This window comes from Salvia hispanica, chromosome 3, assembly GCF_023119035.1.
Source record: "Salvia hispanica cultivar TCC Black 2014 chromosome 3, UniMelb_Shisp_WGS_1.0, whole genome shotgun sequence".
In the NCBI taxonomy this organism is placed as follows: domain Eukaryota; kingdom Viridiplantae; phylum Streptophyta; class Magnoliopsida; order Lamiales; family Lamiaceae; genus Salvia; species Salvia hispanica.
In genome coordinates, this window is record NC_062967.1 from 42,126,550 (window position 1) to 42,195,936 (window position 69,387).

Sequence of the window (69,387 nt, forward strand, 5' to 3'; positions counted from 1 at the left end):
GCGGCGGACTGGACCTCATGGGGCGATAGGGGGGATCCTCCCCTCGCAGCCCGTTGCGCCCGCTTTTGTCCAACCGGGCGAGGGTGACCAGCAAATGAAGGAGGGGATGGAAACTCCTCGGCATCCGGGCGGAGGTCGTGGGATCCGCCGCCGTAGTCGCCGGAATAGTTCAGCCTCTGCTTCTTCGGCCACCCAGCGCCGCACCCCGCACGGAACTTCTCGGAGTCCTTCAACAACACATAGCACTCCCAGAAGTGGAACTCCTTGTACTTCCCCGCCAAGGGGAACCGACTCTCGGCTATCCTCCGGGCGTCCTCCTCATTCTGCCCACTAGTGAGCTGACGGAGGGCGTTGGCGTACAACACCGAAAAACGGCCGACCGCGGCCCCGATGCGCTCCCACCCCTTCCGGACCTCCTCCCCGTTGAAGTCCTTCCCGTGCGGACAATGCCTCTTGTAGGCAGCTCTAATCTTCACCCACATGTTGACGACCCGCTGGTTGTTCGCAACCAGCGGATCGTCGCACACCTCCAACCACCCCCTGGCCACCCCGGCGTACTCATCCTCCGTCCGGGGGTGTCGTCAACAACGGGCTGCGACGACTCGCCGACCGCCTTGGCCTTCCCCCTCGTCTTCTTTTTCTTCGCCGCGGCCCGCCCCGCTGGAACGGGAGTGTCCGGATCGCCGAGATCGATCCCCATGTCATGCGATGACAAAAGGTCATCGCCAATGAACTGCGTCTCCACTGGGGTCGACGTGTGAGACGAAGCCGTAAAAAAATCCAGAGAGGGACGATAGCCGTGTCCCCCCTCGGTTGACCCCTGCATCCCGGGATGCATACCCATCATCTGCTGCTGCATCTGGGGCATACCTCCCCACCCCCTTGCCCGCCGCTTGCCTGTCCGCCGCCCGGCATACCCCACGGCATGTTCCCACCCCCTGGCGCTCCGACCATCATCCCCATCATCTGATTCCAAGGGACGTTAAACCCTTGGCCCATCTGCCCGCCAATCTGGCCCCATCCACATCCCACGGGTACCGTGGGAGTTTGAGATCCACTCGTCGTTGGACTGGACTCGTTGTTGTGATCCATCGCTCGATGATGCTCTTGTACAGAGAGTTAGAGAGAGAGAAAACTCGTTAAAACAAGTGGTGCAAATGAAAATGAAACTAAAATCGCGTTTATATAGGTTTTAAAAAAAAAATCAAAATTCGGCGCTGGCCGATCGGGCCGCCACAATGGCGGCCAACGCCACGCCACCGGCTAGCCCACGCTGAAAATTTGGCCGATTTCTCGCTCGCCTACTCCAATGGTTCGACTAGCCGGCATTGGAGATGCTCTTACCGTCGTTTTTAATTGTTGTGATGTGTCGGTAGAATTATTTAAAAGGATTTGATTAGTTAGTGTATTTAATTAATTTCCATGAGGAAAATGACGTCACAAAGTTATCGAATGAAAATTGATTTTAAGACAGCGGTGGAATGGCTACCTGCTAAACAGGTAGAAACTCATCAAATTATCAAAGAGAAATAAAATCAATTAATTAATTCCTCCAAAGAAAAGATAAAAAAGACAAAGCTGTTGCAGTGTTTAGAACTGAAGAGGAGTAGAGAGAGGGGAAAGCTAGAGAAATTATGGCCGATTGATTGAGGCGATTTCGATGCCCTTCTCCTTCTCAGAGTGTTGACAGCTTCAATTTGAAAGTAAATTAACCAATCAAAACTCAGCATTTCCTGCTAAAATTAGGGGAAAATGGAGGCGACTGGGGGAATGGTGGCTGGATCACACAAGAGGAATGAGCTAGTTAGAATTCGCCATGATTCTGATAGCGGGGTATGAAACTTTTATCCTAGGTCACACTGCATTTTGGTTCTAGTTGTTGAATTATTCTTTTTATTTTATTTTATAATTGTAATTTGGGTTTTGGATCTGAATTTTAGTAGCCTAGTAGTGAATTAGGCAGCTGAAGTTTGGATCTTGGAGTGGATTCAGAAAATGGTTTTAGATCTCTTTTGTTCCTTTTAGCTTTTTGATTGAATTAGGTTGAAGTAGTCTGCAAAATGCTGTGGTTAGATCTGTACGGAGTTGTTATTGGAATGGACTAGTGTTGTTTGTGGAATTTGGATTGGAGCTCAAGTTTACTTGATTGATGTTTCATACTCTTTAATTTGGTTTTAGTGTAAGATTTCTGCAGTATTTTGGATATTCATGTGATCTGCATTTACCATTACTTTATTTAATGCTCGGATCATGCATGGAAGGGATCTGATTCCATGGATTGATTTGGTTTCGATTGTGTTCTGATCATTGCAATGCTTGTCATATATGCAGTCAAAACCAGTGAAGAATCTGAATGGCCAGATATGCCAGATTTGTGGAGATACTGTTGGAGTGACTGCCACTGGGGATGTCTTTGTTGCTTGCAATGAGTGTGCGTTCCCAGTTTGTCGTGCTTGTTATGAGTATGAGCGCAAAGATGGGAATCAGGCTTGTCCGCAGTGTAAGACTCGTTACAAGAGACTCAAAGGTTAGTTGGCTTCGTATGATTTACATGAAGATTCTTGTTTCCTGATTTTCCTCTTAAATAGAGGCATATGGACTTATTTATTCTGTCATAGGGAGTCCGAGAGTTGATGGGGATGATGATGAGGATGAGGATGATGATTTGGAGAATGAGTTTAGTTATGCTCAAGGAAAGATGAAGGCCAGATCTCAGTGGCAGTCTGATGAGGTTGAGCTCTCTGCATCGTCTAGACATGAATCTCAGCAACCAATCCCTCTTCTTACTAATGGACAGCAAGTAAGTCAAGCAAACACGTTAATGATAAATACATGTATTAGAACATAATTTGAATCTAGTCACGTCCAAACTCCCACGCTCGGTTATACATCAAAAAATCAGATCAAAGTCACTCTCGTCAATCAGTCATAGTTGCTGTTATTTATCTACATCTGAATTAGATCATATGTGCTTTGCTCTTGCCTTGTAATGCATTTGGCATCAACTCTTATTTTGTGGACAAAGTGTAATTTGATTCTGTCATGTTGTTGATATTGATAGGTCTCTGGTGAGATTCCTCCTTCTATACAAGACACTCATTCTGTTAGAAGCACATCCGGTCCTTTGGGCCCTGGAGACCGTGTTCACTCCCTCCCTTATGTTGATCCACGACAGCCGGGTAATTACTTGTTAAAGATATTCGTTAATTATGTCATTCATCATATTGGTTTCATGCAAACAATTTACAATACTGTTGATTTCTGCAGTTCCTGTAAGAATTGTTGATCCTTCTAAAGACTTGAATTCTTACGGGCTTGGAAATGTTGACTGGAAGGAGAGGGTGGAAGGTTGGAAACTAAAACAGGAGAAAAACATGGTAAATATGAACAGCAGATACAGTGAAGGGAAAGGAGATATTGAAGGCACTGGATCAAATGGAGAAGAACTGCAAATGTAATTTTCTGTCTAGATCATAATTTTCCCTCCAGAAATTCTAGTAATTATCTTTCGTTTTGATTTGTACATCAGAAGGGATGCTAATAGTTTGTGTTGTTGACAGGGCTGATGATGCTCGCCTACCTATGAGCCGTGTGCAGCCTATTTCCTCTACTCATCTTACTCCCTACCGTGTTGTGATCATTCTTCGGTTAATTATCTTGGGGTTTTTCTTGCAATACCGTTGTACCCATCCGGTGAAAGATGCTTATCCTTTGTGGCTGACATCAGTTATCTGTGAAGTTTGGTTTGCCTTATCTTGGCTTCTTGACCAGTTTCCGAAATGGTATCCAGTTAGTCGAGAGACCTTCCTTGAAAGACTTGCATTGAGGTTAGTGAAAGGTTTTCAAGTTCAGTTCCATATGCTGAATCTTACATTATCCAGATCCTTTCCTAACTTTTCTCTTCTTTGTTCACAGGTACGACAGAGAGGGTGAGCCTTCTCAATTAGCACCTATCGATGTGTTTGTCAGTACTGTGGATCCCATGAAAGAGCCTCCTCTTGTGACTGCCAACACTGTCTTATCCATCCTGGCTGTGGACTACCCTGTTGATAAAGTATCATGCTATGTTTCTGACGATGGTGCTGCAATGCTTACTTTTGAAGCCCTCTCTGAGACAGCAGAGTTTGCCAAGAAATGGGTGCCTTTCTGCAAGAAGCATCATATTGAACCTAGGGCCCCTGAATTCTATTTTCAACAGAAGATAGATTACCTGAAGGACAAGATTCAACCTTCCTTTGTCAAAGAACGCAGAGCAATGAAGGTGAGTCAAGAGTCTCTTATTGTATCATATACTAAAACAGGGAACGAGTTGACAGTGGTTTTAATTGTATCTCTTAATATGTTTCTTGCAGAGAGAATACGAAGAATTTAAGGTCCGGATAAATGCTCTTGTTGCAAAGGCTCAAAAGATGCCGGAAGAAGGGTGGACAATGCAAGATGGCACTGCTTGGCCTGGGAACAACACACGGGATCACCCAGGAATGATTCAGGTACATTTTTTCCTCAACCATACGATGCATACTTTCCTGATTATCGTCTTGTAATTCTTTCCCATGCCTCTCATCAATAGGTCTTCCTGGGGCATAGCGGGGGCTTCGATACCGATGGAAATGAGCTGCCTCGATTGGTTTATGTTTCTCGTGAGAAGCGTCCTGGATTCCAGCATCACAAGAAAGCTGGAGCTATGAATGCTTTGGTAAGTGATTGGTAATTGTGTTGCTTGAAGAAGTGGGAACGGGCAATCTTTTCTTATTTTCTTCAACATTCTCTTGCCTCTAGTAATTGATAATGTTGTTCATGACCTATTGTTTACTTATGTGCTGCAGATTCGTGTCTCTGCTGTCCTCACAAATGGAGCATATATTTTGAACGTCGATTGTGATCACTACTTCAATAACAGCAAAGCTTGTAAAGAAGCCATGTGCTTCATGATGGATCCTGCATATGGAAGGAAGACTTGCTATGTTCAGTTTCCACAGCGTTTCGATGGCATCGACTTGCACGATAGATATGCTAACAGAAACATTGTCTTTTTCGATGTAAGTGCCCTTCAAATTAGAATCCCTTACTATTTGATTCCGTGATATCTATCTCATTTAAATGTTGTCTTAAATTTTCATCTCTGCAGATTAACTTGAAAGGGTTGGATGGCCTTCAAGGTCCTGTCTATGTGGGAACGGGGTGCTGCTTCAACAGACAGGCACTGTATGGCTATGACCCTGTCCTAACGGAAGAGGATCTGCAGCCAAACATTATTGTCAAGAGCTGTTGTGGCCCGAGGAAGAAGGGGAGGCATGCCAACAAGAAATACGTCGATAAGAAGAGAGCAGCTAAAAGGACTGAATCGACCATCCCTATCTTTAATATGGAGGACATAGAAGAGGGTGTAGAGGGTAGGTACTCATACTTGTCTTGTGTAAAAGTAGCACCAAACGGAAGATTTCTTAAATTGCAGAAATTGATGCAATTGCTTTCCTGACAGGATACGACGATGAGAAGTCACTTCTTATGTCCCAAAAGGGATTGGAGAAGCGCTTCGGTCAATCGCCCGTCTTCATTGCTGCCACCTTTATGGAAATGGGAGGCATACCGCCCTCGACAAACCCTGCAACTCTTTTGAAAGAAGCCATCCACGTCATTAGTTGTGGATACGAGGATAAAACCGAGTGGGGTAAAGAGGTATACTCTCATGCTTCATTTATGTTTCAATCTTATCTGTGGTTTTTTTGGTGTCTTAAAATGAAGTTAAACTCAGTTGAGCCTGCTGTTCACTGCAGATTGGGTGGATCTATGGTTCCGTCACAGAAGATATTTTGACTGGGTTTAAGATGCACGCACGTGGATGGATTTCCATTTACTGCATGCCTCCTCGTCCGGCATTCAAGGGTTCTGCTCCAATCAATCTGTCTGATCGTCTCAACCAAGTGCTTCGGTGGGCTCTAGGCTCCATTGAGATTATGCTTAGCAGACATTGCCCTATATGGTACGGCTACAATGGGAAACTGCAGCTCTTGGAGAGGCTCGCGTATATCAACACCATCGTGTACCCACTCACCTCGATCCCATTGCTCGCTTACTGTGTTCTTCCTGCCATATGTCTTCTTACTAACAAATTTATCATTCCTGAGGTCGGTAACGAACGCGATTATAATCTGTCTTTTTTGTCTGCAGATTCTTGTATGGGTGAATTTCTAACTCTGTCGATCAAATTTATATATCCTTTTTGCAGATAAGCAACTTTGCTAGCATGTGGTTTATTCTCCTCTTTGTCTCGATTTTCGCCACGGGCATACTGGAAATGAGGTGGAGCGGCGTCAGTGTCGAGGACTGGTGGAGAAACGAGCAGTTCTGGGTCATTGGAGGGACGTCAGCGCATCTCTTCGCTGTCTTCCAGGGTCTTCTGAAGGTGCTTGCTGGAATCGACACCAACTTCACGGTCACATCAAAGGCATCTGACGAGGACGGCGACTTCGCAGAGCTCTACGTGTTCAAGTGGACATCCCTCCTCATCCCCCCTACCACCGTCCTCATGTTCAACATAGTTGGGATCGTGGCCGGCGTATCATACGCCATCAACAGCGGGTACCAGTCGTGGGGCCCGCTCTTTGGGAAGCTCTTCTTCGCCATATGGGTGATTGTCCACTTGTATCCCTTCCTCAAGGGTCTTCTTGGGCGGCAGAACCGCACCCCGACCATCGTCATCGTCTGGTCGATCCTCCTCGCCTCCATCTTCTCGTTGCTGTGGGTCCGCATCGACCCTTTCACTTCTGAAGCGTCGAAGCGGGCAGCGCAAGGGCAATGTGGTGTTAACTGCTAAGGGACACTTATCCCCATGAAGTTCATTTTGTTAGAATCTTGAATGAATGGTTGCATGTGTGTATATATATATACTGAAGTCATGAAACCTAGAAACGACGTCGCTCGTGTACTCATCTTTTGGGGGAGTAAGCTAAGCTTTATTGTGTCAATCATTTATGTTAGGACTAGATTTTTGGCCAATTTCGTTTCAAACTATAATTATTTTTGTATACAGTGTTGTTTCAAGCAAGCATTGTATTTTATATTTATGGGATTATAAGTAACTTTAAACTTGTTTAATGCCTTGTAATTCCAATGCAGTTCATTTTAAGAGCTATGCATTTGTTAAATTTATTTCAAATTTTGCTCCCATTATTGTAGTATTATTCTTCTTCATCTTCTTCTATGTCTACCAAAATCTTCTTGCACGCCTCGTAGCACATGAAAGAGATGCCCTCTGTACAGGCCCTCGAGCCCTCTGTACAGCATCCTCCTCCCGCTCACGGCCCCGACCTGCATATGCCTACGAGCCACCCCACGAGGGAACATGGCGGAGCTGGAAATGGCGCCAGCTGCTGAGCCGATGAGGAGGGTCTCCATGTTGCCGATCTTTTCCTGCTTGAATATATTCCAGTAGCCTTTCCGCAGAGTGTCGTATGCCCAATAGTTGGTTGCTGCATACTCATCCTATGTAGAGCTCAGGTAAGCCGCCCTCTTCCAATATTTTAACGAAGGCGTTAAGCAAGCTGTTGTATGCTTCTCTCTGCGTAAAGGAAGCAGGGCGATGCGGGTAAAAAGGTAAAACTCGTATGGAAATGGATGTGATGGGTAGCTAGTCGTGAGATTTTACTTGTATAGTTAGTCAGGTCTTGACCAACTCGAGGGGGTACGTGATTAGAGTCGGACAGAACTCTTAGGAACGGATACGAACGTGTGTTCACACTAGAAGAGGTATGTAATAAGCAGTAAACTACAAAATTGAAGAATCAAGCAAAAACCTACAGATTTTCATCACAAACTTATTTCTCAAGTTCGCGGTGAATCTCATGTATTCACAATAGAACATAAAAAAACTCCATCAATATAAACACTAATCAACATATGATGCAACTCAGTTTCAAACACACACAAACAACACATTGATTCAATGTCAAATCAAATGACAAAACTATCCATCATACTTCAATAAAGAAACTAAATAAACACACAAACGCAATCAACACTACCAAATATCACCCTTCCATTCCAACCTTATACCTCAATGGCTTTGCTATGTGCAATGCTAATCACATTGACAAGATTGCCCCTAAAGAGCCATTTCCACCCCTCAATATGCATAACATTTTGGAATACTAGAATTCCCACTGCTTCCAACCATCAAATGAGTCCTGATTGTCTCCAACGGCGCGACAACCGTCCCAGAGACAGCCCCCGCGATCCCCCCACTGATCAACCTCCTCAAAGAGGGGTAAGAAACCTTAATCTTAATATTAATATTAATATTATTATTATTATTATTATTATTATTATTATTATATAAATCTAATTTGTCCGCTATCAATAGCCTATGTTATGATGATAATTGATAACAAGTAGTAAATGTGAATTTGAATAAGTAGAAGATAAATGTTTTAAAAATATGATTAATACATAGTCTATTGTTTCTCTACAAATATGTCATATATTTATCTGTCAGAATATCCTAGTATATTTATTAAAGAGTCACAGCATCTAATATTGTTGATTTGTTTCCTTTTTTTAGTCAAGTCTAATTATGTTGATTTTTGTAATTTTTTCATAATAATTTTACGTACGTAATATATTTTGGTAAGTCCTTAATTTTGTACTGCAAGTGAAATTTGGGATGTGATTACATAAAAAAAAAAGACAAAATAATGTTTGATATACAATAGTCGATATAATAATTGGCTCTCTGCTATTATAATCTAGGTCAAAAGTCAAAACAGCTTCGCCATTTCACTTTTAATTTGTCAAAAAGCTCGAATTCTGAGTTCAAAAATAAAATTAAAAATTTTAATAATTCTTGATATTATTGTTTCCTTAATTGATTCAAATTACATTTTAATATTTCATCAAAACTTATATTACCGACATACCGTATTCACGTTTAAATCCAAATTCGCCATATGTAAGTTCACTGCTATATACCACTCGTAATTGCATTTGAATCTGGAGATTCTATGCTTCTAAGCACCTTTTCTGAAAATTAAACATAATTGAAGCGTCCAAATTTAAGAGATATATTTGACATATTAAATTTAATTATTTGGATTAAGATAGTTTAAGATAAGCACTTATTATGTAGATTTTACTCTCCATTCAAAATTTCAAATTCATTTCATGGTAATTTTGAATTCAATATTTGGATTATATTATTAAGTTTTTGTCGATATTTAGTATAAATGAAATAATACACCTTCTACTTGTAGTCGTGAAATTATTTTATATTTCTTTTAATTCTCTATATTGTGATTTTGAAAGCAACATGTAAAGCGAAACTAGAGATGCAGTTCAGCCCGAATTCAATGGGCTGATTCGATTAGTCCGCCAAAATTAGAGGTTATGGCTAAAATTACTGGCGGGTTAAGCTGTACAAAAATACTAGTATTCAATTCGTCCTATAAAAATAGTCTTTATTTTATATTTGGGGTCGTCCCATAAAAATAGTCATCTTTCATTTTTTGCAAGTTATTCTCTCTTATGATGTGGGTTCATACTTTGATCACTTTTTCTTATTTCATCTCTCTCTTACTTAACCAATTTTGTATTAGAACTCTTGTCGTGATAAATCATTTCTCCACATTTTCTTTATTTCTCTCTGGAAAATATATGTCCTTATAATTGGGTCAAACCAAAATGAAAAAATATAATTCGAAGTTTTTTACATAAATAAGTGCTTAAAAATAATGTACTATTGCTATATTTTCTTATGAATTTGATACTTTTGCTTATATCTGATATGCTCACACTTTCTTTTTAATTTGTTTCACAAAAAATATCACATTTTATCTTTTGTAAAAGTTCCCGACTCATATTAATATATAAATTATATTTTCTTCCCCACTTGACACACAAAATATCTCTTGAAATCTCTTATTATTATTATCAAAGTGGCATCTATTTATGTGACAGCATGAGTAATACTCCAATAAAATAGCGTGGAAAAAGAGAGAAGCCTTCACGCAAGTACAAAATTTGCGGCCAATTCTTCATGATCTTTGATCAAAATTTATTCGATTAATGTATCCACTTTATCGGCCATATCACGATGAGTGTTTTGATGTAGCAAGGACAATTTTAGTTGAGTAATGATGACACTTTTTTAGGGGCGTGACAATAGTCCTTCTTCGCTTCTTTTTTTTTGGTAAAAATTTGCACTTCTTAATAAATCAAAATTGTCGAGTTTTATTCTACCAAATATTTTTTGTCAAGTTTACTGTTTGCATCAATTTTTTCTCTTATTATGGTCGACAATGCCCATGCATCATTTGACGAATTCCTTAATAAAATCACCAAAATTGGATGCAAATTCGACTCAATTTCTGTTAGATACTACTTCCTCTCTGTTCTACAGTAATAAAGTCATTTTGTCATTTTAGTACGTTCCATAGTAATAGTCATTTCTCTTTTTAGTAAAAGTCAACACATATTTCCAAATCTACTTTACTCTCTCTTACTTTATTCTCTCTTCGATACATTGCTACTAATTGTATGGTATACTCCCTCCGTCCCCTATTAAGAGTCACACTTGTATTTCTGCACTCGTTTTGTAAAAATAATAATAAATAGTTAAAGTCGATAAATAGTAAAATAAGATAGAGAATAAGGTAGAGAAGAGTCTTCTTTACATTATTCTCTCTCTTATTTTACCATTTTTCCACTTTAACTATTTATTATTATTTTTACAAAACGAGTGTAGAAATGCAAGAGTAACTCTTAATCGGAGACAGAGAGTATTATTGAAGATACAATTTGGTTTAATTGTAAGCATAATTTCGCGGGATAGTTGACTTGTTATAGGGATATGGATTAATTACGATACAGTTAAGGAAATAAATACCACGATCCACGTGCTTATAGCAATTAAAATTCTAACCTGTAGGGATCGAAAAGTGTCGATCTAAGAGAGTAAGATTCGTATATAAGATGCGATTAAATGTTAACTAAGTCTGTTTAGCAAGAATAAGGAGAAATCTGTGAGCTCAAAAGACTTGATTGTATCTGTAATCAGAAAAATATATATATACATACAGGTTTAAATAAGTGTTTAATTGATTATTTAGTTCTTAATATATATACTATCTTTTTAATGTAAACTAATATGATTGAGTATATACTAGTATTAGTCATATATTTTGATAGATAAAGTTATTCCTTTCCTCAGATATTAATTATTACAAGTTGACCTGATTTAAGTTTTAAGAGAGATAAAAAAATAATAGAAATAAAGTTAATAGAACATATGTCCTACTTTTTTCGTTTCACAGTAATAGATGCATTTTATTTTGTACACTTATTTTAAAAAAATAATTATAAATAGTTAAAATGGAGAAAATATAAAGTAAGAGAGAAAATATTGTAGATAAGACTCTTCTCTACATTATTTTCTCTCTCTCCACTTTAACTATTTAATATCATTTTCTCAAAACGAATGCAAAAAATGAAATGTCTCTATTACTGTGGAACGGAGTGAGTACTATATAGTTCTATAATAAAATATAAATAGATAAAATTAGTGTAATATGAGATCTATTATAAAAAGTAGTGTAAAGTGAATAACAAGTATTGATCGACGGACAAAAAAGAAAATTACTGATATATAATGGCGGAAGAAGGAGTACTAATGTACTGTAATTTTTAATAATTATTTACAAGGATTCACCGGTCCCTTAAATCATAAATTTGGCCGATTCTAGTATTATTTTATAAATTTTAAAATTGGTCTAAACTATCACAAACTATACATTATGTTTGTTATTTCTCGCAATAGGTTAATTACCATATTCGACTAACGTACATGACTTTTATATCCTACTTGTCATAACTAAATCAACATAGCATTATATGTGACTTTTTATTCTACTTGTCGTGCACCTAAAAAGTGATACTCCCTCCGTTCCATAGTAATAGAGGTGTTTCTTTTCGGTACGGAGATTAAAAAAAAATGTGTTAGGTGAGTTAAGTGAAGGGAGAATAAAGTGAAAAATGAAAAAGGTAGAGAGACGAAGAGAGAGAAAAGTAAGGGAGTAAAGTATGTGTGCAAAAATGTGTTGACTTTTACTAAAAAGATAAATGACTATATTACTATAAAACGTACCAAAATGACAAAATGACTCTATTACTATAGAACGAAGGGAGTATAAAATATCATAAACATTTTATAATTGCATATATACATAAGTTGTTGCTGAAAATATCTTATTCGAGTCTATATAGGAAATTACAAACGAAAAGTAAATATTGTGATATTTAAGGCCAATTTTAAAGTTGATTTCATTTTGAGAGAGTAAATTAGATTTATAAATAATTTTATATCAACGCATACACGAACACATTTATAAATCTGATCCCAGCCCAAAATTCCATGCCTAAAATTACGAATACCCAAAATAAGTTTCAAAGCAATGCCACCCACAAAACGGAAACAATTACTCAGTTACTTAATTCAATAATCGAACTAGCAAACTGCAAATAGAAATAGAACAAATTTGGGAATATGAAACAAAATGGTGAAAATTACATGAAATCAGGGGGGAAATTTTTGTGCCAGTAAATGTTACATATAAATGTGGGTGTAGAAAAGAAAGAAAAATAAGGGAAATTCAAGCAAAATTTACCAGATTGGATCATGCCTTGAATCCCCAAATTTCTTCCTCATCACATTTATTGCAACAAAGCCTCTGCTAATCAGTAAACCTAATTTACATAAAATCCCCAATTCAAGCCTGCGAATCTCCCTTCTTCCCATTCCCATCTCCTTCTCTCTCCGTTATCAGCTTCGCCGCTTCCTCATCCGCCGCCGCCGGCTTCTTCTGCGCCTCCTTCGCCTTCAGCGCCTGCAATTTCGAGTGATTGTAGTAGGCGACGCCGATAAACGCCAATCCATAGCCGATCAGATTCACCGGCGTCACGGTATCCTTAATCACCGACCACGAGAATGCGATCAGCAGCCAATCCTTGACGACTCCGGCGACATTCATGGTCAATGCGGAGGTCTTCCCGACGAGGAGGAACACGGCGAGATTCAGCGCGAAGGCGCAGAGGCAATTGGTGCCGAAGATGAGGAAATCGAAGTGGAACGCGGCGGTTTGCTGCCTCAGCAAGGGGAATTCGACGATTAGCCACGGGATCGAGAGGAAGAGGAAGCAGCTGGGGGCGACGTAGTAGAGAGACGTGATTGGGTTGAGATTGATTCCTTTGGAGGTGAGGAGGATTTGGATCATCACCAGCCGCGTCGCCTCGAACACAACGGCGCCTAATTGGAGGAACACTCCCCAGGAATCGTACTTCGCCTCGCCGTAGGCGGCGATTGCGACGCCGACGGAGATGGCGAGCATGTTGGACATGGTGGTGGACTTGTAGGCGTCCTTTTTGAGGAGGATTCCGATGGAGTAGACGGCGACGGGCATTAGCGCTTTGAGCATCTGGATGAAGGAGACGGAGAGGTAGATGTAGGCGGAATTGGAGAGCCAGAGGGAGAGGGAGTAGAGGGCGCCGATTGGGACGACGGAGGAGAGGTAGACGCGGCGGGAGAGGGCGGCGGGCTCGACTAAGCGGAAGACGCGGACGGCGGCGAAGGCGAGGGAGGAGCAGAAGGCCATGTGGATCATGGTGAGGGAGATGGGGAAGGGCCAATTGTACAACTTCCGATCCAGGATGTACTTGTTGTAGACGATGACGGTAAAGGAGAGGAAGATCCAGATCGCCACATACATGTAGGAGAGCATGATCTTCTTCACCACGCCGTCGGAGAGCGCACCGCCTTTCCCCATTGCTTCCGGCGGCGGCGGCGGTGGTGGTCGAGATTTGGGGGATAAATTTCTAGAGAGAGAGTGTGAGAGTAGGTCAGCTCAGATTCGAATGGGTTTTTCAAATTGGGTTCAAATTAGGGATTTTTAGAAGAGTTTTCAGGGGTATATTTGGGATTTCATTAGGAGAGAGATCTATATCTATATTTTATACTATATCAAACAAAATTTTGTTTTATTTTTATGGAGAATATGGTTTATAGCTGTGTAAATTGGTTTTTCCAAATCTATTAAATAAAGGGTTTTAATAAATTAAAAGGGACAAAGGAAATTTGGATTGAAAATTGGGTTTTGGTGAGTTGGGATGGGATTTCCGTTGACAATTACTAAATTTTATCGTCAACCGTTAAAGGACTTTTTTTTTCATAATAATGTTACATTAATTAATTTTTGACAATTATTAAGACGTGAACAGAATATGCAGTCTCTTTTTTGAAATAAAATAAGAATAAATATGATCTAGATGTGGGTATGGTAAAGGTGTGGGCCTATTGAAATTTCAGTAGAATCACATCCCATAAAATTAATGAAATCGTTGTTTTCTCTATTTTCCATTGATCTTATTTTTGTAGATAGTTTTATATACTAGTAGAATGCAATTGTTGTTAATAAAAAAGTAGTAAAAGGAGATGAGGAAGTAGGATTTTCATGGGAAGGATTCACATGGTTGATGACAACAAAAATCAATTAAAAAATAGGATTCACATGGCTTGGCACATATGAAGTGAATTGAAGACAAAAAAGCAATTTAAGAGAGTTTGCAGTTGCGTAATGTGTAGTGTAGTATGAATTTCTGCAGATGTTAAGGTTTGCCAGCCATCATGCACTTATTATTTTCATTTCCAACACCATTTTATTCTACATTTTTATTTACCAAAATACACCAATCTCGTAAATCGTAATTGTTGTGTTTATATGTTTTACTATTAACTCTTAAACTAATTAAATTGGGCTTCATCGTCACTTATACATTTTACATATATTCTTCTTTTTATTGTTAAAGTCGTCGAATATGATTTTAAGTACAGTATAAGATTATTGAAGAAGGATTACCAAGGCCCACAATTTTTGAAAGATTATGGAAATAATATGAAATTGAGCTCGTTAATTTGACTTGAAAAATCATGCATGCATAGGGAGACAAATAGAATCGTTGAAAAGAGTTGAAAGATGATTTTTATTATTGCTTATATGGTTATTAGAACTATAGATTCATTTTATCTACTATAAAAAATAAATAAAGTAGGTTTTCCAGTAGCTGGCATTAGGAAATTAACCAATTGAGAGAGGGACAGAAAAGGGGTGGTTGAAATAGGCCATATAAAATTAAAATGGTTGTCAGTTTCTTTTTAACTACTTTGACCACTTATTTTAAAACTTTATTAAATGAAAATAAAAAAGGTTGTAGAACCATTATTGTCCATGACTAATCACTATATTTTTAAATTGATTTCACTTTCTTTGGACACTACTTCAGACAATAATTTGCAAGGGGAGAAAGAAACAAATAGCTTGTTCTGGGAATTAGGTTTATTATCAAATAAGTTGAAATTGCTCTATCAAAATAACATTTCATATTATTTTTATCAATCTATCTCATCTCATGTGATCAATTAACCATCAAATGTTAGGCATAGATGCACGTAATGTCTTAATTAAGTTATTAATTCTTTCCAATACATTTAAGGATTGGAATAGTATATTAAAACTCCCTGTCACTACCACTTTGGTGGATGCTAATTAATAAAATTTGACCTCTTATCCTCTTCCCCCATTTGCCCGCTCAAAGATTAAGTCCAAATGGAATTTGTCTAACTTGTAATGAATTTACTTTGAAAACATCAAAGTCTACTTTTATTCATTTCTTCATTGTGTGTCAAAGAATAAGTAAAAAGTGAAAAAAGTTTGATGTCCATTAAAATAAATGGTTTAGGACAGCTATATAAATTCCAAACCATATAAAAAAAGGCTAATCACATTAAATTAGCCATATACAATTGGCTCAATTTATCAAATTACTCTATTTCAACATACAATGTCTTCTAGGCATTTATAAAAATACAATTAAATATAACATCCAAGCGTTTGTAGTCCAACGGTTAGGATAATTGCCTTCCAAGCAATAGACCCGGGTTCGACTCCCGGCAAACGCATAATTATGATTAGCAAAGTTTTTTGCCTTAATTTCATGATTTACAAATCAAACTTTTAGTATTCTTCACAATGTAGTCAAATAATTCACTTGGTATAGCATCCATCATACTGTATAGTGATCTCGTCGGGCGACCCTCCACCGGAAACCCTAAAGCACCCGAGCTCGGCCGAGGAAGACGGCAACGACAAGCAAACCTCAGTCGGCCTTGCCAAGGGCACCTCCATCAACGGCTCGTCACCATTGAGAAAAACTTGCACTACTTTCCTCATCTTAGGCCTCTCCATTTGATTAGGGTTCAAACAAGCCAACCCCACAACCAAACTCCTCCTCACTTGCTCCTCGTCACACCGGCCCCTCAATGCCTGATCCACGCACGAGATCAACGCGCCCTTCTCGTGCAAACTCCACACAGAATCCACCAAACTAAACTCCTCCATCACACCCCTCGACCTCCTCCCGCACACCACCTCAAGCACCACCATCCCGAAGCTGTAGACGTCCGACTCAGGGGTGGCCCGGCCAGTGTAGCTGACCTCGGGTGCCAAATAGCCTATCGTTCCAGCAACCATGGTCGTCACAAAAGCATCGTCTCCGAGCAACCTTGCTAGGCCAAAGTCACCTAGATGAGCATTGTAGTTGGAATCAAGCATCACATTGTTCGGCTTCACATCTCTATGGACTACAAGATTGTCACACTCCTCGTGAAGGTACAACAAAACAGAGGCAAGCCCTGATAGAATCTTGAACCTACTTTCCCAATTTAGAAACTCTTTGCCTATGTAACGGTCCAGGCTCCCGTTTGGCATGTATTCGTACACGAGTAGTAGCTGTTTCCGGTCATGGCACCACCCTAGTAGCTGCACCAGATTCTTATGCCTCAAACGCCCTATCGTGCAAATCTCCGCTAAGTACTCCTTCTCACCTGCAACAGTAGCAGACGAAACAACGGATCTTCACGATCGATGACAATCAATAACCACTATAAATAGTAACATAACAAATTCAGGAGAACAACTACCTTGGCTTGAAGTTGCATTGATTTTTTTGACAGCAATGGTAGAATCAGGCAAAACGCCTTTGTAAACACTTCCGAATCCGCCTATTCCAAGCAGATTTTCTTTGCTAAAGCCGCGTGTAGCCTTTTCCAGCTGCTTGTATGTGAAGAACTTAGGAACATTGGCTGCATTCTTGGCCAAGTTTTCAATGTCTCTCCACCCCTCGCGCCTCGCCTTACGTCTCCTCCTAGCAGCAGCCAAGATCAGGATAGCAGCAAGTGCTAGCACCACAAGAGTTGGGATTAGAATGTGCAATACTGTTGTAGGCTTGTTACCACCAATTCCCTGATTCAGGGAGTCCTCTGGCAATGCATACAAAGTGAAATTCCAATCAAGAATCTGGTGAGTTTCGGATATATGGCCGGTTGAGCCGGTGAAGCCCACGTAGGCTTGCTGTGGAACGGTGTCTTCCATGGCGATCTTATGCTTCAAGAAGCTCACCATAGGTTCGTTTGCATACGCCACGTGTACTTGAAGCATTTTTTTGAGGCCATCGTATTCGATCTTGATTCTAATGTTTCTCCCACTTTTAAGATCAATCCCTACATCATTTAGGCTTCTTACAGCCACCGGATGCTCGACATCAGTGGTGTCGATGGCGATGTGGTTCTTGTCTATGTCTCGAGGGTTCTTGTAGGTGTCGAACTCCACAGCTAGTTGTCGTAAAAACCCTGAACTTGCCAAAAAAAGGTAGTAGTAGTAAACATTTTGTGAGAGAAGAGAACAAAAAATGGCCTAACTAATTAACTAACCTTCTGTTGAAGGATCCATGAGGCCTATGTAGGAGCCGTAGCTATCCGGTGGCGATGGCTTGTCATCTTGTGCGATGATGAACGCCATCCCATCACCGGATACATTTGAACCCGACGTGATTCTGATGGTGAAGGTGGTGGAGAAGGACGACGGCCATGCAAGAATAGGGTAACGGAATAGAACCCGTCCCACAAGGCTCGTCTCTTGCGCCTCGTCCGGGGTGATGGTTAGGCTTCCATTGGCACAAGTTACTGATCCCAAACATATCAAGTTGCTTCTGTTTTCACAACTTGACGAATCAAACGATGGGAAGGTGAAGTTTTGGGATCCCACTAAGATACAAGAAAGTAGATGGATTAGCAAAACGAGAAGTGGAATTAACACCATTGTTAATTATGAGTTAATTTGTGACAAGATTGTGTTGATAAATAGAAGGCAGAACCTAATTATCATCTTATTAGTGGAAGGTAATGGCGTCGTCTACCTATAAGTAGGATTAGTGTAGTCAAACTCTTGTTACTATGTAAGATTCTTGAATCTCGTTTGCTTATGTTTTCCACACATGAAAACAAGAATAGGAATTCACTAAATTTGGACACAATCAAATCTTGAGATCCATAGTTACCCTCTCAAGTTAACAAAATTGCAATCAAAGCACATGATATAAAATAGCCGTCGCTGTAAATTCTTATCAAATTCCCACATATAAAAGTTTAAATGTTTCGAGCATAATATGTAACACCCAATATATGCTTAGATGAAATTTATTATTTCAATAAGGAAATATCTGGATTGTGATATATAGATAAATATTTTGAATTAAAACTGATCATTGTTAATGGAGATTGAGCTTTATTTTAAATATAAATATATGAAGCCTTTAGTATTAAGAGTTTGTATTAGTGTATAAAATATTTTGCAAAGAGAACTAAAATGATTTTAGATGATGTAATTAATTAGAAACAGAACTCCTAAATTGCTTGAATTTAATACATACTTCTTGTATACTCCATAAAAGTGTCGATTAGTTTTAGTGGAGTTAAGGAATTGTTTAGTTTTCAACTTATTCTTCAAATAGAATGAATAGTCTAGAAGGTGGATAATATCCTAGTACTATTATGAAAACAAATTGAATCACACGTCAATAAATATGGAATAATCTAGAGAAAAATATATAACCATGTGTAGTAACATATAACTAGACACTTGTCTTTCTTCCTAATGACATAATCAAATAATGAACTGATGCCCAATATATATTCTTTCCATCACCATATTCGAAAGGAAGGAGAATCGGCCTCCATATCTCACACACCGGCAAGTAGGCTCCTTAATTCCAAGGTTAAGGCCGTTTTCCAGTTAATCGAGCAACATATCACGAATATGGTACTCCCTCTGTTTCTTCATAATTGAGTCATTTTACCATTTCGGGAAGTTTATTCATAGTTAAGTCGTTTTCTTATATGGTAACTTTTTCCTCTCTCTTACTTTACTCTCTCTTACTTTATTCTCTCTACTTTATTCACTTTATATTTTATTCTCTCTACCTTTTCCTCTCTCTTACTTTTTTATCTATTTATTTAACACACCCAACATTCATTTCTAAAACTCCGTACCGAAGAATTTCGCCTCAACTATGAAGAAACGGAGGGAGCACTAAATTAAGGCACAAATGCTTTGTTGGGAAGAAGAAACCATCGGATCCTAGTCTATTTATATGACCCAAAATTGATCAAATATTGAGTTTAGAAATCTAAAAATTTCATGCATTCTTAAAATTGTTGTAAGATATATGATCATAACATGTACTCATTGTCATGTTTTCATAATTATTTTTTCAAGTTGATGAAATTATATGGGGAATTGATTTGAGTTGAGGGAAATTGTTTTTGTTTGAACAATCGTGATATCACCACTCATTCGGTGGATGATATCACCACTCATTCGGTGGATTTGGGTGTTACATAATACAAGAAAGAAGGTAGAATAACACAAATTAGCCACTAAAGCAAAAAAAGACTGATCACCAATAACATGTATCTGTGGGATTAAGATGTAGAACTCAGCTGTAAAATACACAGGATAACGGTCTACCTGACTAAATTTAAGTACATATTTTGGTCGTTCAAAACGATTTCACAGATAAAGCTTATATAATTTCTCTCTCGGCAAGGCAACAAGCCTGCGAGGAAGCTGGATGGGTCCAGCAATGCATAGCACACTCTCGACTACTCTAATTAACGATCTTAGATAGTTCGGGGGAATTGAGAAACTAGAAGATCACATCCACTGGCTCATATCTACCGTAGCAGGTATATGGATTATTGAGCGTGGGCTCTCCTTAGGACGGCACTGCATAAGAGAAAAACATTTGTGTCAGTTACAGAACATACAGTACTCAGTCTTGGAACGGCCAGAGAGCAGAGAATGCACAATTCAAGTCCATACAAATCAATTAGCACCCATAAAGTTAAAAGGTTGTTTGGGGAGGAGGGGGGAAAGACGATAACAAATAGAACCGATAATCGGCAGCTTTGAGAACATAGCAAATTTGCCTTGCACTACTTAAGAAACATATGGTTGAGCATTTGAAAGATTAGCTGATCAAACAAGTTTAAAATTAGACATGCTGTTGAAGTAAAAGGTAGATTAGCCTATACTATTAATTTTATCTATCTATAATCTATCTAATCACCCAACGCAAACAGTCTACATAAAATAAAGCAAGCTGGCAAGTGAAGTAAAAGGCTGGCTGCTTGCTGAGAAGCCCCTCAAATTCGAAAATGCTTTAGTTTCAATAAGGGACACAGGGGCAGCTGGAGAAGAAGACAGTGGCCAAAACTTACTGTATGTCGATGTATCGATTTGCTCAGGAAGCTCCTTGATATCAACTTCAAACCTCTCCTGAACCTGCAACACACAGTAAGATTGGAATGTTGGCAGCCAAAAAAAATACTTTCTAAATAGTTAGGCATCAAAATACTAACTTGATTGAGAACATCCGAATCAGATGCAGATGAAACAAATGTTATAGCGAGCCCTTTGGTGCCAAACCTTCCTGCTCTGCCAACCTAAAATATAAAAAGCAAAAAAAGGGGAAACCGACATTAATGATTTAAAATCAATAGACAATAAATTGACTATGAAGGGACAAACAAAACAAAAGGATGAAAGAAATTAGTGTACCCTGTGTAGATAAGTGTCTGCAGAATCCGGCATATCGTAGTTGATCACAATGTTAACTCGCTCTATGTCGATTCCTCTACCAACTAAATCTGTAGCTACCAAAATCCTTTTATGGCCTTCTTTGAAACTCTTGTACCGAGTTAATCTGCACTCTCAAATGTCAAAACATTATCTTTTGCTCATTTTTCAGAAGATCTTTGTGTATTTTTATGTTGACACCGCCATAGAAAACAGCTACTTTGATATCTGGTAAGTATGTACTGAATCTTTCAAACTCATGACAAATCTGCAAGCCAAAGAAAAGGTTTGCGTAAGGAAAATGGGCCGCCAAACAATCCACAAAATAACAAAGTACTATAGTATATAATCCACTGTGATCTAGAGGAACATGCCTGGTAAGCTAATTCCCTTGTATGACACAGGACAAGCGCAGCAACTTGGCCTGCAATTGGTTCGATCTGCTGTAATGTTGAAAGCACAAACACAGCAGTTTTCCCCATACCAGATTTGGCTTGGCAGATGACATCCATTCCAAGAATAGCTTGAGGAATACACTCATGTTGAACTGGCGAAGAACCAAAGAAATTTGATCCAAGGAAGCCTCAATTTCAATTAAAAAAGTTTTTACCATGCAACTTCTCCGAGGTAGAGTGATAATAATGATATACCTGAAACATATATCATCCCCAAACAATTGTAAGTCTCTTTTCAATACATAAAGAGGCAGGCAGGTATACACAAGCCTAAGATGCATGTATAATAAACAAGACTAAGAGATTTACAGAAAAGGGTGAGAAAAATGCCTTCATTTATAAGGTCGTCAATGTTTTAACTTTTAACATTTCCAATACTAATACTACAAACTATAGAATATTAACTCTCATTTCCGGTCAGAACATCTTGAAAAAAAGTGAGATTGACCACATATTTTCCCAAACGCAAAAAAATGCATCTTGCCTTCTGACGGGTGCTCAAATCCCGAGTCGACAATAGCACGTAAAAGCTCTGGCTTCAAGAGGAAGTCCCTGAATCCTGAACTGTGGATCCCCACATATCCCCTGTACACAGAACAGAAAATAATGCAAGTTAACATCTGCATAGATATATAGTCCCAATTGATAGAGCATGTTTAGTAGTGTAACCACATCCTAGATTCCTAGAAGGAAGTCCTCCCATCTCGTGATTAGCAAAATTGATTTGCAAAAATACCCAAATTCGAGCACAATAACTAAAAAGTAGCTATGTGTTTAAATAGGCTAGGCTAATCAACATCCTCTCTCTGTCATAAATCTTACTCCAAACAAAGGCCTCAAACGGCTGAACAGTTTAACAAACATATAATATACGCGAATTATAGAGAAAATATATCCATACATAGCTCGAAACACACACTTGAAGAGACATATGCTGAAAAATTAGGGTCTGTATAAACCTGGATGAACCGAATCAGGGATGCGCGGTTGAGTTGAGAGATGTTACGGTTAGAATTACGATTTCTGCAGAGAAAAATGTTAAAATATGCGGAAGCCAAATGAGATATTTGGAGAGGGATTGAAAGATAGGGTTTGGCGATGAGGGAAGAATTGGTTTTGACCGAACTGCCCTTGCAATTTAGAGTGTCTACTATAAAGCGGAACAACCACGCTGCCCAGTCAGCACAGCCACAAACGCTTTTCCAGCCTAATAACAGCCACGATATAGCAACAAATTATATTATTTTATCAATTGTTGGTATGTTTTATCCGACAAGAAGTGAGTTTATCATCTACCCCTAGTTGTGAAAAAATGAAAACTATGTTTTTCCTCACTAATTGGTTCAGTTTTTCTGAGATTTATATAGTTTTGGGATCATTTTATGGGAGCTAGCAAAGTTCAGGATAGACACCTTGACATCCTGCTCAAGGTTGCACTAGTTTCAAATATAATACGCGATCGTTGGATTAGGTCAAGTTTCTCGCTCGAGTTTCTGCTATTCTCGATTCTCCTCATGTTTGTGAAGGGACAAGCTCAGAATATGAGATAGTTCTAACCAAACAAACACTAAGATGCAAGTTTTAATATTGACAACATTGTTTCTATAAAAACCCACAAGGACTCGTTTGCACATATTATTGTTCGACTCAAATGCGTGTCTCGCCTTAGTGTGCAGAAAACAATCGTGGGTCGTGAAACCCATCTCTGATATAACAATAGCAATCATTGCAACCCCTTCGTACGTGAACATGGTCGAAATGGAAAGTATCAAGCAAAAGTAAGTTAAGAAACAATAGACTAAATTTGTAATCAAACTACTCATTTATTGAAGTTTTAATGCAAGACATATTTATTCGAGTAAAAATAGGAACGTTACTACCACTTCTAACATCAGATATACACCTTCTCCCGATACAACTCCGGGTTGCACACCTCCCGCTCCATGATCGGACAGCCCATTAACCATTACTCCAGTCATGGACTGTCAATCTACTCTTTCCGGTCGTTGACCAGACTACTCATCTGCTAATATATAACGACCGGGCTGCTCATTTGCTATTATATCCACCTTGTGAACGGGTTGCCCATAAGTGAGCTACTCATCTGCTAATATATCTACCCTCCTGTGAACGGGCTGCCCATCAGTGGGCTGCTCATCTAGAAAGTTATCTCAATTTATTACCCTTATACATCAAGTTATTTACAACTTATACCATCATTAAAACACTAATAATAATGTGGGTTGATAAGGCTAATTTCATGCATCGATTATGTGGTGAGAAAACACTTTATTTTGCTGGGTCTAACGCAATTTTTAAGCCAGGTGTGTGAAGGAGACGCTAGATCCAGGAAGAGCTGGAGACAATGGACTAGCAAAGGAAAATGAAGGAAAGTGAGCAGAACTGAAGGGAAAATAATGGCTAGAAGAAGGAAGTCAATAGCTGAGGGCAACAAAGACTATTCATACCTCGTTGGACCCACTTCAACGCTTATAAATAAAGGAGCATGCATCACACGCCAGGGAGGATTTTTGCTCTTAGCTCACACACACACTTGGTAAAATGGGAATTCTAGGGTAGTTTAGGGTTTCTAAGGGGTTCATCTTCGGCGAAAGTCAGTGTAACACCGTCCTCTCGGAGGGCGAAGAAACAATCTGCTTTTTATTCAGCTTTCACACACACACTCGAGAGTGAGGGCTTCATGGGTCTAGCTCTTGACTAACAATAGAGGTTGGTGATGTGGGAAACTAAGAATCTCTTTTATTTATCAAACTTTCTCAACTTTTGGAAAATGATACAACTAGGCCTGTCAAATCGGGTACCCGCGGATACCCGATCCGAAATTTTTGGGTACCCGATCCCGAAATTTCCATAATTCAATACCCGATACCCGATCCGAATTTGATTTCGGATACCCAAATACCCGACTCAGGTATCCAGTCCCGATTATGATTTTGATTTTTGATTTTTTAGAAAATTAACTACTACAATTTTTAGAGTTTATTTAATACTACTATTTAGTTCGAATTTAATACAAAGTTGAAGTAGTATTCAAGGAAAAATAGCTACAAACTTTTAGATTTACAAAATTGTTGTAGTAGTTTCAATTTAAGAGAAAATCACTACAAATTTTTAGAAATACAAAATTCGTGTAATAGATCGAATTTTAGAGAAAATAATTACAAACCTTGAGAAATACAAAATTCCCAAGTTAAATTGCATTAAGAAATTAAATTACATATTAACATTTTTCATCCATCCACATGTAAGAAATTAAATTACATATTGATATCTTTCATCCATCCACATATAATTAAGAAATTAAATTGTATTTTCATTTTTCATCCATCCAAAATAAAAAATTAAATTAAGAAATTAAATAAAAATTACAACTTTCATCCATCCACATATAATTAAGAAATTAAATTACATTTAATTATAAAATTATGTATTTTTTATTAATTTTAAAAACAAATCGGATATTCGGGTATACCCGATCGGGTATCGGGTCCGATCGGGTATCAGGTAACCCGATACCTGATACCCGATCATCCAAAATTCTCACAACCCGATCCCGATCCGATACCCGAAAAATCGGGTTTTGGGTATCCAATTACCCGACTTTTTCGGGTTTGGATATCGGGTATCCAATACCCGATATCCATTTTGACAGGCCTAGATACAACTATACCATATTTATAGGCATTCATTTCATACTCTATAATACTCTACTAGATTCTTTAATATTTTATATCCAGATTTTTCTCCATAAAAATATAGATATTTTACTAATTCTACTAAAAATATCTAGATATTTCTACTAAAATATCTTGATATTCTCATACTTAATTCTAGATAATTCTATAATATCTAGATATTTGCATCATATTTAGATAATTATATTACAAAAATCAAGTTTATTTATTTTAATTCCAAACATTCTCATATCTCTTACTTTACCAATTTTGTGTTAATTCTCGTGCCATATGAAGTGACGAGGTTAGTTCGTTGTATTGTTTGAGCACTAGTTCACACACACTAAAGTTTAAAACAGATATAAATCAACAGGCCAGGGGATTTACTAAACCTCAGGGTCTAGGAGATCATAAACCTATCTAGAATGCGGTTGGGTGCACTCTAAAACCACTTCAAAACATTAACACATGATACTATTGGCTAGTATATGGAAGTAAGGATCGATCCCACAGATGGAGGAGCTTAGAAAGTATTTAGAGGATTCGGACAAGGGCTGGCTGCTGCCACGCAACACATGGGTTAAGTTTTAACTACTAGGCTTGACTGAATGAAAAATCATCTAACTTATCTACTAGACCTAGGAAATAGCTACCGTATGTATGCATGCATGTCTTGAGGAACTTGAATTTAACTAGAGAAACTTAAACAACTACAACTATTGGGTCGTGTTGAGAATTTCCTAAAATGGCTAAAAAGCATGTGGAAACCAGTGGGGACCATTTTCTCTAACTAACTGCGGTGACAGAGAAAAAACTGCAAAAAGTAAGCAAACACCTCAACAATGCAGATTTGATTCCTAACTAACAACCAACTTCATCTTCTTCAGAAAACTTACGCAAGCTTAAACGAAACAGGGCACCAAAATCATGTAGAAACAAGACAGAGACATTCAGATCTACCAACCTCAACTCAATTCCAAAAAAATCCAACACAATTCAAAACAGTTCAACCAGATCACACATCACCACCATCAATTCCATCCCCCTCTCTTCAAATTCACAAAAAAACCAACTCGAAGTCGACGATTCAAAATCCAAACTCCGATCAATTGTTAAACACATCTAAGACAGTAAAACCAAACATCAACACATCAAAGTAAAATGAAACACAAACGAAAATATCCATAATATCAGAGTCAAGTGCTAAACGGAAGAAATCAGCGCCTAGCTTCGAAAATAATGGAGTTCACGGGGTAAAACAACAAAAACGGAAATTAAATTGTATCTTCGCCTCCACGAGACGGTGTTACACAATTGAAAAAAAATGAAAACCACCCAAAAATCCCTAGAAGATCAACCCATTATCCCAAGTGTGCAGAGAGAATATCAAAAAAATGAGCTATAGAGTGAGCTAAGAGCGAAAAGTAAAGTGGAGCTTGATGTGAATCAAAGTGTAGTCCTTTATTGTATTACTCTAAGTCTCTAACACACATTTTTAGGTGAAAAATGGACTCATTTTGATACATTGTAGGACTACCGATCAAGCTATAAGCGAGAGATGAGGAAGAAAATAAAGGTCCAAATCTGATCAGTAATCAACCCTTCAAGATTAATTTAAAATGCTTCTACAAGTCCACCATTGCATTCACCTTCAAAAAGAGCTTCGCGTGGATACCTCGCACGCCTCTATCAGAGTCCGGATGAAGAAGATATGGCTGTTTTACGAAAATTGCGCAATGCAGTGCAAAATGCACGACCCGGCGTTCAAAACGCCCGACCTGATCGAGAGTCGGAAAAAATGCCCGAACGGGCGTTTTGCACTGCGCAGATCGCCCGACCAGGCGTTTGTTACTGGGCCTGTTTTTTCAGCCCTAACTATTTAAATAGCTAGGGCACGACTTCCAATGCATCTTGGCGACTGGAGGCGATTTTTAGAGAGAGAAAGACGCTTGTAGTCCATTTTTAGGAGGAAGATGAAGAAGCTTGAGGCTAGTTCTTCCCTAATCTTGCCCATATGGTTGCATTTACTTGTTTTCTTGTATTGTTGCCCACTATGAGTGGCTAGATTTTAGGAATTACTCCTAGTTAGTTAGGGAAGCTTGTAAATATGAATCCATGTTTGTGTTTTGATTAATTTCCGTATTTTGGTTCTTGTCTCTGTGTTTATTTCAATCCGTGTTAGGTTTTGCTAACTAACTTGCTCCGATAATGGCCTTATCTTCAATGTCTCTTTAACTTGGAGTAGGGAGCTAACATAGATAAGAAACCCTAGACTAAAACTAATTAGGGGATAGTCCGGGGTGGATCTTGTGTGTTGAACGTTCGTAGAAGCCAATCCCGAGCTTACTATGGGACTGTAGGAGTGAGGGGTTGGTGAGTAGAGCCCATGAGACGTGATAAGCTTATCCTAGGTGTAAAATTCCACGATGAGTGATTAGCTATGTGAGGGGTAAAATCAACACGATCCCGATAAATATTGGAAAGTAATTAGACTTAGGATTCATGTGAACAAGCAACTCGAAACAAGCTAGGAGTAGTCTTCCCTCTTTATCGTGATTCCCTTGTTTTTTTCCTTCTCATTTCGTCTACACTCGCCTCTTCATCAAAAAACTCAAAATTAAACTATTTTACTGATTTTTAGTTAGGTTTACTAGTTTTAGCAATTAATCTCCTCCCTGTGGGTTCGACACCCTTTAGACTGCATTCCATGTCTGTATACTTGCAGAAGTAGTAATTTTAGGGAATTATTACTTGTTTTGTGTACTTAAATTGCACCCTAAAACTCACAACAAGTTTTTGGCGCCATTGCCGGGGAGGCGTTAGTTGTTAGAACTTTGTGTGTTTTTCTTTTTACTTTTATTAGTTTTATAGGTTTTTTTAGTTTAGTTAAGTTTTTTGGTATTTTATTTTGTTTTCCACAGGATGCCCGCAATCTGTGTTTTTCTTGTGCAGAGATTATATCTTAGACGGAGCTTGTGTGGAAAACGCGTGGTTAGTGGCCGTCAAGTTCTAAAGAGGTTGACCGTTTCTCAACGGTTGGGTAAAGGATGGCTTGACTCCCACTTTTAGTATTTTATGCTAGAACACTTTCCTTACCACACACACGATTATTAGGATTAATCCCAGAGTTGTCGAGGTTCTCGTTTCCGGTAAAGGGGTGACATCGTGCCAACTTAACCTCTTACTTGCTTTGATAGTTATTATTGTGTTGTGCTTGATATTTTCTATTTGGATTGTGTTCTAGTTTGAAGAGATGTTCTATTTTTGTAGGCATCCAGAGATATGAAAGTGTGAGATGTGGGAGACATCTGAATGTGATGTCTGTGGAGTGCAACAAGCCCATTTGAGCTCAGACTACAGTTACGGCCAAGAAGAAGATGATGAGTTCTCATTTGATCTAATTGATCTGCTCCTGAGGAGAATATATGATCTCGAGAAAAGGCGACATGATCCCGATTTCACATTTGGAGAAGAACTTGCCTTAGAAAAAGCCTTGAGCGATCTTTAAAATGTAAGAAGTGACAGATTTAAGATTCTTAAAGATAAGGCATTTGAAGATGATCAAGATCTCACATGGGCCGAATTATGTGATAAAATGGAGGAGTTGATAGAAGAGACTCTCAAGCAGCCTGTAGCGACCTCTCTCCCAACTGATGATGAAGTCTACCCTCCTATGTGCATCGAGACGCTAGTTGATCCACCTATTCAACATGTTTGTGAAGAAAAAGAAGAGAAGTGGGATTTAAGACGCAGTTTAGTTATGCTACATTTGTTTTTAGGTATACTTCAATTCAACCAAACTCAAGAAATTGGGGTGTCATATTTACTTGGGCTGAGCCAAATTTAATAACTCTATCCACCCATTCATGAAAAGCCCATTTGCCACATACCCCTAACAATTAAGTAATTTGAAGGCTCTCAGACGCGCCCTTAGGATTTTTAATTTATGCGTTACAAATAGTGTTATATTCACAGGCCACAGCTAATATATCTCCGTATAGACTTTATTAAAAGTGCAATTATATTGGAACAAAGTATTCAATAATTAAAGAGTCAACCTAACAGGGGCATTTCAGTAATTCCATCTGACAAGTCACAAGTGGGGGCATACAGCCCATGCCTCCGTCTCTCTCATACCACAAAGCGCCTACGTCTCTCTCTCCACTCTACTCGCGACGCATTTTCTGCTACTGTAGTTGAGAACCAACAACCCATGAAGTAGCTGATTGATCAGATCAAAAGGGTAATCAGTCAATTGCTTAGGGGTTTTGTCAATTCTCTATTGTAATGTTTGATTGATTGATCAATTTTTTTTTGTTTGATTTGGATTACAGATTAGTGGGCTCTATAATTGGGTGGATGTTTAGATCTGGGCTTCTGGAAAGGAATGATTTTTCCAAGGTTTTTTTATTGTAGCAGTAGTTTCACCTTTGGATGAAGTATTGGTGTAGATCAATTTCTCCTTGGGTTTCTCAGCTGATTGCATGCATGGGGTCAGTTCTTTCAGCTCTCCCTCCCTGTTTGATTGTGTGTGTGTGTGAGAGAGAGTGAGAGAGAGAGAGGTGCTTTTGTATGGGGTCTTGAATAATGGATCAATTTGTTCAAGTAGAAAATCGTGAAATGTATGATTTTTGAGGGAAGGATTGGTTTATTTAGCTGGTTATTCATGTTCCTCTTGAGTTTAATTTTGGTGGGCAGATGAAAAATGGGGATATTTTTTTGAAGCTAAAAAATGAGTTAAATTGCTCAAGATTGGGTGTGTTTATTTCTGTCTGTGGAGTTTGCCTTTTTCTGGAATATAGGGCCAGCATGAGGAATAAATAGATTTTTCGAATAAGAACTGTAGGCACTTTTTTCTTGAGAGTTTTGGGTTTACTATTTCAGTTAATAATTTAATGTGTTACTTCTGTTGTTCCTTTTGTGGTATGGAATCTTACTTTTGCTTCTCTATTAAGCAAGCAACAATAGTGTGTGCCAACAGAAAGTTTTGGCTTGTCTCTTTCTTTTGCATCATGCTTTGCTAGGTTGAAGGATAGTTTGGTTTAGTACTACATGGAAGTCTCTCGATTGTTTTCCATTATCTATCCATGAGAAGGCATTTGTGAATGGGATCGAGTGTGATTAGAAAACGTTGGCAATTATGTATGATGGGTGCTTGCTTGTAGAGATAAAAACTTGTGCCGAAAGGCCTCTTCTTTCTCTCTCGTGGTTTTATAGGAAGTACTTTGAAGCATTCTTCAGACTGATTATGGAAAAATTGAAGAATAAGTATAGAGAATTTTTCCTTGTAAGAGGGTGCATTGAGTGTTTAACATTTTATTGTGATAATTTGCTTTGATTGGTTAAATTGGATTGCTTAGTTTTAGTTCAATCCCGTGAGTGAACTTTTTCCTTGAACATTTTGTTTAACCTTTCCTATAATCGAGATTAATGACTGTTTTACATCTTGTACCTTGGGTACATGATTAATTGCCACCAGTGTCGTGTGCTACAGTGCTAGATTGTTGGATTATTTGTCATGTTCATATATTTTTTTCACTTTTTAGTCACTCATGCCTAATGCTACTGAAGGATACTGTCATGCTAAATTCTAAATTCTGAGATATACTAGTGTTAAAAATTGTGCTGAGCATGTTATTGTTGTTTTTCTGGAATTATTCTCTTAAATGTTTTATTGAGCCAAACATTGCTTTCGTTGACGGCCTCCAACTATGTAGTTCACTTCATTTACATTTCTCTCATTTAAATTTTCAATATTTGTCTGCATTGCAAATTCACTTTCTCAAATATGGAGAATAATGCTATGGCCCGTGTATAATATTCATGACCCAAAACACAAATATGAATCAATACGCATTCCAAGATTTACTTATGTTATTTAGTTTTTGCCAAGGGGAGTACAGGTGCACGAAATCCAATTTTTGGCTGCTATGTGTTGGAAAAATCTACTAGTTTTTTTTGTCTTAGTTCTTGATAGTTTCTGCTGATACACTAATCATATGTATGGTGACAAACCTAATTTGTAACAGAGCAGAGGTTGTCTTGGATGTTGTACCAAGCCACCACTTGTAATTTCTGTGGATGAGCCATCTAAGGGGCTCAAGATTCAAGGCCAGCGCGTGAAGAAACATAGTTTAACAGAGGACTTTTGGAGCCCCAGTTCGGGTGATATGGATAATAGTGCCTTTCCATCTTATAGAAGTGTCTCGTCAATCAGCACTTCAAACCAAACACTAGATACTAACAGTAGCACTGGTGGCACAAGCAGCTCCTCCGAATTCGTAAATCATGGCAAGTTCTTTTACACCGTTTTGCCCTTGAGTCATCACATTCGTGCTTCATGCTATGCTTAAGTTTATGAAGTGTTTATAACAAGAGTTGGCTGTATGAACAACAAGCTCTTCGATTCCAAAGTGATTAGTCACATTTCCATTATCTGCATTGAGTAATTGAGTTATATTTGGACTTGGTTTTATACGTGAAATAGTTTTGGTGATGGTGTATTGTGCTCGTTTGCTGCCTAGTTTTTTTTTTCATTCTCTGGCTTATCTTTTGAAGGACTTCTTCTGTGGAATCAAACGAGGCAGCAGTGGGTAGGAAACAAAGGACCCCAGGAACCAGGACAAGCGCAAGAGCCTAAATTGAGGTAACTAGTTGTGTTTGCTGGCTTGAAAAACAGAGACGGTTAAAGTATATGAATGCGTTGATTGTGCAGTTTCAACGCTACGTATGAGAGTTTGCTGGGGACCAACAAGCCATTCCCCCAACCCATCCCATTGCCGGTTAGTTTTCTATTCTAGAGAGTGAAGTTGGTTGCATGATTCTTGTTTGTGTGAAATAGTTATGGTGGTTGAAATGGAACAGGAAATGGTTGATTTCCTAGTTGACGTTTGGGAGCAAGAAGGGCTTTATGATTGATGACTAGTGCCAATTGAGATGGTATTAATATGTGTCTGTGTGTTATCCAAAGCTATAAAACATAAGTTGTTTCCTCTTTGGTCTATAAAGCTCCCAACTTTGCCATAAGTTTGTAATTAGCTTGTTTTCTTTTCCCATGTTATTGATATTCACTTTAAAAACACAACCTCTCCTCTCTAGTTTATGCTCTTGTTTGATGTTGCTTTGTGTGTGTGTGTGTGGTTGAGATCTTTTTATCTAATATTCACCTAGAAGATAAGTTGGATATCAGTTTATTGTTTTCTATTCAACCAAACCAATAAAGGAATACTAGTATGAGATTTCGTGGGGATTATGTTTGTTCGATTATACATTGAGATTTATAAACATAGGCCACATTCATAACAACAATGCAATTTGAAATCTTTATTCAATTATAGATTGAGATTCGTTTCATATTATGGCATTATTAAAAATATTAATTGCCAAAGTAGGATTGCATTATTAACCTTTTCCCCACATGACCGTAGTTTGTGCAGTCTTATTTGGTATATTCAACTTAATTAATTTGCCAACAGACGGTGGAATGAACAATCAAGATTTCAATATATATTCAGATTTTTTTACTAATTTACGATGGAGATTCTTTAGTAGCATGCATCTATAACCAGATTGGTAAAAAAAATCATCTAAGTCTGATTAATTAGTAAAGAAAATAAATATAATAACTGGAGGGAAACAATATAAATATGAAAAATAATACTCACTGTCTGCCATTAAATATCACATTCCATATATAATCATTTTGAAATACACATTATTAATTAAATGCATCATTTTACTTTTTATTTTAAAATTAATCACAATTTACACTAATTTGGCTCACTCAAATTTATTATAATGCTAGTATATAAAAATGTGGAATTCAAATTCTAGTAATACTTTTCATTTATTTTCTTTACTACAGTATATTTTTTGAAATTTGTATCAAGTAATACTATGAGATGTTTAATCCAAGAAGATGGAGTGTAGATAAATGAGGAATCCACGTGTTTTTATCCAAACCAAGAGCTATATATCAATATGCATATAATATTGTTATTACTCATTGAATATTATGATGTTGTGGTTAGGCTTTCTTTGTCTCCTTTATTATTTCCTTTTATTGTATTGAGTGCTTAGATCAATTCTTCAATTATGTTATTGTTCGTTTCCACCAACAAAAAAATAAATAAATAAGAACTCTTTTAGCTTGAATCTAAATTCCCTAATTCAAAGTATCAATAATTCATAAGGTGTGAGAACCCTGATTTAAAAAGAAATTTAAGGTGTAAAGTATTTGTTCAATTATACGACTATTTATTTGAGTTTCATACCATGTATAAAATAATGGTAGATTTAGTATAAATTTTACGTGGATTTAACTACTTTGTCAAAATAATAAAATTAAAATTAAATAAACGATAATATGTAATACAAAACTTTCGGGGAAACCACTAGCCTGCTGTGTATTGTGTAACAAACGAAATAAATAAATAGGATTTCATAAAATAAAGAAAGCTGTTCTATTTCAAAAATTTTAATGGATTTGGCGATCTTGCAAAATTTTAAAAATAATGAAATGAATGAATAGAAGAAACATTGAACATAACGAGAAATTTGGTACACTGCATTTGTATGTAATCTTAATCCTATATCCCTTTATTATTTAAAGAAGAGAGAGAAAGCGGGCCCACACATATTCACAACAAAAGATATGCGTCACACCCACACAGTTTATGTGTTTTTAATATACGAAATGCACAATGCATTAACATTAACTCATGCATCTGCATTTCCCATTTCCACCAATCTCTTATCTCATTCTCTCTACTCATTTTTGCCCTATGAAAAGGGTTTCTTGACGATTTTGAATGATTTCCCCCCCTCTGATGCATTCAGTGTTGATTGGGGCTCTGCTGATTTTCTTTTTGTTGATTGATCTGATCGGTTTTGGGCTTCAATTTGACTTCTTTGGAGCATTCTCAACATTCCCATGTCTAAAGTTTTTGATTTTAGTGGTATGGATTCTCAGCTTTTGTGAGTCTTGAGCTTATAGTATTATGGTTTTGTTTTGTGTGTCGTGAAGAATAAAAATTGAATCTTTGCCTAGCTTATATCTTTAGGTTGTGTTTGGTGCTGTTTTATAGTAACTTTTGTTGAATCTTCCTATTTTGTTAGCTGTACGAAGATATTTAGTCCATTGATTGAATTTAATTTCTAGTCTATTATGCTTGTGTTTGTAATTTTAAGATTGGTGCTAGTATCTGAAGCTCATCCATATAAGGGGGGAGTTTAAATGTTGTTTCTTGCACATAAAACTTGAGATGTAAATGCAAATTGTACTTTAGCAATCTCCTATGATTGACTGCAAACTTACTATGTGGTTGATTTATTGAATATGCTAATAATTTGGTTGAGGGTGAGATGAAACACTCAGTTTTGATCACTGAGATGATGAAAACCTCAAGTTCTTGCGAACATTTTATGACACGGTTGCCTAAATCTGTGGTTTCAGGTGATATTGGGTTTATGTTCCAAAAACCAAAAGAATCAAGACCCTTTTTGTCTCTTGGGAGTCATGTCGATGTCTATTTTCCTCCATCCAAGAGATCTCGTGTCAATGCTCCCTTTGTTGTTAGTGAATATCCGAAGGAGCAACCTTCTATCGAAGTTCTTCCTGATGAGTGCCTGTTTGAGATCTTCAGACGTCTTGGAGGCGAAGAGAGGAGCGCGTGTGCCTCTGTATCCAAGCGTTGGCTCATGCTTTTGAGCAGCATCTGTGCAGATGAGATATGCAGCTCTGTTGCTCAGACCATGGAGCCTGAGATTGTATCTGATTGTAAGAAGGCTGATGAATCTGCCAAGCCTAAAGAGAAGGTTGAATCTGTTGATCTGAATGATGAGGAATGTGTTGACGCTGACCCTCAGGGTTATCTATCGAGGTGTTTGGAAGGGAAGAAGGCCTCGGATGTGAGACTGGCTGCGATTTCTGTTGGAACTGCAAGCCGTGGAGGTTTGGGAAAGCTATCCATCCGAGGAAATGCTAGCACTCGTAGGTTGACAGACATTGGATTGAATGCTGTGTCGCGTGGTTGCCCTTCTTTGGGGGTTCTTTCTCTGTGGAACACATCCTCTGTTCGTGATGAAGGGTTGTCTGCAATTGCAACTGGTTGCCGTTCTCTCCAGAAGCTAGACCTCTCCCATTGTCCGGGTATCACTGATAAGGCCGTGATCGCAGTTGCCATGAACTGCCCCAATCTAAGATCAGTTAAACTAGAGTCTTGCTCAAACATTGGTGATGAGAGCTTGAAAGCTTTGGGCCGTTACTGCCCCAACCTAGAGTCGATCATGGTTAAAAATTGCTCCCTTGTTGGTGACCAGGGGATTGCTGGTCTGTTTTCTGCAGCTGGACACATCCTAACCAAAGGTAATCTTCAGGGACTCAACATCAGTGACGTGTCTCTTGCTGTAATTGGCCACTATGGGAGTGCAATGACTGATCTTTCTCTTGTTGGCCTCCACAATGTGAGTGAGAGGGGCTTCTGGGTGATGGGTAAGGGTCAAGGTTTGAAAAATCTGAAATGTTTATCGATTATTTCGTGCCAAGGAGTTACTGATGCGGGTCTTGATGCTATTGGTAATGGCAGCCCGGGTCTGAAGGTGTTTTGCCTCCGGAGATGTGCTCTTGTGTCTGACAATGGGGTTGTGTCATTTTCCAGAGTTGCTTCATCGCTTGAGAGCATTAAGCTCGACGAGACTCATAGGATTACTCAGTTTGGGGTTTTCGGCATCCTTGCTAGCTGTGGGGGGAAATTGAAGGCACTTGCTCTGTCCAATTGCTTAGGGCTCAAAGACTTGAACTTTGCATTCCCATTGAGTTCTCTTTGCACGTCTCTGAGATCGTTGGCTATCCATAACTGCCCAGGGTTCGGTGATTCTGGTATGAACGTGTTGGTTCGGCTGTGCCCTAAACTAACACACGTGGATCTTATTGGCCTTGAAGGAGTAACTGATGCCGGTCTCCTCCCTCTCAGTCAGAGGCAGGAGGCTGGTCTGGTTAAGGTTAATCTGAGCGGATGTGTAAACCTAACTGACAGCCTGGTTGCAAGGATCGCTAGCCTTCACGGGGAAACTCTGGAGGTTGTGAATCTTGAAAGAGTCAGCGGCATCACTGATGTGAGTTTGATGTCAATCGCAGCGAACTGCTCAGTTCTGCGTGAGCTTGATGTCTCTGGCTGCAGGGTAACGAATTCGGGTGTTGCCCTCTTGTCTGGGGCCGGGCAGCTGAGCTTGCAGGTGCTCTCCCTTGCGGGCTGTTCGTTGGTGTCAGACAAGAGTTTTCCATTCTTGAAAATGCTCGGCACGACTCTGGTGGGACTCAACATTCAGCTTTGCCATGGAATCAGCTCTGCTGCTATTAATTTGCTTCTTGAGCAGATGTGGAGGTGTGACACTTTCTTAAGATGCAGAAAAATCATGAATCGAATTTCTTGATTTTACAACATTTTCTATCTAGCAAAAGGTATTATTAGAAGGTTTTTGGGTCCATCATGATTCGTTGTCTACGGGTCCAGGCAAGCGTCTCTTTTTTTTTTCCAGCAAAAGTTGCGGCCACACTTTTTGCAGCTTCTCATGCTGTTTTTAAAGTCCTCTCTTCTGAGTAATGGAAAGAGGCTTCTGTTTTGTGGCCGATGCTGGTAGCTGGGCTTGTCAAGTGCTGGATCTTTTTGGACGAACTTTTTTAGGTTTCTGCCCGAGCAGTGGTGGTTGGGCCATGTTGCTCGGATGGAAGCTTGCAGCTGTGGATCTGACTAGGGTTTATTGCATCTTGTGTCTTTGTTTAGAGTTGTTTTGCGGTTGCTTTGTGGCGTTTGTGCACCTGTTTGTGTGGGCTTTGGCCGTGGCGGCAATGTGGTTTTTGAGCCTGCCATGATGATCTCTTCTTCTTCAGGTTTTGAAGAAGGGATTGGTTTTTAGTTTTTCCAAGTCCTAGTTTTGCAGGCTTCTCTTGTTGTGAGATGTCACTTTTACAACCTAGTTACTTACTCATATATATGTATCTGACTTTGCTTCTATGTTTTGGTAATAAAAACCCTTTTTTGTTATGCTTCTGTACATTCTACGACTTCGTTATCGTATGCATGTGTTTGAGTATTCTCACGGATCAAGATGCATTAAGTGAGTGATTTATGTGTTTTATAATATACTGTATCAAATATGTCAAACAAATCAATATAAACAATACCAGACTAAAGTCCAAAAGTGTTTCTCTAGTATGAATCACAAATGAATCAATATAAACAACATAAGACTAAAGTCCAAAAGTGTTTTTCTCGTATGAATCACAAATGAAACTTTGATGATCCACACTGCATACTTAAAATTTTAATATGAAAACTTTGATGATCCACACTTCTCTCCATACTTAAAATTTCAATTTATTCTTTTCTTATGAATTACAAATAAAAAATTATTTCGCACTTCTCGCATATTAATTGGTTAAACAAGCATGTTTCGCACTCTCATATGGATATGACAAAAAGAAAATTTAATCTCTTCTTACATATGGATCAAAAATAGAAAATTTATTATCTTTTTCACGTATGAATTGATCTTTCTCATTGGATTGATCTCTCATCATCTAAGGACGGAACTAGAAATCCAAATAAGCCGGTGCTGAAATTTTATAAATAATATATATATTTAAAATAGTATTTCAAACATCTTACCTTTCTGACATACTTGGATTTTGCTTGGTTTTAGAAAGTAATCTTGCATGGTTTTGATCACATTTCGTCTATTATCGGATATGATTATGATTACTTCTCTATTATTTTGGTATTTGACCATTTTGTTAAAAATGTGTAGAAAAAGATACAAAATATATGGATGTGCAACAGCCTTGGTTTGAAACAATATTAACTGGAGATTTTGAAGTCCAATCAGCCCTAATGCATATCAATCTCTTTGTCCTCGAAAGAGCTTCGCGTTGGTATCTCGCACGCTTCAATTGGAGTTCGGTAGAAGAAGTTATGGTCGTTATACGAACACTGCGCGTTCTAGAAAATTTCACGCGGCCGGGTGAATTAACCACCCGGCCGGGTACGGTGTTCTGCGCGGAAACAGTCAGAAAGTGGTAAAAAATGACCACCCGGCCAGGTGAATTTTACTCTTTATAATTCCACCCGGCCGGGTACGCTATTTTGGCGTATTTTTATGCCAAAAACGCAATTTTGATGGGGGATTAAAAGGAAGAACGTCTAGGTTTCATTATTGAACACTTATCGCCTCCAACACTCACACACACTCCCAAGAACACCTTTGAGAGAGAGAATTGAAGATTGAAGACTTCCAATCGGAAGATTGAAGTTGCAATTCCATAGATTCATTCTCACAGGAGTATTTTAATCCTTTCTTCATGTATTTCATTAAATCTTGTGTTTCAAACATGGTTTTTATGAAGAACATGAGTAGCTAAACATTTCTTGTAGAATTCTTGGTGAAGTTGCACTAATTCCATAGTTTTTATCCAATTAATTTTGTTCTTGCCTTGCTCTTGTAGTTATTTGATTATTCTTGAGTTTATTCCTTTCAATTGCTTGATCACCACTTGATTGTGTATGATTAATTAAATTAATCGGGAGATGAAATAATTAATCTGGAAATAAGAATAATTCACACTTTAATACTATAAAACTCGGGAGAGTTGAGGTTTTGAGTGAGGTCTTTGACCTAATCGAGCTTTTGGGAGTTAGGGGTTTTAAGATTAGAAGGGGACTTCAATCCTAGCACCTAATCTGCAGGTTTCTCACCTCGGGAGGGGGTTTAATCTATAATTGTGGTCGACTTAGTAATTCTAGAGACACCAAAAGGTAAGACAATTTGATTGGATAAGATCTTGGAGTTGTGCATCAGATCCTTGAGTTCTACAATTTTCTCCATATTATCTTTTCACTCTGTGTTTACTTGTTTTTATTTGTTTATTTGCTTATTGTATGCTTTTATTAGTGTTAGAAAAAAAACCAAACCTTTCCTGATTCTCTGATTAGTAGTCAACGTTTGTTCGTGGTAGTTAAGTTGATACGAATTTGTCTCTGTGGGATACGATACTCTTGCTTGCTAATTGCTACACTAGCCTCGTACACTTGCGGGTATCACTTGTGTTAAAATAAGTCGAGTCAAGTTTTTGGCGCCGTTGCCGGGGACAATTTTGTGTCATTATAGCTTAATATCGTGATAATAATTGAGATTACTAGTCTAGATTTTATTTACTTTATTTTTATTTTTATTTTTATTTTTATGTTTGTGTTCTCTCTTTGAGTTCTAACCGGTGTTATGTCCATGTTTGCGAGGTACACACCTAGAGGCCGACCCCCAGATAAGATGGATCTATTAAAGCAGCAGTTGGCTCGAACTCTCGAACTCATGGGCCAACACAGTGGGATGCAAGTAACTGAACCTGAAGATGTTTATGACGATTTGGATTATGTGCATCCAAAGGACCAAGAGCTACAGTGATTACCACCCTAGTCAAGGGGGTTACAATTACTACACCGAAGGCCACTCCCCTTCTATCTTCTTAGATGAGCCGTTATATGGAAATATGAAGCCTACCCTAGAAGAGGCTCTCGCCACCTTTATGAAGCAAACTGAAGCATGTATGCGAAAACCTGAAGCATATAAGGATCCATCGCACCAACTATTCCGAAGTGAACCAATAATGGAACCTCAAGAGAAGGTTGAGTATGTTAATTATATTAAGCAAGTGGACCAAGACAGAGCTATTGACGGATACTACCTCAATCAAACGGGTAGTGATGATTATAGTCTAACCAAGTCCACTCACAACTCATCATTTGGATATTCCGACCATGCTCAGCAACCCTCACATGATTTCATTGATGAGCCTAAGAAGAATTCTTCGGAGGAGTTGTTGATTGCCTTCATGGAAAACACCGAAGCTTACATAGAAAGTTCATCCCGGAGATTAGACAAGCTAGAGCAAACCATGGAGGAGTTGAGCTCACACATGAAGAATATGGCGACTCAGATGAGTCAAATTGCTCATGCTGTTACCATTCAACAACAACCAGTTCAATTTCAGGAGCTGACAATTGTGCACCCGAAATAGTGCAATGTCATTGGTCTGAAGAGTGGTATCAGTCAAGAACTTCTATCTATATCCGACAGGCAATCCAAAATAAATCATGGCGAGGATGACAAAGGCAAGGTTGATGACGAAAAGAAAGAAACCGATGAAGAAGTGATTGCCAGACTGAAAAAGAAAAGGTCTCGAAAGAAGAATAAATTGGCCAAAATGAGTGGAGTTCTACTTTTTCAAAGCTCAATGGTGAGTCCGTGGATGAAGCAAATGGATAGGCTTATTCATGCGATAGTGGCAAAGAGCAATGATGCGGATTCCATCATCCGGTTCAGAATAAATTGAGAGAGCTTGAAGACGTCGAGCCAACGACGATAACCAAAGGCACTATAGGGGAGATAACCCCTAGTAGGTAACTTTTAGATTGTTTTCGTTTTAGTTTTCCTATCATACAAGTCTCCCTTCTCCACCAACTTTTCAAACTTATTCTTTGCATAGCCTTGAATAAGTTTGGAGGGGGGGGGGTGATATGGTGGATAGTGAGCCTTATGAGGTATTTTACTGCTTTATTTTTGTTTCAAATTGATTAGTTGTCTTTTTTTTTTGCTTTTATTTATGTTTTAGGGTAGATTTGCTTTGCTTTAGACCTCCGTGAGTTGTTTTGGTTTTGGTTGTTGTGGAATTGAATTTGAACTTGTTTGAATTCTGGTTTCTTGGAGTAAAGACTAGTTGTTAATGATAAAAACTTCATCCATCTTTTAAGCTATCATGGTCTTTGACTTAAAAGTTTGAGTAATAGGTGCATAAGTAACGAATTGTTTGTTTGCCTTAATTCATGCTATTACCCGAGTGAGATTTGAGCTAAAACTTCATTTTTTGTGTGATTTTATCATATGCTTGTTGTTGTTTTCTAGAACTTGCTCCTAATCATATTTAATCTACATAGTGAATGTGAATTTAGGAGATGACGTTAGGCATTCTTTGTTTTCCCCTTCACAAGTGCATAATTTTTTGTCTTAATCCCTAGTTAGCCATCATAGCCTAAAAATTGTCCCATTGTCAAATAATTGTTAAGTCACCGTCAGAGTTATAAGCCTACAAACTTGAAAGCACATATCGGGCGTTGTAAAAAAAATAATGGAGGTATAAGCTAGACGAAGTCTAGAGGAACAAGAAAAAAAAAATTGTGGAGGTATAAGCTAGATGAAGTCTAGAAGAGTTATTGGTTGAGTTTCTAAATAAGTGGGGACCGGATGGGAGGAAGAAGTTCGACAAAGTCTTACTTATCTAAGATTTGTTATGGAAAATGGTCTTTTGTTTGGATTTGTAATATGCGAGTACTTGGGCTTCTCTTACTTTTCAGCCACTTTAGCCAAAATGCTCCCTACCGTCCAAAAAGCCACATTACAACCTTAATAAAGTCCTTTCTGATTTTAGATTCACATTCACATTCTAGTAGAGGAGATGTTTGATTTGGAGCAAGCCTATGGTAAACACTACTTGTATTTTGATTTGAGAGTATTATTTCTATACAACACACTTTTGAGAGTGAGATACACACTTTTGAGAGTGAGAGTATTATTTCTATACATATACTTTGGAGCAAGCCTATAGTAAACACTACTTGTATAGTGAAGATGACAAACCTACGTCGTAGAAAAATAGAAACCTTAAAATATCCACTTTGAACATATATTTAGACATAAATTAGGAGCAAGTTAAGCACTACTCCACAAGCTTGAAATGGCTGATTTGAACTTGATTGCTGCTGATCATAAACAACGAGCTGTTACTCGTTGTTCCATCAAATCCCAGTTTATATATATGCCAACATTACTCAAATGTTTTTCTCATATTCCACATTTTTCACATTAAAAAAGCACATTTTAGATTCACATTAAAAAGCCCTCACCTTTCAAAGCATTTGAAGGAGAAAACAAACAGAGAGGGAGTCATTCATTGGAGGGGGTCATGCTAATCTTCTTTTATCATTCCAATTTTATCTGTTAAGGAAGATCTGACTGATTCTTAATTGGGTTTCGCTTCAGATTACTTTTAAAAAAAATCTTGTTTTGAGGCAAATAACAAATAAAAGTTAGTTTTGGAGTAATTACCCAACTCTCATGCAAAATATTTTGCATTAATTTTATATTAGTATTAAAAGTTTAAAGTTTCCATGAACTACAAAATTTGTTTAAAAGTTTAATATATTCCATAATTTATGTTTAGATGGACGCCGTTAACTTTTTTGTGGACTTTTTGTGGAGTAATTTAATAGTGGATGTTAAAATTGATAATGTTTTTTGCCATTCTTAATTTTAAGAAAAATTGTGGAATTGTAATATTTAAACCTGAATTATAAAAATAATAGTCAAGATGGCTGTAGACTAATCTTAAAGACATAGAAAAGTGCTTGGAAAGTGTCTTGAAAATTACTCCCTGCATCTTCTATTAATTGGCGCTGTTTGACTTGACACGAGTTTTATGAAATATAGTGAAAAGCTAGAGGAATATGTGTCCCATTTTTTTATATTAATTTCATACTAATAAAATATGAGTGGAATGAGTTAGTGAAATGCACGGTCCATTACAGAAAAATAATAAAAAGGTAATTGTTTGGAACGAATGAAAAAGAAAATAAGTACATAGAATATACTCCATTTCGAAACTTGAAAGGGAAAGAAAAACCTCTTCGCTTATATAGTTATATACATGTTACGGCACCAAAATAATATTTGAAATATTCCCAACTTGGAGGATATTTGAACATGGATAGTAAAGCTCTAATACAAAAACTCTCATATTTCATGTTTCATTACATAAGCTCCATAAATGGTAAGGATGGAGGCTATTTGAACCATTGGAATAAATTCAGAATGGAAGTTACAGTGCTAACCAGAGATGGCCGAGCAAAGCTAAAAGCTCCATTTTCTTTGCCTCATTGATCGAATGCTATCAACGTAGCAACGAGAGTGACTTCACAGTGCTGGTGGCTGTGATATCCCACTGGCTCCACTCCAACGCAGATGCCATGGCAAGCCGGTCGGAGCTGGACGACCTCATAATGCACGCTTGTCAGAGTGGCAAAAGCTGTGTGAGGACACCAACTATGTCAAAGACTTCCCGAACAAGCACTTCAACCTTGGGACCTAGACGTTTGACTCGTTGAATGAGCGACTCTACAAGGGGCAAACAAAGAAGCAGAGAATGAAGAAACCATGGATGAGAACGATGTAACATTCAATGGTAAAGAATGCTGCAGAGAATTCATCAAGAGATTTCTTGCCTCTTGCGGCCTACCATTGGAGGAGGTCGCAAAAGAGCAGAAGAACGTCTCGTCTCTGTCTACGGCTGCAGATAGAGTTCAACTATAGCTGCTTGATCTCTCCACCCTCATCCTCCTCAGCGTCACCTCCCCTTTCTTCCCTAACCACATCGCCATCGTCTCCTTCCACCTATTGACTGTAAAAATCATGTTTCAAATAAAAAAATGTGTAACACTGCACAATATAATCAAGAAAGCAATAAAGGGTTAATGTCTTAAAGTTTGAAGATAATTTGTTCAATCGACATCGATAGAAACGGTAGCAAAGAGAAAAGATGCTATGGACCCACAAACTCACAAGCAGTGCTGCAAAAGCTCTAGACAAAGTGAAAAACTTTAAAGGATAGCAAATAATTGTATTTATATGGCTCTCCACTGCCCTTTTCTTTAGTGGTGTATATTAGAGATAGATTATCCCTTTTGCTTTATAGATGACAAAAATATTAACCAGTCTCGAAAAGGGGGTCGCTCAGTCCTTCCGAGAACACCCAAGTGGATCGATTGGGTGAAGGATTTAGATCTACCCTCACTCTGTCCTCGAGTAAAAAGATGAACAAGAGCAATGATTGTTCAAGTAAATCTTGTGGACCTCAGGCCCACAATATATCCACTTTTATTAGCATGATCGGAACAAAAGGCGAAAGCATGATTCACAATCACTCATCCATTCTTTCAAAAGCCACTTTATCACCTTCCAAACCTAATAAAGCATAATGCAGAACGTAAACTCTAATCTAATTTCGACCAAACACGGCTCTTAATAAAACAAATGGAATGTCATTAGCCTCTTCTTGTAGCTGGCTTTTAAACATGCCTGTTCAAGATAAATCGAAGAAGTATAGTTGAGTTTTTAGGCGAATCTTCGAGCTAGCCTATGTCTGTTCGATGAGACTTATAACTTTATCTGAGTTTATCCCTCTTTACATACAACTATGAACAAATAATTCACGTATACGATGCATAAACTAATACCCTAGAACATACCTGAAAAAAGCAGTTTTCTAATGACAAAAGCATCGGAGTTCATCATCCGCTTTGAGCCTGCTTTCTTTCCTGCAATGAGCAGGGCTGTTTGTAACTGCCAATTCCCGTTGTATCTACTTAGCATACTCATAGTTATCTCTAATGGCAGCATATAATTCTCATCAAAACATGCCCAACTGACAGATTTTGGTTCACTCAATCGTTGCGATGACTACTGGATTTTATCTGATCTACAGTGCCCCCCTATCACCATTTTCCAGCTGTAAGGACCAACTATTCTCAATACCAGCACAAGGAACTACGAGAGAACCTAGCCGCAATGTTAAGTCACAGTCAGCCTGCTGCTCCTTTTCTGAAGCAAGTTCACGGCTGGATGGACAATGAGAGCTCAAAGTATCAAGCTTTAAGGTGGGTGAGCTTGGTTGAGGGGTAATTTCATCACTATCCATAAGTTGGGGAGTCGGAAATGAAGCTCTCGATGGTTCAAGATGATCACCGTAGTGCAAAGGAAACACATGCCATAGGTTCGACGAATTAGAAGCTTCTCCTGATGCATGATGGTTACCACTTGGAACCAAATTGTTAGGTAGCATGACAAATTTCTTGACATGACTCGGATTTCTACGATCATGAGCCTTTATGCACGAAGGTGATGGATTCCTGGTGTCAAATGTCACGTACTGTGGGCAATGGAGGACAAGGGGGCTAATCTTAGCAAGATTTCCATAAATTTCAGAGCTAAAACTGGAGTCAGCAACAAAAGCACCCTCTACATTTTCTGGCCTAAGGTAACATCTAGGCGAATCGTTGCGTTGGCTTCTTGATGATCTCCTAGGAAAGCAACCCAAATGCAATGCAGCTGGTCATAGCATAGACGTCAAAAAAAAGATCACATTTTTAGCATGATTTGTTGATTTTCTTGGAATTTTTTTTCAAGAGGCACAAGCTCAACCTGAAAACTACATGTACAAAATCAACATATAGAGAGTGTTAGCATTGCACACACCTTCAATACAAGGGTGCAAGAAATCCCCAGTTTCAGAGGTCTCGTCTCTTTTGATTATGATGTCAATGGCATCATTTACTCTTTCCCAAAGTGTTTCAAGATCAGAATACTCAGCCTAACCCAAGAGGGGAGAGGTCAATATATGAAGTGGGAGCATAATAAAAAAGCAATCTTGGATGAAATTGAGTAGCATAAACCACAAAGCTACCTCAGAGTTTGCTTTAGAATACATGATTTCTTCAGCTTTCAACACAACAATGGGGAGTTTCTCTTGCCATTCTCTGTTCTTCCTAGTAGCTGAACAATGGACCTCATTCACAATCCTAACAGTACACCAAAATAAGTATAATCTTCAAGAACACCTCCAAAACACACACACACAACACATAGAGATGGAGAAAGTACCTGAAAATCTCTTGAATGAGAGAACCCCTAATGGGGTGGTGCCTATCACTGTGCCAAGCTCTTCTCACACACTCAAAGGGTCTTGGGCCTGGTCTTGGCATCCTAACAAGAGAGAGAAAGGTGGGTTCTTGGTGATGGTGAGGAAACACAACTACAAAAAGAGGGCCTCTCTCTGCTGCTTGACTTGCTCTGTATTTGGGAAAGATAAACAGGAAAATGGCTGTATACAGATGGGTGAGAGGAAAGACACAGTGTTCAAACAGTGAAACCCCACCTAAAAAAACAAATAATTAAAAAAGATTTTATTTAATTTTGGAGGAAGAGAGACAGTGGTGTGTGTGTCCCCCACAGAGCCACATGCCAACTTCCCAGAGCAAGAGACGGCAAAGAGTCATCATCTGTCGGTGACCCTACGGCCTATCCCCAGCCTCACAACATTAACCTCTTTGATAGATCATTTTATTAATTTTGGTGTGTTGGAGTTTTAACATTTTTTTTTCTAATAAATATTGTTTGATAGATCATTTTATTAATTTTTAGTTTATTAAGTTCTTATTCTAATTAATTACCTTTTATTAGATTTTTTAATATCTTTTTTTATTTTATTTGATCCTGTTCCTTATGATGATATATTTTGATTAAAAAGTTTTTTTAAATTGGATTTTTTAATTAACGGAACTTCATAATTCAATTTTTTATATTAATTAAAATTTATTTATTTTCCTTCTTTTCTCTTATTTATTATAAAATTAAATCAATTGCAATATCACCCACCTCAAAATCCACTCTTAATACGTATCACCCCACTACAAAATCAACTTGTAGCCTCATTTTTGTTTTAATAATCATTAACCTATCATATAATATTTGAATTTCAATAGCATGTCTTGAAATTTAAAAACACTAATTGATGCATTTGGCCATATTATGATTGCTCATGATTTTAATTTTGATAAAAATATATGTTTATTGCAGATATAATAAGAGATATAGTTCTTTTAAAATGCATGTTTTATTATTATTATTATTATTATTATTATTATTATTATTATTATTATTCCCTTTACCGAATATCTATCAAGATTATGGCAAATACATTTCCCTCTTATAATTTTTTTAAAAAGCTTAAAACCTGAATTTTCGACTTTTATTTTGTAAAATTTGGAATTTGAGAAAAAAAAACCTAAACCCTTTCCCACAAGATAAATTCCATCATTCTGTAATTCTGTTTATACCCCCACTCTCAAGTAATCCTAAATAAATTAATTTTCCATTTAGTGGAATACTACTTCAATTAAAACGGATTAAAATCAGTATGAATTAAGATTTGGTTCGAGATACAAACTTGGGCTTCTTAGATTTTGTGGGATTGGGCCTCGTGAAGTTTAGAAAAACAAAGAGAGTACTATAGTGTATATGGAGTACAACTATTTTTTTCGTTTTATTACGGGTGTACCGAATCCATCTTCAACGTAATCCGACTAATCCTATTCGATCGAATTTACAGATTAGGACCAAAAGTCTCGAGTGGGTGGCAGAGTTTGAACCCGTGACTTTAAAGTACAACTTATTTTAATTTGTGAGGATGAGAATGAGTTCAAACTTCAATTTTGATGATTTATTTTTACTTTTGCATTATAGACATAAATGGTCCATAATAGAATCTTTTTAAATTTATAATAGTCTATAATAAAAATAAGGGTTTTTGGCCTTAAAACCACAAACTTTCCCTGAATTCTGGTTTTTCCCATGAACTTCGAAATTTATTTTTAAAACCACCAACTTTAGGCCGGTCTGTAATTTCCCACGGCGGGTCAACGGTTAAACCCGGCTTGTATACGTGTCATATTTAATCCTATTTGGCATATCAAGGGTTAGTTGGATCCTATTTGGCAGAATTAGGGTGATATGGCAGCAGTGCGCTGCATCTTGTGAGGCTCCATCACGACGGAGGAAGACAACGCCGCCTCCTCCTCCGACGCCTTCAGCTCGAGGCCGAGGGCGTCAAAATCTCTGTCTACGTCGCCGGCTCCCTCGTCGTAGGTGCGGAGGAGTCCGTCGAAGGTGAGGCCTTTCTCGCCGTCGATGAACTTAACCCTAGGATTCACGACCACCACAAGCGCCGCCATCTCCACCCGGTCCAAGCCTTCGTCTCTGTTCAAGTCGAATTGCTGGAATATTCTCTTCACTTTTTCAGATTTACTCCTTCGAGTCGTCATGGCTCGATCTCGCCCCCAAATTCTGGATATTCAATTGGGGATGCCGGTGGAAAAGTGAGCTCAAATTGAAAGTGAAGGGTGCCTAAATTCCTAAATTAGGGATTGAATTGAGCTTGGAACATAATATTTGGGGAAATTATAGCTCCTAAACCAATCAGCTCTGTCCAATAAACCCTGAGCTGAAGAAAACGACGCCTGTTGCACGGTCATTTTTACGGCGTCCCAGATGGACAATTTGATCCGAAATTTTAGTGGAAATTGCGTTTTCGGGTCGGGTTGGGAAATTGCAGACGGACCGAAAGTTGGTGGTTTTAAAAAAAAATTCGAAGTTCATGGGAAAAATCGGAATTCGGGAAAAGTTTGTGGTTTTTAAGGGAAAAAACCCTAAAAATAAATCTTCTATAATGCAATTCATTTATACCTGCAAATTAAACCGTCTATATTTACAATATAAAAATAAACCGTTTATAATGCAATATGTTTATATCTATAATGCAATTTGCAGAAATTCATTAAATTTTACGTATCACGTAACATGAGATTAATTAGAAGTGCATTAGAATTTTAAATTTAGTTGTTATTTAAACATATCCATGTCAAACTATATCCAAATATTTAATTCCCTGAGTAGAACGATAGTAAAATCCTTGATCTTATCTGATATTCACTACAAACATATAATGCAGTATTATAAAGTCCGCCAAACTATAATTATTGAAAAAAGGCCATAGTTATGATTTGCAACTAGTATAAAATAAAGTATCTGCAGAGGGTGGTGGAGTAGTGGATTTGATAAAGCGTGATATCAACATTTAGTTGAAAGCAAAAGGCCAACTATAATGAAAGCAAATTGAACAAACGTTGTTTTATTCAAATATTTGGTTGATATTATAGCAAAAATAAGATCAATTCTCTTTAAAAACTAATATGAATAAATGTCAATTGAAAAATTAACGTCTTATATTAATAGATTAATAGTGTACATATATCGTGCAGAGTTGTGGATGAGTACAAAATTGAATAAATATGTGAAGCATATATGGTTTTTTTATACTCATAAATTTAGCTTCATGCACACCTTTCTATCATCGTTTGGGCTCAAGATATCAAAAACAAACGCCAACTCAGAACTAAGATTTACTTGCCACCACAATCACATAGACATACTTTATCGTGTGTTTTGTACACCAATCCAGTTCCTACTATTTTCCAAATTATCCATCAAAAAACCTGGCGCGTAAGGAAAGTTTGCGCACCATCCTTTAATACAAGTTCTCATCTGCCAATTTAGTGAATGATACTGCACCATCCCACAAGAATATGCACTCTTTCCTTTTTAGTCCGTCTCACAAAAAATATGCATTTTTTAATTTTGAAAACTTTTTTCTCTCTAATGAGGTGAGACCCATTTTCCAGTAACGATACTTTATTTACTTTTTCTCTCTACTTCTATCTTACTTTACTAATTTTGCATTAAAATTCGTGCCGAACCCAAAGTGCATATTCTTTGGGGACGGACTGAGTATAATATAATTATGATATACTCCTATGATTAAATATGTACAAATTATATTAAAACATATAGTTAATGATTATATGTAATTCAATTTTGAGAATTATAAATATTAAAAAAATTAATAATTTAAAACATGAAGTATATATACATACGAAGTGGAGTAATAATTAAAGTTCATGTTATATTACAAAATGAAGGTTGTAGAGTGGTTAAGGTGTTCTACATAAACACTATAAGTAAAGGGTTTAATTCCAATAGGGTAGTACTTTATTAGTTTATTATATAAAAAAATTATGAATTAAAAATTCAGTCACATTCCAAATTGACTAGTTTTACCTATTCAAAACAGTCTATATTATCAATGAAAAGGATGGTAGAGAATCGAATATCATTCATACGAGATCAGTGTTAGTGTATTATTATTGATTTTCTTATAAAAGAAAAAAGAGAGAGAGAGGATTGTCACTTGCTAAAGAATTATTACTGATTCTTTTAGAAAAAAAACGAAAGGGGATAGAATATCATTCATATGAGATATTATTATTGATTTTCTTAGAAAGAGGAACACATGCCATTCATAAATGAATGTTACTTTAAGAGAGACAAGTAAGTTTGAATCCGATTTATTGTACTCCCTGCTCTATTTCAAGGTCGCTGAATTAATTTTTTTTTTTTTTTTTTTAAGATTGAATCGGTTTATTGTACTCCCTCCTACATTTCAAGATAGCTGAATCATCTCTTTTTATTTTTACATTTATTTTATAAAACTAATTAAATTGGTAAAAGAGAATAACACATAGAAGAAAGAAAGTATAATTTTTTTATAATTCGTGATTCAGAGAGGGTTCTGTATATGTTAGTAAAAAATCATTTTTCTTATGAAAATGATGATTTGCTAAAAAGTTAATGGTCTGAAATTATTATACTCCTATTTGGCTTTTACAATAAAATTAATGATATGCATTGAAAAATGAAATTAAATAAATTTTTATTATTTTATGCAATTGAATTTAAAGGGAGGTGATCAATTACTAACTAATTATCACTCCAAAATTGAGACTAATTTTTAACCATTAGATTAGAAGATTTTGTAGTTGATATAATGCCAAGTGTAATATATTTTAAATTTAAATAATTATTAATTAAATTAAAAGGGTATTAATGTCAAATCCTATATATAGTAATTATAACTAACTACATTCTCTTTCCTCAAAATCATCTCAAATCTTTAAATTTACGCAACTCTCTCAATTTAAATTATTTTTTCGCAAAAAATATATCAAATTAAAGATTATTTAATAAGGATTCCAACGAGATCTCAATTGCATATGTTCCGACGATGTTCGGATGATGAAATTTGATAAATTATATTTCAATTTTCGTATATGTTGATAAGCAGCTTTTATCAACAAACGCAAAAAAAATCTCAATATATTGTAGGCAAAATCTCAATATTATGCATGTCCAATCTCAATAAAAATGTGTTGATATTTTCTTGTCCTTGTGTTGATATTCTAATGTAATATTGTTGATAGGGGTGGCAAAATGGGTAGCGGGTAATGGGTAATTTCCATCTCGACCCGCTACCCGCCGGGTATCGGGTACCCGATACCCGACGATAACGGGAAATGGGGCGGGATCGGGTAGTGTGTTTTAGAGTTTTCCGGGTAGCGGGTATACCTACTACCCGTACGGGCATACCCGTTAGTCCCGTTAATACCCGTTATTATTAGTAGCCATATATCATTTTTAATACTCCCTCCATTCCATATTAATAGAGGCGTTTCAAATAGTTAAATTAGAGAAAAATATAAATAGTTAAATAATAATAGCCATATACACATTCATTTTGAAAAATTAAAAATAAATAGTTAGAATGGAGAAAAAATAAAGTAAGAGAGATAATAATGTAGAAGAAGAATATTTATATTATTATTTTTCCAAAATGAGTGAAGAAAATGAAATGTTTCTAAGAGTTCTTTTGAAACATTTTTATATTCCGACGAACATACAATTGAAAACTCATCGGAACTAGCTATAGAGTCCCTTCACTTTTATTCTTAATCTATTCAAAGTTTACCATCAATATTAATTAAGTAAATTAGGGAACATTGACGATTATTATGGTTTTCAAATTTTTTATTCGAATTTTGGGTCGGGTACGGGTACCCGCAATGCCGCGTACGGGATACCCCACATGGGTATCGGGTAATCCCGGTATATCACGGGGCGGGTATTGGGACAACCAATTTAGCTAAAATCGGGTAGGGGTACCCGACTTGTCGGGTGCGGGTATCCATGCGGGTAACCCGTTTCGCCACCCCTAATTGTTGATATTTGTAATACACAAAGTTGATATAAAAAAACACTCACGAAAATTATCATATGATAACATAATGACGATATTACCCTTTGTTGATATTTTGTCTACTATTTATTAAGATTTGTGCTCTTTAATCTCATCCACTCATTTTAAAATCCAAGGGTGGAGATTTAGTCTTGATTTTAGATTATGGTGCTATAAGCATTAGAATAGGACCCTGAATTTAAATATCCGATTATGCATTCATGTAGCACAAAAATCTATTGACGATAAATATTGAATTTTCATTTAAACTAATTCATATAAATAAATGAATCCGAATAAATACACATTGACCTATTTTTCACTAAAAAGTGAAAACAGATTGAGTTTGAGTCTGATTTATCTCTTGTCAATTTCAGGATAGTAGTTGAATAAATATTTTTTGAATGAAAATGAATGTATGTGCATGAGTATTAACAGTAGGTAGCAAGCAATTTGTGGACAAATACTATATCATCCTTGAATTTGATGTGGAATAAGTAGAAAGATTCCAACAACTATAGTGGCAATTGTTGAACTACCACTAACTTACATTTTGCCAACATCGTTAGTTACTCATTTATCCTCTCTCTCTCTCAACAAAAGTCACATTTTACCCATTAAAGGTTTAATGGAAGTTACTGGAAGCAAATTATAATCAAATACTCAAACGGAACTGAAATAATTGATGTAGTTAAAATAGGAGTATTTCAATTCCACTCAATATCGCACATATAGTTAAATAATTGTAGTTAAATATAGGAATATTTCAATTCCACTCAATATCGCACATATAGTTAAATAATTGATGTAGTTAAATATAGGAGTATTTCGTATTTTCACTCAACTACAATTCTTAAGGATGTGAATGCACTCATTTAGATTATGTGAGTGTTTGTCAATGTACAAACCAACTCCACAATCCACATTAGCATAACATTGTTTGTTTTAGGCAAAGTCATCACAGCATATATATTTGGAACACTTCCAAAAATGGCTCATACTAATTGAGCCATATTGGTCCCAATATGTTTTGCACCTCAACAACCTTTCTAACAAACCAAGAATGCCTCGTACTAACGAAGTTGAGATAACCTTTATGTATTGCCTATAACTCTACTTAATTCCCGACGTGTGATGTGGTTTGCATCTCAACAAACCTCCCATCAAACCAAGACCAAGACCACACAGGCATGCGGGTCATAAGTCTCGATCAAGCCCATACAGGAACACTTGAAAATGTGCAAAGCAATCAATCCAACCTTGAGCCACACAACCCGAACCAAAGCTCTGATTCCATTACGAGAGTCATCGATGTACGCCCAAACTCCATAAATATATGATATTATCCGTTATAGATAAAATCCTCGTACTTTTTGTTTTTAAACACTTCTTGAAAAACTTCATACTACTATTATTATAATTGGAATAGTTATATATACTTATTGCAATTTTAATGGTTTCCCGACGTGGAATGTAATTTGCATTTCAATATAGATCATATTGCAAACCACCATTGGATCTTATTGCTGCATACATGATACCAATTCATTTGATTTTTCTACACTTTTTATCCAAATTGATTTGATCTAATCATGTCGTTTGTTATACAATTAGAAATTTAAATAGATTCTCAAAAGTACATCTAAGGCGCCTAACAATATCAAATATATTAGAATAAAAATATAAGTAGTAGTATTAAAAAGTGCAACATGGTAGGCCATACATGATGTTTTCGGTGTTATCCAAACCACCCATTTTAGATAACGTCAACCACCTCACATTGTGGATAACATATGCAATAATAATTTATTTTTATGTGCATAAGTAAAAAAAATTGAATATCATAGTTTTGTTACTCTTAACTGAGAACTCTTACTGAAACTAATCAAACATTGAATGAACCATGTAGGAATTGCAAATCGGTGGATGCATGTTGGATTATTTCAAAATATGTATTGAACATGACAATTTGGAAAACCCAAATGTCCTCCAAGAAAATACAATCTCATCACAATATTGTCTATAATTATTTTAATGAGAAATTGCGACTCATGAAAGTTAGATTGTATAACTAGTTATATAATAATAGTTGGTTTAGGGGACAATTTTGCAATACATATTATATATTCGGCCTTATATTCCACCCAAAGGTTGGAGGATGTCCAAACTTCTCAACCTCCCCAACCAACATAATAAATGTTATCAATATTATAGGAGTTATATATAATGGATGGGAGACTTTTTCTAATAAATGATAAAATTATAAATTCCGTCTGTATTTTAGAGTTGAGCTTATAATTACTTGATAATGTACTAATGCAATTTGAAATAATTACTAGTACTACCCAATATGAGGGAAATGTTGAAAAAATCAGTAAGGAGTGGAGTATTATTTTCCTGTTTCTAGAAAAGTTATTGTGGATTTATTTTAAGACTGTCAATAATTCTACCAATTTTAATATTAATATGTTAGAAAAAAATATTCTACAGCAGTTGTTTGGCGACGTAAAAGCATCCTCATCTGTGCTCTTAGCTAAGAGCACGGAAGTGGGCTCGGACCCACTTTTACTCATTGTCCTAGCTGAGAGCACAACACTCACATCCGTGCTCTTAGTTAAGGACAAGCTCAAGGGTCCCACCATTCTATTATTCAATTTAAATAAAAACATTTCCACAATATTAAAATGCATTAAAAATACCCGAAATACTATTACAAATTACAAAATAATTAAAAATTACATAATTAAAATCCTAAAAATTAAAAATTACGTAATTAAAATCCTAAAAATTAAAAATTACACAATTAAAATCCTAAAAATTAAAAATTACACAATTAAAATCAATAAAATTAAAAAGACGCACTACTCGTTGCCGAATTTCGCCCAAATGTGATTTGATTAGATCTTTTTGTAGCTCAGTGTGGGCTCTTGTATCGCGCATTGTGTGTCTTCTTTCGATCCTCTCGTTCACCGTCGTATGCACACCTCGGCGTTGGGGAGACCTCGCGGTTGAGCTTCCGGCTTCATCCTCGTCGTAAAAGTTAGCCGCCATCGGTCCTTCGTCGGCTATAATCATGTTGTGCAAGATAATACACGTGTACATGATGTCGGCGATATTCTTAACGTACCAAAGCCGAGAAGGGGACTTCACAATGTTGAATCGGCCTTGAAGGACACCAAAAGCTCTTTCGACGTCTTTCCGAGCAGACTCTTGACGCTGCGCAAAAAGAATCCGTCTTTGCTCTTGTGGATTGCTGAACGATTTCACGAAAGTCGACCACCTTGGGTAGATACCATCGGCGAGATAGTAACCCATGTGGTATGCATTTCCGTTGACGGTGAAGTCGATCGCCGGTGCTACACCATTCAAAACATCATCGAAGAGTGGTGAAGAATATAACACGTTCAAGTCGTTGTTGGATCCGGAAACACCGAAATATGCATGCCAAATCCATAGGCGGTCGTCGGCGACCGCTTCAAGGATAAGCGTTGGGCCGCCACCTTTGTGGCCGCTTAAGTGTTGCCCCCTCCAAGCAGTCGGACAATTCTTCCACTTCCAATGCATGCAGTCAATGCTGCCTAGCATACCGGGAAAACCGTGGACTGTTTCGTGAAGACGAAGCAACCGTTGACAATCGTCGGTGGTGGGTGCCCGAAGGAATTCCTCGCCGAAAGTAGAACGAACGCCGTCGCAAAAACTCTTGAGGCATAGGATTCCAGTTGACTCACCGACATGCAAATACTCGTCGAAGAGGTCAGCTGTTTGCCAAGTAGCAAGTTGTCGGATGGCACAAGTACACTTTTGCAACGCTGTGAGACTTTGCCGACCGGTTGTGTCAGCACCTTCTTGAAAGGTATGCAACGCGGGTGGACAATGTGTTGACAATACGCATAAACAACCGTTTTGACAAGCGAAAACGGCGCCTAAAGTAATCTTCTGGATACCGCGGCTGGTCGGAAAAATAGTCGGCAACGAGCCTTTCATGGGCTCCCTCTCGATCACGAGGGATGTAGCGACGTTTTGCTCTAGTTGGTTGAGGAGGAGGGGCGGGGGTATTGGCGGCGACATAGGCTTCATAGGCGGCACGATATTGTTCATAATATTCTTGTTCTTCGCGCTCCACTTCCGCAATGAGATTGGTGAAATCCATTTTTGAAATTTTAAGATAGAGTTTGGGTGAAAGAGGAAGATGTAGATGATTTAGTATGAAAAAGTATGAATAAGAGATAATTTGATGTGAAAAGTGGATGATGAATGTGTGCATTTATAGATGATTTTGGGATTAAAAAAAAATCACAAAAATAAAAAAAAACGTCCATAAACGGCTCTACTTTTTGGGAATCCAAAAATATTTTATTTTTATTTTTTGGTATTATTTTAAATTATTTATGATTTTTTTAAAAAAAAAGAAAATTCGAATTTGCCCACGGCTACGTGCCACGTAGGGCTGCTCAGCGGCATGGACGTGCTCTTGGCTAAGAGCAGCGCCGTGCCGCTGGCACGGACGACGAGCTCCAGCGGCGGACGGACGCCGCCTACTCAGCGGCATGAACGGACGGACAAAAAAGTTACAATACAACCGCTGCAGATGCTCTAAGTAATTATTATGTATAGCCAAAAGTTAATAACTCGTAGCTACAGTAACACATTTGTAATGATATTTATATAGTGGTTAATTTCACATTATAGACGAAACGAACATTTGATTTATAAATATGCTAAACGATGTTAATTTTCATTTATATGAAATTCTATCATCTTTTTTATTAAAATAGCAGTACTGTATATATTCCTAGCCTTATACTCCTTCTAACCACCATTTCAAGATCCATTTTGTCATTTTAGATTTTTCATAATTTATATAACCATTTATTTTATTCCACTTTAAAATATAAACCTCATATTCTACCAACTTTTTACACTCACAATTTAATATAAAACTAATATTTTAAATAAATTCCACGTTTTACTCACTTTTTCTCTTTATTTTTATATTACATAGTCAAACAATTTCTTAAAACTCATACTCAGTTAAAATAACTCTTTAAATAGTGGATGGAGGGAGTATCTCTTAAAAAATCTCTCGTACTATCTCTTAAAAAATCTCTCGTAAATTCGGTACGTTCAAAAAGCTTACTACATTTTATTTTTATCATTTCATTCATCTTTTATTTTATTATATATTCAATATTTTACCTAACGCTTTATTTAATTCTATTTTCACAAAATCTATTTGACACAATTTTCTTTAAATTCTTATGTTAAATAAAGTGCTTCAATTATCATCCAACAAATAATAGGAAAAAAACTTAAACACTCTTATACTACTTTCTATGTCCATTATTTAAAAATGCCATTTTAACTTGACAAGATATTTTCTTGACTTTATAAACACAATAAAGAGAGAAAATAAGTGGAAGGTTGAATTTATATTTTATACTCCCTCCGTCACAATATAAGTAATTTGTATTCCTTTTTCGGGTGTCCTACTATAAGTGATCTATTTCCATTTTTAACAAAAAGTCGTCTCTTTTACTTTATTCTCTATTTTCTCCTCTACTTTTCTCTCTCTCATATTTTCCTCTCTCCACTTTAACTTATTTAAATATCATTCCTTAAATCTCGTGCCCAAAAGAAATAGGTCACTTATCTTGAGACGGAGGGAGTATTACTTTTATAATATTTTATAATAGGTTATGAGGATAAAAACTTGTTTGCGAGCCGTAATCAGCCCCACATTATAACACGTGTCAGCTACTCCGCAACGCCTGAAGAAATTAGTTGCTCGAAACTACTCCACCTCGACTCGAGTGGTTTTAAAAATTAAAAGCAGTTTGCAGCCGTTGTATGAGATTCCCCAAAACAACATTTTACCCAATGCTGGACCCCACCTCCTGACCAAACTTTTCCTCCATTACCCCTCTCTTTCCCTCTAATTTACCAGACGTGCCATCGCCTTCCCCAACTATAAATCACCCCTTTCACACCAGCTAGGTTTGCCAAACTGAAGAGCCACAGCGCACTTTAGAAAATTAGTAGTATTCCCTCTCTCTCTCTCTCTCTCTCTCTGAAACGTTACCTTTCTTCAGTGAGGAAACAACACCAGCGATGGCTACGTCTTCTAGAAGGTCGAGCGGGGCGGTTTTGCCCGGCCACCGCGCCGGCGCTATTCGCAATTCCTCCACCTCCTCCTCGTCGTTCGCTTCGTCTACCAGCTACTATTCCTCATCTCCTGCATCCAGTTTCCTCAACCAGCGCCGTGCGGCCTCTCCGACGCGCGTCAACCTCCACGGCCTGTTCTCTCCGCCTCCGTCGCGGTCCGTTCGCTTCGAAATCGACAGATCTATATCTCCGCGCCGCTCGATCGCCGCGGCGCCGCGCAATCAGGTCGTCCAGAGGAGCGGCCGCGGCGGGAGTATTCAGAAGCGGACGTGCCTGTGCTCCCCGACGAATCATCCAGGTTCGTTTCGATGCGCTTTGCACAAAAACAGCGGCGGGAATCAACCGATCTCATACTCTCCGAATCGGTTGAACATGAGGAGATCTGCGATGACGAATTCTCTGGTGCGGATCGGCACCGTGGAAGGAGATCTGGTGAAGCGAGCTCTAGCGGCTTTGATTCGTCCGTCGTCGCACCAGCAGCGTCGCCGAGCCGACTTCCGGCCGCGGCGGAGCCGTCTCTCGGTCATGTCCAGCGCCGACGACCTCTGACTCAGCGGTTTGGTTATACTCGAAATCACCAATCGGTTGGCGAAAGCGTCCCGATCCGCGGCGGCGACACCTGAACAATTTTCGGAAACAGGGAAGCTGATGTTTGTGTTGGTTGTACATATGATTTCCAAAATGAAGACGTATTCGATTTTTAAAAAATAGAGAGCATTCTCGATCTAATTGAATGAATGAAACGAATTTGCCCAGCCACCAAAAAGCAATGAGGGGAAGAAACTATAATTTGAATCTAAAATTGAAGGAACAAGTAGTATGCGTGTTGAGATTATTGAGATCATTCCATTCTCATTGCTGCGTATTCCGTTACGGTGTCGTTTCCGTTCAATCCGTTCGTTCCGTTCCGTGCGTTGATTCGTATTGAGGTAATTTTCGTCTTTCTCTTCAATTTTTAATTATTTGTATTGTCCTCGTAATTTTAATCTTTGATTCTCTGTGTTGAGATCTGTTGAAGCGTTGCCTGCAAGGATCGTGAAGCATGAAGTCGAAGGTCGCGGCTATGGACTTTGATCTGGTTTTACCTTAGCTTTGAAGGTGGAGAATTACTAAAGAGACTGGGAACTTTACGGAAATTACTTCACCTTTCTCCCTTCACGAAAGACTGCACAACAACTAATTGGTAACGTATGAAAGAAATAGTGGACGGAGTGGTGACACGAACAAGTTATAATAATGCAAATTTAGAGATGTACTCTCTCTGGCTCATTTCTTTTCGGGACGAGAGATTTAAGTAATTTAAAATGAAATACCATTCAAGTAATTTGGGATGAAGAAGTATGAAAAAGGACAAAATTTTACAATAATAATACTTCACTCATATACAATGCGAGGTTCGAATACGAGGTGATAGGCAAATGGTGGAGACTGAATAATGCGTGGTTGTGGGCCACTAAGAAAAGATGAGATAATTATGATTCAAGTGAAATTGGTTATTTTGGTCCAAGTGGTTTTGATTCCGCTTTTGGAATCATCACGGTTTTCTAAAAATGAATGGAGTTGGGGAGAGTAAAATACCTGAAATTTAAAAATTAAATTTGATCCAAATTAAATTTAAATATTGGTTCGCTTTTTCAGATTTTAGTTCAACTCGGTTTAGATTTATGGCAAATTTTGACTCAATCTATTTGATTTTTCGATTTGGATCGAAGTATTTTTTCGTATTATTTGATTTGATTTGGTTTAAATTTATTATTTTGGCAAAAAACGAACCGAAAACCGAACCTGACCCTAGTCAGAATTGGTATACCAATTTTTTGGGTTTGACCACAGATGTTCCGAATCCTCTTGTCGTGGAATCCGACTAGTCCTACTTGATCGGTTTCGTAGATTAAGGCCGAAAATCTCCTAGTGGGTGGCGGCGTTTGAACCCTGACCTCAAGGTAGCTAGTAATCCCACTTGATCGGTTTCGCGAATTAAGGCAAAAAGTCTTCTAGTGGGTGGAGGTGTTTGAACCCTGACCTCAAGGTAACCATAGTTCTGCAAAGTCAACTATGCAACAACCCGTTGGTTATTTGTAGGGCTGGCAATTTTTGACACGACACGATAATCCGACACGAATCCGCACGAAATTATTGGGTTTGGATCAAGTCTTATTGGATGCGGGTCATTATTGGGTCGACCCACTAAGAACACGAAAAAATCGGGTCGGATACGGGTTGGATGCGGGTCGGGTCGGGTACCCCGTTAAAAATTAATATTATTATTTTTGTTTTGAGTAAAGATAAATTTGCAAAAATTGTATACACAAAATGCCCTTCAAATTTTAAAAAAGGATAATATTAATTTATTTTGATTAGATAGCATCATTAATTACATATTTTTGTGACTAATTTGACCTTATTTATAATTTTTCATTTTTCATTTGTATTGTTGTACAATATGTACCAAGACCCTTATTAAAAGATAAAATTTTAGAGAGAATAACCATCCATAGTATTTTAATGGAATAATAATTGAATAATTTTTTATTCATTTTATTTAAACTATCACAATGATATAATGATAAATAAATTGCTTTTTTTTAGAAAGTATAAATTAGGAAAACCCTCTTTTGTTAGGAAATTCTCTCATATTATTTTTGAAACCATCGATATTTTATCATTAATTTCTAATTTTTAATTTTGAAAATAATATTATACATATTGGTTGATTATTCTATCTAAAATTATTAACATTATAATATGGGTCATTCAATGATGAGATATTGTTGGACTCAACACATATAATAGTAATACAACATTCAAATGTATAGCACTTGCTCCAAAAATTGATAAGATCATGAATAATTATTAGTATTACTGTATAGCACTTGCTCAAATGTATAGCACTTGCTCCAAAAATTGATAAATCACAATATTTTCAATATTTCATTTACTGTATTTATTTAATATTACTTTAATAATTATTTTCATAGTGCATAATAATATCATAATAGAGATGGTATGATGATAACATGTGGAACCCAACATGTAAGTTGTAACATATCCTTTAATTATATGACTGCTATATAAATTGATATATTTAAATATTATGATAAACCACAACAAATTTTAGACCCATATTATAAAATTAATTTATGATTAATAATCTGTTATATATTATAGTGCATCAAATGATACATAAGAGCTAGTTCGACGATAGAAGGTTGTTGCTATCAACGTCTAGGCGTGTGACACTTCAAGTATATTAGTTAATATATTCAAAATATATAATTATGTCTTCATTCATGTAATTTTGGATAATAATATTAAATGACCATGTAATGACCCTACTTTGCATATTTCTTCATGTGTTATAATATATAGAAAATATTTGAAATTACAAGCTTCAAATTATATTTCAAATTACAAAAATTAAAGTAGTCGAAAGAAATGAAATAATACAATGTACGTGAGAGATCCAAGTGAAAAATAAAACTAAATCAATTAGTGTTTAGAATAAAGGATAATTTGAATAAATTTATGAAAAATAAGTTTATACTTATAGATACAAAACGTTAATTCAGATATTATGTACTAGCAAAACTAATCAACAAATAATTTTATAATATAATTTATTTTACTATTATATTCTTTTTATTTTGATTCAATAAATTTAATTTAATTTTTAGTATTTTCACTCTTTTTTGTTTTGTTCTTTTTACTTCTTTAGTTCTTTTATCTTGTTTCAAATTTTTTTGTTGGGTTTTGGAACAAAAGTTATGTATTTGGAACAAAAGTTATGTATTTTGTTGGGTTTTTTTGGATTTTGTTGGAGTTTTGTTGTTTAAAATGGAACATCTTCATGCTATATGGCTTTTTAAAGTCTTGATCATTTTTTGAAGCAATATGTAATCGTGTTGTTATCGTGCTTAGGTTGTTGTCGTGTTGTTATTGTGTCGGGTCAACCCAAAGTGGTTCGTGTTGGTATCGTGTTCAGGTCGATATCGTGTTCTTATGGTGTCCAGGACGATATCGTGTTCTTATCGTGTCGGATCAACCCAAAGTGGTTCGTGTCGTTATCGTGTTCAGGTCGTGTCCGGGTTTGAAGGTGGCGGGTTGGGTTCGTGTTCGGGTTTGGGGTTTCCTTAACAGGTTGGGTTCGGGTTTGGCCTTATTGGGTTGGATCGTTATCGGATTGACCCGATAACGACCCAATCCGCACGATTTGCCAGCCCTAGTTATTTGGTATACCATTTTAGCTTCGCTTTTATTTTTAAATTGTTTGCAACTGTAACTGTCAGTTAATTAGTCAGTACTGATAGAAATCCATGGGTGTCATCCTAAAACCAATTGGTGATAGGAGGAGGGCCTATGAGACTTATATACTAGTTTCAGTTTTCTCTTGACATCGATGTGGGACAATTATATGTTATATTTTTAGTTTCAATTGCCAACACCCTCCCTCAAACCCTTCAAGGTGAACCTTGGAGGGGTTGGACTTTTTTCTGATCGATTGGACAATTGGCCCAATTTTTTTCGATCGGTTGGACCACTTGGCCCTAATTTTAAGTTCAGATATACTGCTGGGTCAGTCATTTTTTCGGTTTCGGCCCAGATATACTGCTGGGTCAGTTAAATTTGACCCACAGTCGGCGACCCGCTCTGATACCATGATAGAAATCCATGGGTTCCATCTTAAAACCAATTGGTGATAGGAGGAGGGCCCATGAGACTTATATACTAGTTTCAGTTTTCTCTTGACATCGATGTGAGACAGTTATATGTTATATTTTTAGTTTCAATTGCCAATAAGTACTTTTTTTTTATCCGAAAAACGAAAATATTCTAAAAATTTAAAAGAAATTGGAAAAGTCGTAAAGTAATGTTGAATAAGTTGCCAAATACTCCCTCCGTCCCAGATAATTTGTCCCAGTTTTCTATTTCGGTCCGTCCCACAAAATTTGTCCCACTTCACTTTTACCATTTTTGGTAGTGGAGCCCATATTCTACTAACTCATTCCTACTCACATTTTATTATAAAACTAATATATAAAGGTAGGACCCACATTCCACTAACTTTTTCAACCCACTTTTCATTACAATTCTTAAAACCCGTGCTCGATCAAAGTGACCCGAATTATTCAGAACAGAGGGAGTAATTACTACCCGAGTTACGAATTCGTTTGCCAATCCAACTATAGTTAACAATACATATACATATTTTGTTATGTTATTGTGATAACAAAGAAACGATCGAAACAAATAAAGAACACAAAGACAAGATTTTACGTGGTTCGACAATCCCTGCGTCCACGGGATAAATTAATGAACTGTTTACTAACACACCAAATATTTACAAATTTGGAACAAGAATGGAGAACACCATAACCCTCACATATCTAATCACAAGATTTATTAACTCTATCTCTCCCTCTTTTCTGGTTGATCTCTCGCACACAAAATACGATTAATTCCTCACTGCAAAACAGTTGAGCTAGGCGTGGATCCATGTGGTAGAGAGGATTCTTTAAATTTTTTTGAATTATATCTAAATTTAATGTGCATTATTGTGTGAATATCCTTACAAATGATATTAAACACTTAAAAATATACTTTGAAACAAAATTAATTAATTCAGCCCCATAGATATTTTTCTACATCTGCTACTGAGTTGAGGAAATAAGTTATAGTATTAGTACTCCAATGTAGCCAGTGCTTGTACACCAATGAGCGGAACGATATTTCATGGCCATGATTCCAGGAACTAACATATTTTTATTTACACATGAATATAATTTAGCGGTCTTAGTAAAAAGAGGATAGGTCGTGGTAATAGAAATATATACTAGTACACCTTATCATCTACTATGTGAGAATACAAAAAAATCAATTTCCAAAATTGAAATCTCAAGTAAAAAATAATTGAAATTATTATAGACATGGTTTTATTTCTATAACCTATCATACAAGTCATGGTTTTATTTCTATAACCTATCATACACAAAACTTGTTTGCTACTCTCTCCGTTCCACAGTAGTTGGAGTTATTTTGTCATTTCTATAATAGTGAAGTCATTTATTTTTTTATTGCTCCCCCCGTCCCATTAAAAATGATTCACTTTCTTTTTTAGTTTGTCCCATCCAAAATGACTCATTACTGAAAATAAAACCTCTTTATCTCTACTTTATTTTCTTTCTTTTACTTTATTCTCTCCACTCAACACACTATAAAACTGCATAAAATCCCGTGTCGTCTAAGGAAGGGGTGTCTTCCTTGGGACGAAGGGAGTATAAGTTAACACACGTCTTCTCACTTACTTTACTCTCTCTTAATTTATTCTCTTCATATCTCTACCCTTTTTATTTCCTACTTTATCTTCCTTAACTTAACTCAATTAACATATTTTTTCTTAAATTGCGTGTTGAAAAGAAACGTCTCCACTATCGCGGAACTGGGAAAGTATAAAATATTGGGTTATTGGTGGGGAGGATCCAAATAATATCTTTATTAAGTAGTACTAACGTCAAACAAGAATCCGGATCAAAGTCAAACGTGAAAGAAAAGATTGAAAAAGTCAAGTTAATTCAAGTCATAATTGGATGAACATGAAGCGTGCCGCCTTCTCTACGCCAAAATCAAACCCTCTTTTTTAAAAACAAATTTTAATTTTATAGTACTCCCTGTTTTTGGTGCCAGCTTGCTCGAATTTAGATTAACAATAAAAATATGAGCCATTCGTTTATTATTTTATTCATCGTGATTTTTAATTGATTGTTAAACTAGGAGAAGTAATCTCCAGCTCACTCTTCATAATGGATAGTGGAGTATTATAAAATGAACATATGTTGGAGAAAATGATGCAAGAACAATTGTTGAGGTGTTACATAATGGGTGGGTTGTGTTTGGCTCTTTTAGTTCTATATTTGATTCGATTAGCTACGCGTATTGCAAACGGCATTTTCTACATAAAAAATAAGTAGATATGATTGGAGGGCAATGTTAACATGCATGTAGTATCCAATTAACAAAAGGACAAAATAGTAAATTTGGTATAACATAATAATTTTCACGATTTTATTATATCAATATAGTGTATTACAAATATCAATACAGTAACATGAGAATCTCAATACAAGTATCAAAAAATATCAAAACAGTTTTATTAATAATTTAATTGCATTATATTGAGATTGTTTGATACATTTATTGATATAAATTTATTTATCAACGTATACGAAAACTGAAATTAAAATTATTACCCCATGACCAGAAATGGTCTTATATAATACTCCGTAGTCCAAAATTGACATTATTGTAACATTTGAAAATGGTCTTATATAATAGTAGTCCGAAATTGACATTATTGTAACATTTGACAATTTTCATTAAAATTGTAAATTTAGATCTTAGTACTAGTATTTGGCAAGTAACCCTAAAACAAATGGGCAATGGCTACGAATAATGGGCCTATGACATTTTCTTTGAGCCCATCTCAGAATCTCGGCCCATACTAATGCCAATAAAGCTCCCATGCTTGGTAGAATGGAATGGAATGAGGGTGGAATGGAATGGAGGTTGGAATGAAATGTCAATTTCCTTGGATTTCCTTTGCATTTTCATTCATTCACTTATTCATTCTATCACACCAAGCAAATGAATAGAATGGAATTAAGAATCACATTTCATTCCACCGTTCCATTCCATCATACCAAGAAGTCCAAGTGACTCAAAAATCATGAATTGCAATTCCAAAATCAAATAAAAAAATTCCATGATAATAATAAAACTATATATTTACGTCTCACCAGTCACACACCACAAAGGCACAAACTAACTATCTACATTGTACAACAACAATGCAAACATACCCAGTTATGCTACAAATGAAGCACCAATCTCAAATTCTAAGCATGCTTGTCTTCACCGAAATCCGGTGCACCCCGAGGCGTGTGCGCCTTGGTATACACGCGGTGGCGCCTCTCCCTCCCGTATATGACCCAAAAGAGCAGAGACAGCATCACCGCGAGCGCGACCATCACAAGCCCCACATAGATCCACTGGCTGTACTTGCGCAGCCCGGGACAGTGATCGTTCACTATGGCCGAGAACGTATCTCTCACAAAAGTACAGTCTTGAACAGTAACCAAGACTGGACCATACTTATACAAGCCATAGCTCACATTCACACCAGCAGCCATCTGGTTGTAAATGGCTGGCGTCAATCGGCCTGTTGTCGTGCATATGCCGTTTGATGACGTTTGGCAGACGTAGCCGCCCAACACCTGTGTGGCATTGTCGAGGTCCGTCTCACCGGGTGCACAAGCTCGGCTGCTCAGGTCGGGATTGAACGGATTGCACACGTTTGGCACGAGGGGACCTGATTGGTTGAAGTAGAACGGGAGGAAGTTGGGGATGTTGTTGGCGTTGGAGACGTTGGTGATGACCGTGTTCATCAAAGTGACTAGCTGTGATGTTACTTCCTTGCTTTTGGTCAAGGTCTCTTGGGCGGTCGCGTTGTCCACACAAGGAAGGATATCGTCAAGAGCTGTATGAGCAGTCGGGTTCTGGACCCACTGGTTCATTGCTACGCAGGTATCACCCGTGACACTGAAATTAGAAACCAAGAGGAGCGATGATGTAGTGCAACTTAGACGGCTCGTTGTGGATGGAAGAATCGGATAGTTATACATACTTGTGTAGAAGAAGGAAGATCCCACATAGTATAAATGTCCCGGTTACAAGAATCCATCCTGTGATCACCAATCTGCAACGAAAAATGGAGACATTAGGCGTATATTATTAAGTTGCACGACGAGTGAAGCAAGCAAGAACAAAGAGGTTCGAAGAAATTGGCTGTATTCAAACTCACAGGTAAACAAGAACTTGCATGCCGAAGATTGAAAACACTGAAACAAAAAAAATCCAAGATCAGAGACGGGCAAGGTGAAAAGTACGCGAATGCTATACTTTCTGCAACAAGTTCAAGAATGTACCAAATCCAAGAAACGTTAGAAGAAGCATTACGGCAGAGAGTATGATGAGAGCCAATCTCCTGCAAGAAAGCAAAGCATTCACTTTCTAGCTATTGCTATTCAAAATTAAAAGTAGTATACTAACTAACATACACTGATTGAATAGCATCCTTGATCTTCTGTGAATTGTCCTCGGTCTTACTCGAGAGGGTTGTGGCCGAAGAGTTTATCTTGGTTTGGATCTTATCAATGTCGCCTTGGACGTTAGAGGGCAGAATCACTTGATCCACATTGATTTGCTTGGCTGCAGCTAGATATCCCGACACGTTTCTAAGACTCTCGGACGTGGTATCCGCCTGATAGACGACGTATTCCAAAGTGTTGATAGTGCTACTGTGATATTTGCCTTGGCCAGTGTACAAGATGACACATCCAATGCTGAAAAATAGGTAGCATTAGAACACTAATTTCACCTTCACAATGTGTAAATAACCACAGATGGAGACTGAGAGTGAGAGAGAGAGAGTATAAGTATGTACATTGCAGCAATGGTGAAGAAGGTGAGCAGAATGAGAGAGAGGGCATAAGCAAGGCGAGAATAGCCATATGGCACCTTCTGGCAGCAGCAGAAGTAGAGGCATGTGATGATCAAGCAAAGCCCAAAGATGACAAACCAGATTGCACCAACAACAAAGAAGGGCACAGCAGTGTAAGCCACAGACTGCATCCAACATCAAGGTAAGAAATAAATCTCTTCCTTTTCATCCAAGTAAATACCAACTCACCATTATGCATAATACAAAATCACAAATTCTTGAACAAACTCATAACAATATGAATCCAGATATCCTCAAGAAAGAAAACTAGACCCAAATTGGCCAACAACAAAAAGAAATGAACCCGCACCCCAGTTCTTAACATGAGACACAAATTCTTGAATTAACTAATAACAATATGAAATCATATATTTCCAAGCAAGAAAACTAGACCCAAATTGGCCAAGAACACAAAGAAATGAGCTTGCACCCCAGCTCTTATCATGGGACACAAATTCTTGATTTAACTAAGAGCTATATGAAATCATATACTTCCAAGAAAGAAAACTAAATCCAAATTGGCCAAAACACAAAGGAAAAGAGCTTACAGCCCAGTAATGGCGATTACTGATGTTCCAGCCTCCTCTGTATTTGTGGAAATCATCAAAAGGGTCTTTCCTCTGTGTTCTCTTAGAAGCCAAAATCAGAGTTGTGTTGTTAACTTGCTCATCACTCGAATTATCTGCAAGAAATCTCCATCTTTCTCTCCTAACCAAAGATACCACCATTCCATTGTTTCCATTTCCACTTCTCTCATCGCCTGCACAACAAACACAAATCAAGATTCCTTTTTTAACACAAAAAAACAGAGTAGAAAGCAAAATGAGAGGATTGAAAACCTGAAGTGGGGAAAAGGGTTTCTTCTCCAAATGCAAACGCAACAAATGCTACTGTCATGCATGAGTAAAGCAACAGAGATCTCAAGCACGCCGCCATTCTTCACTTTTTTTCTTTACAACTTCAAATTTCAAATCAAAATGGAATGAATTTTTGTGGGAATTGTTGGATTGCGGCTTCGAACAGATTCGAACTCATCAATTTATTATCAGAGTGATTACATTTTTGAAAATAAAACACTGCCACTCTGTGTGTGTGCAATAACTGACGTGTGGCAATTCAACAGTATTAATTTCTTTCTAACATTTTATAATTACAACTGCTGGTTTTGGTTAATAATCAACGAATTCTACAGATTATTAGTACTAATTACGGCATTTATTAACGGCACTTTGCCTAATAATCAACTGGTTTTAATGAATTGGTTGAAAAATACACGACTCTATGAGCTAATGACTCCACTTTTGACAAAATCCATATAAAATTACAAAAAATTCATTTTTAAATTTTCAAAAATTAATTATTGAGGTGAATCAAGGAATTGGAAAAGTAGAATTCTGAATGGAAACAGGTGGCATCGATGAATATTTTTGTCCACAAATGAAGAATTAGAATAATTACGGTAAATTATAATTAAATGCGATATTATCTCACTTATAAATATCTTAGTCAAATCGACTTTTTGGCTGTCGGTTGTACAAGTATAAAACGCCAAATGCGATATAAACAATAATTGTACTTTATTCGTTGTTATACTTTTAAAAATAAAAAAATATAATTACCATACTTTGTATTAGGAGTTTAATTTTGGTGTTAATATTTATATAGT

The 69,387-nt window shown here is 37.2% G+C and overlaps 9 protein-coding genes, 1 non-coding gene and 1 pseudogene across 18 annotated transcripts; 5 read left to right on the forward strand and 6 right to left on the reverse strand.

The window, feature by feature from the left end:
- Positions 1-1,579: 1,579 nt before the first annotated feature.
- On the forward strand, positions 1,580-7,098 carry LOC125215420 (cellulose synthase A catalytic subunit 1 [UDP-forming]-like). Its single transcript, XM_048116827.1, has 14 exons — positions 1,580-1,833; positions 2,332-2,527; positions 2,619-2,800; positions 3,062-3,179; positions 3,268-3,454; positions 3,561-3,827; positions 3,916-4,261; positions 4,353-4,490; positions 4,571-4,696; positions 4,827-5,039; positions 5,129-5,393; positions 5,483-5,679; positions 5,778-6,128; positions 6,230-7,098. Exons 1-14 carry the CDS (start codon positions 1,753-1,755, stop codon positions 6,815-6,817), a joined length of 3,255 nt encoding a protein of 1,084 aa, XP_047972784.1. The 5' UTR covers positions 1,580-1,752; the 3' UTR covers positions 6,818-7,098.
- Positions 7,099-7,181: 83 nt separating this feature from the next.
- On the reverse strand, positions 7,182-8,945 carry LOC125210219 (annotated as a pseudogene).
- Positions 8,946-12,511: 3,566 nt separating this feature from the next.
- Positions 12,512-13,913, reverse strand: LOC125215575 (probable sugar phosphate/phosphate translocator At2g25520). The gene has a single exon (XM_048117030.1). The coding sequence runs from the start codon at positions 13,809-13,811 to the stop codon at positions 12,759-12,761; it is 1,053 nt and encodes a 350-aa protein (XP_047972987.1). The 5' UTR covers positions 13,812-13,913; the 3' UTR covers positions 12,512-12,758.
- A 2,015-nt stretch (positions 13,914-15,928) lies between these two features.
- Positions 15,929-16,000, forward strand: TRNAG-UCC. The gene has a single exon. It is a non-coding gene; the product is annotated as a tRNA-Gly (tRNA).
- An 85-nt stretch (positions 16,001-16,085) lies between these two features.
- On the reverse strand, positions 16,086-18,197 carry LOC125210220 (probable L-type lectin-domain containing receptor kinase S.5). The gene is made up of 3 exons (XM_048109789.1): positions 17,810-18,197; positions 17,021-17,728; positions 16,086-16,924 (listed from the first exon to the last, which is right to left on the reverse strand). The coding sequence occupies exons 1-3, from the start codon at positions 18,195-18,197 to the stop codon at positions 16,086-16,088; spliced, it is 1,935 nt and encodes a 644-aa protein (XP_047965746.1).
- Positions 18,198-19,830: 1,633 nt separating this feature from the next.
- Positions 19,831-22,110, reverse strand: LOC125210221 (DEAD-box ATP-dependent RNA helicase 15-like). The gene is made up of 7 exons (XM_048109790.1): positions 21,954-22,110; positions 21,389-21,561; positions 21,184-21,282; positions 20,997-21,149; positions 20,798-20,881; positions 20,657-20,720; positions 19,831-20,162 (listed from the first exon to the last, which is right to left on the reverse strand). Exons 1-7 carry the CDS (start codon positions 22,093-22,095, stop codon positions 20,152-20,154), a joined length of 726 nt encoding a protein of 241 aa, XP_047965747.1. The 5' UTR covers positions 22,096-22,110; the 3' UTR covers positions 19,831-20,151.
- A 7,145-nt stretch (positions 22,111-29,255) lies between these two features.
- LOC125216965 lies at positions 29,256-32,261 on the forward strand. Of its 5 annotated transcripts, none has more exons than XM_048118758.1 (6): positions 29,256-29,407; positions 29,499-29,565; positions 31,194-31,455; positions 31,723-31,810; positions 31,880-31,946; positions 32,029-32,261. In XM_048118758.1, exons 2-6 carry the CDS (start codon positions 29,524-29,526, stop codon positions 32,080-32,082), a joined length of 513 nt encoding a protein of 170 aa, XP_047974715.1. In that variant the 5' UTR covers positions 29,256-29,407; positions 29,499-29,523; the 3' UTR covers positions 32,083-32,261. The 5 variants fall into 5 exon arrangements, with proteins under 5 accessions (XP_047974715.1, XP_047974717.1, XP_047974716.1 ...); XM_048118760.1 differs by having other exon boundaries at positions 31,199-31,455; XM_048118759.1 differs by having other exon boundaries at positions 29,307-29,407; positions 29,499-29,657.
- A 1,614-nt stretch (positions 32,262-33,875) lies between these two features.
- On the forward strand, positions 33,876-37,208 carry LOC125215642 (EIN3-binding F-box protein 1-like). Its single transcript, XM_048117124.1, has 2 exons — positions 33,876-34,121; positions 34,619-37,208. Exons 1-2 carry the CDS (start codon positions 34,097-34,099, stop codon positions 36,595-36,597), a joined length of 2,004 nt encoding a protein of 667 aa, XP_047973081.1. The 5' UTR covers positions 33,876-34,096; the 3' UTR covers positions 36,598-37,208.
- Positions 37,209-42,919: 5,711 nt separating this feature from the next.
- Positions 42,920-46,211, reverse strand: LOC125215117. Of its 4 annotated transcripts, none has more exons than XM_048116437.1 (6): positions 45,925-46,211; positions 45,728-45,842; positions 45,520-45,634; positions 44,514-45,372; positions 43,505-43,659; positions 42,920-43,383 (listed from the first exon to the last, which is right to left on the reverse strand). In XM_048116437.1, exons 1-4 carry the CDS (start codon positions 46,023-46,025, stop codon positions 44,744-44,746), a joined length of 960 nt encoding a protein of 319 aa, XP_047972394.1. In that variant the 5' UTR covers positions 46,026-46,211; the 3' UTR covers positions 42,920-43,383; positions 43,505-43,659; positions 44,514-44,743. The 4 variants fall into 4 exon arrangements, with proteins under 4 accessions (XP_047972394.1, XP_047972393.1, XP_047972397.1 ...); XM_048116436.1 differs by having other exon boundaries at positions 43,505-43,666; XM_048116440.1 differs by having other exon boundaries at positions 43,491-43,666; positions 44,514-44,582; positions 45,925-46,208.
- Positions 46,212-57,989: 11,778 nt separating this feature from the next.
- On the forward strand, positions 57,990-59,503 carry LOC125217148. Of its 2 annotated transcripts, none has more exons than XM_048118984.1 (2): positions 57,990-59,097; positions 59,176-59,503. In XM_048118984.1, exon 1 carries the CDS (start codon positions 58,115-58,117, stop codon positions 58,715-58,717), a length of 603 nt encoding a protein of 200 aa, XP_047974941.1. In that variant the 5' UTR covers positions 57,990-58,114; the 3' UTR covers positions 58,718-59,097; positions 59,176-59,503. The 2 variants fall into 2 exon arrangements, with proteins under 2 accessions (XP_047974941.1, XP_047974942.1); XM_048118985.1 differs by having other exon boundaries at positions 59,187-59,503.
- Positions 59,504-65,907: 6,404 nt separating this feature from the next.
- On the reverse strand, positions 65,908-68,835 carry LOC125211462. The gene is made up of 8 exons (XM_048111267.1): positions 68,561-68,835; positions 68,270-68,481; positions 67,665-67,846; positions 67,279-67,563; positions 67,147-67,205; positions 67,023-67,059; positions 66,846-66,917; positions 65,908-66,760 (listed from the first exon to the last, which is right to left on the reverse strand). Exons 1-8 carry the CDS (start codon positions 68,655-68,657, stop codon positions 66,058-66,060), a joined length of 1,647 nt encoding a protein of 548 aa, XP_047967224.1. The 5' UTR covers positions 68,658-68,835; the 3' UTR covers positions 65,908-66,057.
- Between the last annotated feature and the right edge of the window lie 552 nt (positions 68,836-69,387).

Excerpts from the sequence above, each read along its gene's own strand:
- LOC125215420 (XM_048116827.1), top strand. The coding sequence starts at position 1,753 with ATGGAGGCGACTGGGGGAATGGTGGCTGGATCACACAAGAGGAATGAG. Across the intron at positions 5,040-5,128 it reads GAAACATTGTCTTTTTCGAT|ATTAACTTGAAAGGGTTGGA; the intron begins GTAAGTGCCCTT and ends TCATCTCTGCAG. Across the intron at positions 6,129-6,229 it reads ACAAATTTATCATTCCTGAG|ATAAGCAACTTTGCTAGCAT; the intron begins GTCGGTAACGAA and ends TCCTTTTTGCAG.
- LOC125215575 (XM_048117030.1), bottom strand. The coding sequence starts at position 13,811 with ATGGGGAAAGGCGGTGCGCTCTCCGACGGCGTGGTGAAGAAGATCATG.
- LOC125210220 (XM_048109789.1), bottom strand. The coding sequence starts at position 18,197 with ATGGTGTTAATTCCACTTCTCGTTTTGCTAATCCATCTACTTTCTTGT. Across the intron at positions 17,729-17,809 it reads CATGGATCCTTCAACAGAAG|GGTTTTTACGACAACTAGCT; the intron begins GTTAGTTAATTA and ends TGGCAAGTTCAG. Across the intron at positions 16,925-17,020 it reads CAATGCAACTTCAAGCCAAG|GTGAGAAGGAGTACTTAGCG; the intron begins GTAGTTGTTCTC and ends CTACTGTTGCAG.
- LOC125210221 (XM_048109790.1), bottom strand. The coding sequence starts at position 22,095 with ATGCAGATGTTAACTTGCATTATTTTCTGTTCTGTGTACAGGGGATAT. Across the intron at positions 21,283-21,388 it reads CAAGGGAATTAGCTTACCAG|ATTTGTCATGAGTTTGAAAG; the intron begins GCATGTTCCTCT and ends TTTGGCTTGCAG. Across the intron at positions 20,882-20,996 it reads CAGACACTTATCTACACAGG|GTTGGCAGAGCAGGAAGGTT; the intron begins GTACACTAATTT and ends TTTATATTTTAG.
- LOC125216965 (XM_048118756.1), top strand. The coding sequence starts at position 30,305 with ATGTATGATGGGTGCTTGCTTGTAGAGATAAAAACTTGTGCCGAAAGG. Across the intron at positions 31,811-31,879 it reads GCGCAAGAGCCTAAATTGAG|TTTCAACGCTACGTATGAGA; the intron begins GTAACTAGTTGT and ends TTGATTGTGCAG. Across the intron at positions 31,947-32,028 it reads CCCAACCCATCCCATTGCCG|GAAATGGTTGATTTCCTAGT; the intron begins GTTAGTTTTCTA and ends GAAATGGAACAG.
- LOC125215642 (XM_048117124.1), top strand. The coding sequence starts at position 34,097 with ATGTCTAAAGTTTTTGATTTTAGTG. Across the intron at positions 34,122-34,618 it reads TAAAGTTTTTGATTTTAGTG|GTGATATTGGGTTTATGTTC; the intron begins GTATGGATTCTC and ends CTGTGGTTTCAG.
- LOC125215117 (XM_048116437.1), bottom strand. The coding sequence starts at position 46,025 with ATGCCAAGACCAGGCCCAAGACCCTTTGAGTGTGTGAGAAGAGCTTGG. Across the intron at positions 45,843-45,924 it reads CTCATTCAAGAGATTTTCAG|GATTGTGAATGAGGTCCATT; the intron begins GTACTTTCTCCA and ends GTGTACTGTTAG. Across the intron at positions 45,635-45,727 it reads ATTCTAAAGCAAACTCTGAG|GCTGAGTATTCTGATCTTGA; the intron begins GTAGCTTTGTGG and ends CTCTTGGGTTAG.
- LOC125217148 (XM_048118984.1), top strand. The coding sequence starts at position 58,115 with ATGGCTACGTCTTCTAGAAGGTCGAGCGGGGCGGTTTTGCCCGGCCAC.
- LOC125211462 (XM_048111267.1), bottom strand. The coding sequence starts at position 68,657 with ATGGCGGCGTGCTTGAGATCTCTGTTGCTTTACTCATGCATGACAGTA. Across the intron at positions 67,564-67,664 it reads TTCTTCACCATTGCTGCAAT|CATTGGATGTGTCATCTTGT; the intron begins GTACATACTTAT and ends CCTATTTTTCAG. Across the intron at positions 66,918-67,022 it reads ATGCAAGTTCTTGTTTACCT|ATTGGTGATCACAGGATGGA; the intron begins GTGAGTTTGAAT and ends TTTTCGTTGCAG.